The sequence below is a fragment of the Hypomesus nipponensis genome, chromosome 14 (assembly GCF_054491055.1).
Source record: "Hypomesus nipponensis isolate SF chromosome 14, ASM5449105v1, whole genome shotgun sequence".
Taxonomy (NCBI): domain Eukaryota; kingdom Metazoa; phylum Chordata; class Actinopteri; order Osmeriformes; family Osmeridae; genus Hypomesus; species Hypomesus nipponensis.
The window spans coordinates 19980056-20051498 of NC_140374.1; the positions used below are offsets into that span (position 1 = coordinate 19980056).

Genomic DNA, 71443 nt, shown 5'->3' on the forward strand with positions numbered 1-71443 from the left:
CCATTTCCGACGGTCGTCAGCATGTGTGACCCACCAAAAAAAATATATGTATATTTTTTTTAAGAATGAGTGTTCCCACCCTAACTGCTTCCTAAAGGTATTAAAATTTCGAAAGATCGTTTGGGTAGTTATTTCATGTATTTACACTAATATGGAGCCTTTGTTTCTGATTTTGAGTCATCATAGAGCCATTACCACACAGGTCACCATTTCTGACGGCCGTCAGAATGTGTGACCCACCCAAAAAAAACTGTTTTAAGAACGTATGATCCCACCATAACTGCTTCCTAAAGGTATTACAATTTCGAAAGATCGTTTGGGTAGTTATTTCATCTATTCACACTAATCTGGAGCCGTTGTTTCTGATTTAGAGTCATCATAGAGCCATTACCACACAGGGCACCATTTCTGACGGCCGTCAGAATGTGTGACCCACCCCCAAAAAAACTATGTTTTAAGATCGTGTGATCCCACCGTAACTGCTTCCTAAAGGTATTACAATTTCGAAAGATCGTTTGGGTAGTTATTTCATCGATTCACACAAATCTGGAGCCGTTGTTTGTAATTTAGAGTCATCATAGAGCCATTACCACACAGGTCACCATTTCTGACGACCGTCAGAACGTGTGACCCACCCCCCAAAAAACTATGTTTTAAGATCGTATGATCCCACCGTAACTGCTTCCTAAAGGTATTACAATTTCGAAAGATCGTTTGGGTAGTTATTTCATCTATTCACACTAATCTGGAGCCGTTGTTTCCGATTTAGAGTCATCATAGAGCCATTACCACACAGGTAACCATTTCTGACTGCCGTCAGAATGTGTGACCCCCCCCAAAAAAATATATATATATATTTTTTTTAAGAACGTGTGTTCCCACCGTAACTGCTTCCTAAAGGTATTACAATTTCGAAAGATCGTTTGGGGTAGTTATTTCCTCTATTCACACTAATCTGGAGCCGTTGTTTCTGATTTAGAGTCATCATAGAGCAATTACCACACAGGTCACCATTTCTGACGGCTGTCAGAATGTGTGACCCACCCCCAAAAAAACGATGTTTTAAGCATGTGTTCCCACCGTAATTGCTTCCCAAAGGTATTACAACTTCGAAAGATGGTTTGGGGTAATTATGTAGTTGACTCACACTAATCTGGAGCCGTTGTTTGTAATTTAGAGTCATCATAGAGCCATTACCACACAGGTCACCATTTCTGACGGCCGTCAGAATGTGTGACCCACCTAAAAAAAAAACGATGTATATTTTTTTTAAGAATGAGTGTTCCCACCCTAACTGCTTCCTAAAGGTATTACAATTTCGAAAGATCGTTTGGGTAGTTATTTCATGTATTTACACTAATATGGAGCCTTTGTTTCTGATTTAGAGTCATCATAGAGCCATTACCACACAGGTCACCATTTCTGACGGTCTCAGAATGTGTGACCCACCCAAAAAAAACTGTTTTAAGAACGTATGATCCCACCGTAACTGCTTCCTAAAGGTATTACAATTTCGAAAGATCGTTTGGGTAGTTATTTCATCTATTCACACTAATCTGGAGCCGTTGTTTCTGATTTAAAGTCATCATAGAGCCATTACCACACAGGTCACCATTTCTGACGGCCGTCAGAATGTGTGACCCACCCAAAAAAAGATGTTTTAAGAATGTGTTCCCACCGTAATTGCTTCCTAAAGGTATTACAATTTCGATAGATCGTTTGGGTAGTTATTTCATGTATTTACACTAATATGGAGCCTTTGTTTCTGATTTAGATTCATCATAGAGCCATTACCACACAGGTCACCATTTCTGACGGCCGTCAGAATGTGTGACCCACCCAAAAAAAGATGTTTTAAGAATGTGTTCCCACCGTAATTGCTTCCCAAAGGTATTACAACTTCGAAAGATGGTTTGGGGTAATTATGTAGTTGATTCACACTAATCTGGAGCCGTTGTTTGTAATTTAGAGTCATCATAGAGCCATTACCACAAAGGTCACCATTTCTGACGGTCGTCAGAATGTGTGACCCACAAAAAAAATAATATGTATATTATTTTTTTAAGAACGAGTGTTCCCACCGTAACTGCTTCCTAAAGGTATTAAAATTTCGAAAGATCGTTTGGGTAGTTATTTCATGTATTTACACTAATATGGATCCTTTGTTTCTGATTTCGAGTCATCATAGAGCCATTACCACACAGGTCACCATTTCTGACGGCCGTCAGAATGTGTGACCCACCTAAAAAAAAAACGATGTATATTTTTTTTAAGAATGAGTGTTCCCACCCTAACTGCTTCCTAAAGGTATTACAATTTCGATAGATCGTTTGGGTAGTTATTTCATGTATTTACACTAATATGGAGCCTTTGTTTCTGATTTAGAGTCATCATAGAGCCATTACCACACAGGTCACCATTTCTGACGGCCGTCAGAATGTGTGACCCACCCCCACAAAAAACAATGTTTTAAGAACGTGTGTTCCCACCGTAATTGCTTCCCAAAGGTATTACAACTTCGAAAGATCGTTTGGGTAGTTATTTCATCTATTCACACTAATCTGGAGCCTTTGTTTCTGATTTCGAGTCATCATAGAGCCATTACCACACAGGTCACCATTTCTGACGGCCGTCAGAATGTGTGACCCACAAAAAAAAAGATGTTTTAAGAATGTGTTCCCACCGTAATTGCTTCCCAAAGGTATTACAACTTCGAAAGATGGTTTGGGGTAATTATGTAGTTGATTCACACTAATCTGGAGCCGTTGTTTGTAATTTAGAGTCATCATAGAGCCATTACCACACAGGTCACCATTTCTGACGGCCGTCAGAATGTGTGACCCATGCACAAAAAATAAATAAATGTATATTATTTTTTTAAGAAGGAGTGTTCCCACCGTAACTGCTTCCTAAAGGTATTACAATTTCGAAAGATCGTTTGGGTAGTTATTTCATCTATTCACACTAATCTGGAGCCTTTGTTTCTGATTTCGAGTCATCATAGAGCCATTACCACACAGGTCACCATTTCTGACGGCCGTCAGAATGTGTGACCCACAAAAAAAAAGATGTTTTAAGAATGTGTTCCCACCATAATTGCTTCCCAAAGGTATTACAACTTCGAAAGATGGTTTGGGGTAATTATGTAGTTGATTCACACTAATCTGGAGCCGTTGTTTGTAATTTAGAGTCATCATAGAGCCATTACCACACAGGTCACCATTTCTGACGACCGTCAGAATGTGTGACCCACCTAAAAAAAAAACGATGTATATTTTTTTTAAGAATGAGTGTTCCCACCGTTACTGCTTCCTAAAGGTATTACAATTTCGATAGATCGTTTGGGTAGTTATTTCATGTATTTACACTAATATGGAGCCTTTGTTTCTGATTTAGATTCATCATAGAGCCATTACCACACAGGTCACCATTTCTGACGGCCGTCAGAATGTGTGACCCACCCAAAAAAAACTATGTTTTAAGAACGTATGATCCCACCCTAACTGCTTCCTAAAGGTATTAACATTTCGAAAGATCGTTTGGGTAGTTATTTCATGTATTTACACTAATATGGAGCCTTTGTTTCTGATTTTGAGTCATCATAGAGCCATTACCACACAGGTCACCATTTCTGACGGCCGTCAGAATGTGTGACCCACCCAAAAAAAACTGTTTTAAGAACGTATGATCCCACCATAACTGCTTCCTAAAGGTATTACAATTTCGAAAGATCGTTTGGGTAGTTATTTCATGTATTTACACTAATATGGAGCCATTGTTTCTGATTTAGAGTCATCATAGAGCCATTACCACACAGGTCACCATTTCTGACGGTCGTCAGAATGTGTGACCCACCCAAAAAAAACTGTTTTAAGAACGCATGATCCCACCGTAACTGCTTCCTAAAGGTATTACAAATTCGAAAGATCGTTTGGGTAGTTATTTCATCTATTCACACTAATCTGGAGCCGTTGTTTCTGATTTAAAGTCATCATAGAGCCATTACCACAAAGGTCACCATTTCTGACGGTCGTCAGAATGTGTGACCCACAAAAAATAAATAAATGTATATTATTTTTTTAAGAACGTATGATCCCACCGTAACTGCTTCCTAAAGGTATTACAATTTGGAAAGATGGTTGGGGTAGTTATTTCATCTATTCACACTAATCTGGAGCCGTTGTTTCTGATTTAGAGTCATCATAGAGCCATTACCACACAGGTCACCATTTCTGACGGCCGTCAGAATGTGTGACCCACAAAAAAAAAGATGTTTTAAGAATGTGTTCCCACCGTAATTGCTTCCCAAAGGTATTACAACTTCGAAAGATGGTTTGGGGTAATAATGTAGTTGATTCACACTAATCTGGAGCCGTTGTTTGTAATTTAGAGTCATCATAGAGCCATTACCACACAGGTCACCATTTCCGACGGTCGTCAGAATGTGTGACCCACAAAAAAAAAAATATGTATTTTTTTTAAGAATGAGTGTTCCCACCCTAACTGCTTCCTAAAGGTATTACAATTTCGATAGATCGTTTGGGTAGTTATTTCATGTATTTACGCTAATATGGAGCCTTTGTTTCTGATTTAGAGTCATCATAGAGCCATTACCACACAGGTCACCATTTCTGACGGCCGTCAGAATGTGTGACCCACAAAAAAAAAGATGTTTTAAGAATGTGTTCCCACCGTAATTGCTTCCCAAAGGTATTACAACTTCGAAAGATGGTTGGGGTAGTTATGTAGTTGATTCACACTAATCTGGAGCCTTTGTTTCTAATTTCGAGTCATCATAGAGCCATTACCACACAGGTCACCATTTCCGACGGTCGTCAGCATGTGTGACCCACCAAAAAAAATATATGTATATTTTTTTTAAGAATGAGTGTTCCCACCCTAACTGCTTCCTAAAGGTATTAAAATTTCGAAAGATCGTTTGGGTAGTTATTTCATGTATTTACACTAATATGGAGCCTTTGTTTCTGATTTTGAGTCATCATAGAGCCATTACCACACAGGTCACCATTTCTGACGGCCGTCAGAATGTGTGACCCACCCAAAAAAAACTGTTTTAAGAACGTATGATCCCACCATAACTGCTTCCTAAAGGTATTACAATTTCGAAAGATCGTTTGGGTAGTTATTTCATCTATTCACACTAATCTGGAGCCGTTGTTTCTGATTTAGAGTCATCATAGAGCCATTACCACACAGGGCACCATTTCTGACGGCCGTCAGAATGTGTGACCCACCCCCAAAAAAACTATGTTTTAAGATCGTGTGATCCCACCGTAACTGCTTCCTAAAGGTATTACAATTTCGAAAGATCGTTTGGGTAGTTATTTCATCGATTCACACAAATCTGGAGCCGTTGTTTGTAATTTAGAGTCATCATAGAGCCATTACCACACAGGTCACCATTTCTGACGACCGTCAGAACGTGTGACCCACCCCCCAAAAAACTATGTTTTAAGATCGTATGATCCCACCGTAACTGCTTCCTAAAGGTATTACAATTTCGAAAGATCGTTTGGGTAGTTATTTCATCTATTCACACTAATCTGGAGCCGTTGTTTCCGATTTAGAGTCATCATAGAGCCATTACCACACAGGTAACCATTTCTGACTGCCGTCAGAATGTGTGACCCCCCCCCAAAAAAATATATATATATATTTTTTTTAAGAACGTGTGTTCCCACCGTAACTGCTTCCTAAAGGTATTACAATTTCGAAAGATCGTTTGGGGTAGTTATTTCCTCTATTCACACTAATCTGGAGCCGTTGTTTCTGATTTAGAGTCATCATAGAGCAATTACCACACAGGTCACCATTTCTGACGGCTGTCAGAATGTGTGACCCACCCCCAAAAAAACGATGTTTTAAGCATGTGTTCCCACCGTAATTGCTTCCCAAAGGTATTACAACTTCGAAAGATGGTTTGGGGTAATTATGTAGTTGACTCACACTAATCTGGAGCCGTTGTTTGTAATTTAGAGTCATCATAGAGCCATTACCACACAGGTCACCATTTCTGACGGCCGTCAGAATGTGTGACCCACCTAAAAAAAAAACGATGTATATTTTTTTTAAGAATGAGTGTTCCCACCCTAACTGCTTCCTAAAGGTATTACAATTTCGAAAGATCGTTTGGGTAGTTATTTCATGTATTTACACTAATATGGAGCCTTTGTTTCTGATTTAGAGTCATCATAGAGCCATTACCACACAGGTCACCATTTCTGACGGTCTCAGAATGTGTGACCCACCCAAAAAAAACTGTTTTAAGAACGTATGATCCCACCGTAACTGCTTCCTAAAGGTATTACAATTTCGAAAGATCGTTTGGGTAGTTATTTCATCTATTCACACTAATCTGGAGCCGTTGTTTCTGATTTAAAGTCATCATAGAGCCATTACCACACAGGTCACCATTTCTGACGGCCGTCAGAATGTGTGACCCACCCAAAAAAAGATGTTTTAAGAATGTGTTCCCACCGTAATTGCTTCCTAAAGGTATTACAATTTCGATAGATCGTTTGGGTAGTTATTTCATGTATTTACACTAATATGGAGCCTTTGTTTCTGATTTAGATTCATCATAGAGCCATTACCACACAGGTCACCATTTCTGACGGCCGTCAGAATGTGTGACCCACCCAAAAAAAGATGTTTTAAGAATGTGTTCCCACCGTAATTGCTTCCCAAAGGTATTACAACTTCGAAAGATGGTTTGGGGTAATTATGTAGTTGATTCACACTAATCTGGAGCCGTTGTTTGTAATTTAGAGTCATCATAGAGCCATTACCACAAAGGTCACCATTTCTGACGGTCGTCAGAATGTGTGACCCACAAAAAAAATAATATGTATATTATTTTTTTAAGAACGAGTGTTCCCACCGTAACTGCTTCCTAAAGGTATTAAAATTTCGAAAGATCGTTTGGGTAGTTATTTCATGTATTTACACTAATATGGATCCTTTGTTTCTGATTTCGAGTCATCATAGAGCCATTACCACACAGGTCACCATTTCTGACGGCCGTCAGAATGTGTGACCCACCTAAAAAAAAAACGATGTATATTTTTTTTAAGAATGAGTGTTCCCACCCTAACTGCTTCCTAAAGGTATTACAATTTCGATAGATCGTTTGGGTAGTTATTTCATGTATTTACACTAATATGGAGCCTTTGTTTCTGATTTAGAGTCATCATAGAGCCATTACCACACAGGTCACCATTTCTGACGGCCGTCAGAATGTGTGACCCACCCCCACAAAAAACAATGTTTTAAGAACGTGTGTTCCCACCGTAATTGCTTCCCAAAGGTATTACAACTTCGAAAGATCGTTTGGGTAGTTATTTCATCTATTCACACTAATCTGGAGCCTTTGTTTCTGATTTCGAGTCATCATAGAGCCATTACCACACAGGTCACCATTTCTGACGGCCGTCAGAATGTGTGACCCACAAAAAAAAAGATGTTTTAAGAATGTGTTCCCACCGTAATTGCTTCCCAAAGGTATTACAACTTCGAAAGATGGTTTGGGGTAATTATGTAGTTGATTCACACTAATCTGGAGCCGTTGTTTGTAATTTAGAGTCATCATAGAGCCATTACCACACAGGTCACCATTTCTGACGGTCGTCAGAATGTGTGACCCATGCACAAAAAATAAATAAATGTATATTATTTTTTTAAGAAGGAGTGTTCCCACCGTAACTGCTTCCTAAAGGTATTACAATTTCGAAAGATCGTTTGGGTAGTTATTTCATCTATTCACACTAATCTGGAGCCTTTGTTTCTGATTTCGAGTCATCATAGAGCCATTACCACACAGGTCACCATTTCTGACGGCCGTCAGAATGTGTGACCCACAAAAAAAAAGATGTTTTAAGAATGTGTTCCCACCATAATTGCTTCCCAAAGGTATTACAACTTCGAAAGATGGTTTGGGGTAATTATGTAGTTGATTCACACTAATCTGGAGCCGTTGTTTGTAATTTAGAGTCATCATAGAGCCATTACCACACAGGTCACCATTTCTGACGACCGTCAGAATGTGTGACCCACCTAAAAAAAAAACGATGTATATTTTTTTTAAGAATGAGTGTTCCCACCCTAACTGCTTCCTAAAGGTATTACAATTTCGAAAGATCGTTTGGGTAGTTATTTCATGTATTTACACTAATATGGAGCCTTTGTTTCTGATTTAGAGTCATCATAGAGCCATTACCACACAGGTCACCATTTCTGACGGTCGTCAGAATGTGTGACCCACCCAAAAAAAACTGTTTTAAGAACGCATGATCCCACCGTAACTGCTTCCTAAAGGTATTACAATTTCGAAAGATCGTTTGGGTAGTTATTTCATCTATTCACACTAATCTGGAGCCGTTGTTTCTGATTTAAAGTCATCATAGAGCCATTACCACACAGGTCACCATTTCTGACGGCCGTCAGAATGTGTGACCCACCCAAAAAAAGATGTTTTAAGAATGTGATCCCACCGTAATTGCTTCCTAAAGGTATTACAATTTCGATAGATCGTTTGGTTAGTTATTTCATGTATTTACACTAATATGGAGCCTTTGTTTCTGATTTAGATTCATCATAGAGCCATTACCACACAGGTCACCATTTCTGACGGCCGTCAGAATGTGTGACCCACCCAAAAAAAGATGTTTTAAGAATGTGTTCCCACCGTAATTGCTTCCCAAAGGTATTACAACTTCGAAAGATGGTTTGGGGTAATTATGTAGTTGATTCACACTAATCTGGAGCCGTTGTTTGTAATTTAGAGTCATCATAGAGCCATTACCACAAAGGTCACCATTTCTGACGGTCGTCAGAATGTGTGACCCACAAAAAATAAATAAATGTATATTATTTTTTTAAGAACGTATGATCCCACCGTAACTGCTTCCTAAAGGTATTACAATTTGGAAAGATGGTTGGGGTAGTTATTTCATATATTCACACTAATCTGGAGCCGTTGTTTCTGATTTAGAGTCATCATAGAGCCATTACCACACAGGTCACCATTTCTGACGGCCGTCAGAATGTGTGACCCACAAAAAAAAAGATGTTTTAAGAATGTGTTCCCACCGTAATTGCTTCCCAAAGGTATTACAACTTCGAAAGATGGTTTGGGGTAATAATGTAGTTGATTCACACTAATCTGGAGCCGTTGTTTGTAATTTAGAGTCATCATAGAGCCATTACCACACAGGTCACCATTTCCGACGGTCGTCAGAATGTGTGACCCACAAACAAAAAAAAATGTATTTTTTTTAAGAATGAGTTTTCCCACCCTAACTGCTTCCTAAAGGTATTACAATTTCGATAGATCGTTTGGGTAGTTATTTCATGTATTTACACTAATATGGAGCCTTTGTTTCTGATTTAGAGTCATCATAGAGCCATTACCACACAGGTCACCATTTCTGACGGCCGTCAGAATGTGTGACCCACAAAAAAAAAGATGTTTTAAGAATGTGTTCCCACCGTAATTGCTTCCCAAAGGTATTACAACTTCGAAAGATGGTTGGGGTAGTTATGTAGTTGATTCACACTAATCTGGAGCCTTTGTTTCTAATTTCGAGTCATCATAGAGCCATTACCACACAGGTCACCATTTCCGACGGTCGTCAGCATGTGTGACCCACCAAAAAAAATATATGTATATTTTTTTTAAGAATGAGTGTTCCCACCCTAACTGCTTCCTAAAGGTATTAAAATTTCGAAAGATCGTTTGGGTAGTTATTTCATGTATTTACACTAATATGGAGCCTTTGTTTCTGATTTTGAGTCATCATAGAGCCATTACCACACAGGTCACCATTTCTGACGGCCGTCAGAATGTGTGACCCACCCAAAAAAAACTGTTTTAAGAACGTATGATCCCACCATAACTGCTTCCTAAAGGTATTACAATTTCGAAAGATCGTTTGGGTAGTTATTTCATGTATTCACACTAATCTGGAGCCGTTGTTTCTGATTTAGAGTCATCATAGAGCCATTACCACACAGGGCACCATTTCTGACGGCCGTCAGAATGTGTGACCCACCCCCAAAAAAACTATGTTTTAAGATCGTGTGATCCCACCGTAACTGCTTCCTAAAGGTATTACAATTTCGAAAGATCGTTTGGGTAGTTATTTCATCGATTCACACAAATCTGGAGCCGTTGTTTGTAATTTAGAGTCATCATAGAGCCATTACCACACAGGTCACCATTTCTGACGACCGTCAGAACGTGTGACCCACCCCCCAAAAAACTATGTTTTAAGATCGTATGATCCCACCGTAACTGCTTCCTAAAGGTATTACAATTTCGAAAGATCGTTTGGGTAGTTATTTCATCTATTCACACAAATCTGGAGCCGTTGTTTGTAATTTAGAGTCATCATAGAGCCATTACCACACAGGTCACCATTTCTGACTGCCGTCAGAATGTGTGACCCCCCCCCAAAAAAAAAATATATATATATTTTTTTTAAGAACGTGTGTTCCCACCGTAACTGCTTCCTAAAGGTATTACAATTTCGAAAGATCGTTTGGGGTAGTTATTTCATCTATTCACACTAATCTGGAGCCGTTGTTTCTGATTTAGAGTCATCATAGAGCAATTACCACACAGGTCACCATTTCTGACGGCTGTCAGAATGTGTGACCCACCCCCAAAAAAACGATGTTTTAAGAATGTGTTCCCACCGTAATTGCTTCCCAAAGGTATTACAACTTCGAAAGATGGTTTGGGGTAGTTATGTAGTTGATTCACACTAGTCTGGAGCCGTTGTTTGTGATTTAGAGTCATCATTGAGCCATTACCACAGAGGTCACCATTTCTGACGGCTGTGTGACCCACAACAACTACAAAAACATTTAAGAATGTGTGTTCCCACCGTAACTGCTTCCCAGAGGTATTAAAACTTCGAAAGATGGTTTGTGGTATGCGAAGGAGTGTGCCCGAGCTGTCGTTTCGTTCAGAGATGAAGAAGGCACGCAAGCACCGCAGGACTACCATAAACGAAATAGGCTTTTATTCTGCATAACAATTCCTCTCATAGAAAATGCTCCCACAGTTATTTCATCAATTCACACTAATCTGGAGCGGTTCTTTCGGATCTCGAGTCATCATAGAGCCATTACCACAGACGTCACCATTTCTGACGGCCTTCAGAATGTGTGACCCACAACAACAAAAAGTATATAGCTGCAAGCAGCGATGCGGGTTCCTCCACAAAGTGGCATCATTTTAAGACACACTCAGTGTGTTTGGATTCGAACCTACAACCTTTTACTTTGCATGTCATCGTTCCAGCTTGTTTATCTATTCTCAGTGTTGAGTATTGGAATGTTCAGTTACTGTACAAAAAAATAAGCTGTTTCTTCTGTGGTAAACGTTGTTAGATTCAGCCAAGGTTGAAACAGCTCTCATTATATCATATTAACATACCAAGGTGAAATTGTTTAATGTACTTCAGAGAGATGTCATCTTGAACCCTATTAGGTTAGAAAAACCATCAGTCAAAATTATATTTGATTTATTGACACAAAGAAATTGAGGCAATGTGTACATTTACATTAATACACCTCTTTCAGCCATTTTGTATTTGATTCAATTGCCAATTGAGCCATTCCCAGGCATGGAATACACAAAGTTAAGTAACTGGATAATAAAAAAATATGTTTATACAATGACGAGCATTTTCAGATTTGGTCCAAGTTCAAACAGCTTTAATTCAGTAATATTTTGACATATCAAGGTGAAATTGTTTATGGTGCTTTAGGGGCGTGTCACCTTAAAGTCTATTAGGTTTGAAAACCCATCATTCAAAATGACATTTGATTTTGTGACACAAACATATTGAGGCAATGTGGACATTTACATAAATACACCCCTTTCAGCCATTTTTATTCAATTGCTATATGTAACATTTTTAAATACATCAATGATACATATCTGTACAAAATTTCAAGTTAATTAGACCTTTGGTTCAAGATAAGAGGAATTTTGAAGGTTTTCCCAGATAATCACTGTACAGGAAAATCCATCAGGCGGATCTTATGGGTCCTTCAGGCTCCTGACGGAGGAAACCTAATAATAATAAAACTAACGAAAATAATAGGTTTTCTCCTGACGAAGGAACCCTAATGAAGTTACAAAAAACCGGACCAATTCGTCCCCGGAAGAAGAAAAAAAACGTGAGAGTCGTTCAAAAAAGAGAACAATCCCGTGAAAACCGGTGTTGTGCCCTCAGATGCACACTCACCCTGGGCTTCTGATGACTTCTGATGACAGCGTTCAACCTGCTCAGTGACATTCCTAAGAAAGTACGGAGCTGGAGCATGTTCTAGAATTGGTTTGTGTTGAGCTGGTTGTACATCTCTGTTACGGAAGAAAATGGGCAATAACAATTTTATGATCATCTTTAGCGTTAAAAGTAAAACAAAAAACGGTTTGGTTAATGCCAGCGCACAAACAAACGTAGAAATAGACATCGCTATTTAGCTTTTTATCATTAAAAGTATTGAAATAAAAAAAGAATGAACAGCTAGGCTACTCAATGCGATGTGTGTGCGCGTGTGTATACGCAAGCGTAATGGGCGTTTGTTAATGGGTTGCGTGAAGCATACGGTACTTGTACCTGGAACTTCCCGAATGTCTCTGCACTGACAGGTTTATGTGGATGTGTGCAATTCTGTTCTAGGTATTCCAGCCTTCTTTCATCTTACTGACCGGGACCATGACAGCTTTCACGGTAAGACCCTTGTACCTACAATACGAATCAGTAGTTGTTTGAAAGTACTACTGTATGTATAATGAAAGTAAACGGACGCACACACCTTTTGTTTCTCTTAAATGTACATTGAATATTTAGAGGAAACTAAACAATGACCGCTACAGGCTGAAGTTGAGGTCTCTCGTAGATGTGATCAGGGAAAACATGTAGGGGTGGTCCGTCTCGAGTAGTTCTACAACACACTGCACATCTTTTGGAAATGCACGTTTGAAACAGTCGTCAAATTTCCTGTTGACTTTTGAAAAGCTGTTAATGATTAATTACACAAACCGGAGGGATTCTTGTAGGCTACATCATGTAAACTCTGGATCGTGTTTTTGTTTTGTTTGCGGAAAACAAACATCAACACTTGCATGGCAACCTTGTAGAGTTGACTGTTTAAAAAATGTCCTGATTCTAAGACACGTGTTCTTCACTGTAACATTTCCAGGACCTAAAAATAGCTTGAGCATATTGGCGCAGTCATATGCTTTGATTCAAGATGGATCCCAATCACGGGGATTCCCATCCCTTCCACGGAGAGGCCAGGGATTTCCCTACACCCCTTACGGATCACTTCCAGGAGGATATACTAACTGAACTTGGTCTGTATGTATTTAAAGAGGATGAAGAACTGGATCTGTACAACTCACTTTCAAGTATGGATCTCTGTCAACCCCCTCTCTGGGCTCACGGGGCATGTGGAGGTGACCATGGGTCTTGCCAAGGCTTCAACGGGGCTGACCCTGACCCCGGCAACCAAGTCAGAAAGTTTAGCACAGGGTCATCATCTAAGATTGCCCCAGTGCTTCCTCGAGACCCTGCCAGGCCCCCTCTACCCCCTGCCGTGCCCCCCAGGAGAAGGCCTCCTCTGAGCAATGCCCAGAAGAGATTCTCCTGTAACTTGACGATGCCCTCCGCCAGACTGAACCGCTCCAACACAGCCGTGGACCATGTGAGGATCACTCCTGGCCCAGCTCAGCTTTGCTCACACACAAGATGCCCTTGTTCATTACCGGGGATGTTCGTCACAGTTTTACTGTCTCAGTTTGTTTGTGTTGTTTCATTTGTCAGGACGTCTGGAGCATCAAACTCATCGACACACCACAAGGCAGCACCAAACAGCTGGCCTCGCTCTGCACGTCAACATCCAAGTAAGAAAACCTAGTGCCACACAATAACACCTTTTATTATGATCCAAGTCTGCTCTTACAGGCAGCCCATTTTAAAGTGCATTCAGTGATCGTATACTTTCATTTAGACATGACATTCTGCTGTGTCTCGTGTCAGGTTGATGTCCAGGTTTCAGCACTCAGACAGCTGGTCAAACTCGGGCCTGGTGTGGAGCCGTGTGTTGCCCATCCACCCCTCCCTGCTCCAGGAAGCCCAGGTGACGGTCAACGTGGTTACTTCCTGGGCCGCACACCAGATACCCTTCTGTACCACATGTAAGTCTCTCACACACACGCACAAGCACGCCTGCAAATGCAGGCAGACACAAACACAACCTTTTAATCTGAGTGAAAGTTTTGTTTTTGGCACTATTGATAGCTTTTAAAAGGAAAAACAGTCTGTTGAAACAGAGGTGGCCTTAAAACAGGGCCATGTTTGACCTTCCCCCTAACTGTGACCTCTGACTGTGACCTCTCCCCTAGTGAACCGTACAGTGCAGAACCTGATCGATGAGATCTTCTTGCTCATGGACATTTCCACCAGCAGCAGTGGGCAGTATCTCCTCAAGCTCTGTGACTCTGAGGAATACCTCCACAAGTGAGTCGGCAGTACCGTCTCCACGCTAATCTCACCCTCAGCGCCCACACTCAACACACACTGTAACCTTGACCTAGTTTTGGTACCTGCTCTTCCCAACTCATGGAAACCACAATCGGTTGTATCCTTTGAGGTTGTATGTATGTGTGTGTGTGTGTGTGAGAGAGAATGTCACAGAACCCCTTTCTGGGTGTTTCTGTCACATGGTGTCCTGTGTAATTGTTCCTCTGCCCCCTCTCCCGTCCCTCTGCTAGTGAGGAGCTCTTAGGCAGCCATGAGAGCCTCCTGGCGTACTGCAAGTCTGGGTCGGAGGTCTCACTCCGCCTGCTCCACGAGAACACCCTGGAGCACCTTCTGTCCAGAGACGTGAGTCTGCCCCGGGGCCTGTTTTTCTTCCCACCGTAAAAGAAGAAAGTCGGTGGATTATTGACAGAGCAGGCCGGAACAGTTTAGTCTGCGTCCTCCTTGGCCTCCGGCCAGGCTGTTTCCTCGGGCGTCTTATCAGGGCAGGTGTTGCCATAAAAACCTCCACTGCCCTGTTGACTTTGCTCTGTGTGCTGTGACGTCATTCGTGGCATTTCAAAGGAAATAGGAGGGGAGGTGAACCTGCCTGCTGGGTTCCTGGAGTCAAAGTCTTAAATGTTACACTGAACAACCTTATCTTTAGCAATTCAATGTCTGGATTGGCTTTTTGATGTGTTTTGTTGCTAGGCTGTTTGTTTATACTGTGTTGTTAACCCTCACTGCTGTTAACCCTCACTGCTGTTAACCCTCACTGCTGTTAACCCTCACTGCTGTTAACCTCACTGCTGTTAACCCTCACTGCTGTTAACCCTCACTGCTAAATCTAGTTTTTGTTTTCCCTATCTCAGGCCAAGGATGACAGTGCCCCATGTCACCTGTACCATCTGCTGGGCTCTGCTTGTGTCTTCAACACATCCAGGTAATAGTGGGCAGTACTTTTCAGCCTGTCTCATAGCAAAGATGTTCACTGTCAGCATGCCTGTCAGGTCAGTGGTGTCTCACCTCAGCTTTCTAACTGCTGCCTAGGCTGTCCCAGACCGACTTGCCAAATTGTGGGAAAACTATTCTACATCGTTTGTTTCCTTCCCAGACTGTGTCACCTCTACTGCCTGTAGGCATGTAGGCACAGGTGTCTACTTGTTGATAGGAAACACTTGAAAGGCTGTACGGTAGAGCTTGTGTTTACTGTGTTACGTGTGTGTTTACCCTCCCTGTCCTTCAAACTTCCTCTGTTTTCTCTCTCTCTCTCTCTCTCTCTCTCTCTCTCTCTCTCTCTCTCTCTCTCTCTCTCTCTGTCTCTGTCTGTCTGTCTGTCTGTCTGTCTGTCTGTCTGTCTGTCTGTCTGTCTGTCTGTCTGTCTGTCTGTCTGTCTCTCTCTCTTCGCCAGTTTAAGCCTTCAGGAGAAACTGAACTGCTACACCAGGGAGGTGAACCTGATGCTGAAGAACAAGGTTCATATCACTGTTCTGTACTTTGGTTTGATGTGCTCTATAAAATGAGCTATGGCTGATTGATTGATTAGTTAAGACCTTACTGGCGAAACCAGAGGGACTTTGACGAAGCTCTAACCAGTGGTGACGACCCTGCCTGTAGAGTGGAACCAACATCAACAGGCTGGTGGACGAGGTCCGCACTATCATCAACCTGCTGTGTGGCATCTCTGCAGTGGAGGTGGAAGAGGCCATAGGAAGGCTTAGCCGGATCAAGCCCATGGCTCTGGTAACTAACACTTCATTCCTACATACCTGGGACTATGATGCCGTGCACCGCAGGTATGACCTGTACTAGTATGCGTCGTGTTCCAGTCAAACGCATAGACACGTTTCCTTGTTTGCTGTTTTTTCCTTCCAGAGCTTTGAGGAGATGACTGAATGTGAAACTGGTGAGTTCAGTGTGAGTCGTCTTGGAAGGGGTGGGGGGGGGTGGGGGGGATGGTAGACAAACATTCTTTTCAAAATAGTTTTTTGAAAGATTCACGACGGATGACTCGGCATCTGTTCACAACATGCCACAACCTCAGTCACGTACTGACGTCGAACACAATGCATGTCTGGTGTCACATTCTCACATCATGGCGGCCATCGCTCAGCCAATGACTAAACTGTAGACTTCCTGTCGCAGCCTCCGTCATGCTCCACCAGGCTCTGGGGAAGCTGCTTCACTTCTTCTTTGAGAACTTCCACTCAGACTTCCAGGTCCAGGATGACCACCCCCAAATCTTGCCTGTGCGGGACGTCGAGCACAATGCTGACATCCTGCAGATCAACATGGCTGCCCTTTACAAGCTGCAACCCAACTGGATCAACAGGTAGACAGACAGACAGACTGCCTAGAGACTGCCTAGAGACTGCCTAGAGACTGCCTAGAGACTGCCTAGAGACTGCCTAGAGACTGCCTAGAGACTGCCTAGAGACTGCCTAGAGACTGCCTAGAGACAGCCAGACATTACAGGGACATACACAAATGCAAGTGCTGTATACAAAAGTAATTAAAGTCCAAATGTAGACACACACAAACACTGAACGCAGAAATACACACAATAGGAAAGACACAGAAAACAGGAGAATATTTTCAAGATACCCCCCCAAATGGCACATTCCATCATGGATTCTACAGTGGATATGTGGTGTATTTGTATGAAGCCATGACAAAATAATCTGAACATGGATACAGTGGGTGTTGTTTAGTGGTGTGACGTCTCGCTCTGTCGTCCCCTAGTTTTGATTACTTCTCCATTTCCTGTGAGCTGACGGTCGGGGGGAAGAGGATCTGTGACAAAGGAATCTCAGAAAACATCAGCACCGCCTTGTCGCTTGGCAACAAGATTCAATTCAACCGCATGTAAGGGCATTGCCATTCCTAGGAGGGTTATATGGACCATTCTGAAAATCCTCCTCAATGTCCCTCCTTCTATAACCCTAAATGAAAAGTCCTTATTTGCGATGAGGCTTAGTACCTTTTTATTCGTTTGAATCAGTTGTTCATTGAGCTATCTAACGCTGGTGTATATGCCTGTGTGTGTGTGTTCTCAGGATGGTTTTCCCCATGCAGATTTCCCAGCTGCCCTATGAGTCCATGTTGACGTTTCATCTCCTGGCTTCCAGGCAGGGAAAGACCCCGGAGCTGTTACTGTGGGCCGTCCAGCCTTTATACAGCCACAGGTTGGCTTTCCACACACACACACACACACACACACACACACACACACATGGACCACAGATATACATTTCTACCATGTTCACCTCTTAGGTTAGTAAATCAAGGTTGGCACACTGGCTGATGATATTCATTGATTCACAGATGAGAGAGCGCGGGTTCATTGAAAGCGTAGTGGATGTCTCAGAGTGTTCTAGAACTGTTTGTGTGTGTTCTAGAACTGTGTGTGTGTGTTTTAGGACTCTGGTCAGTGGAACTGTCCTGCTCAGTATGTCTATGCTTCTGGAGCTGAACGACCCTCCTTGCCCGGCCCTGTCGGACGGCCACAAGCAGCCCACTGGGGTCATACTGCAGGCGAGTCTTGCAGAATGCTGCCCTCTCCTGGCCACACAAGGAACAGCAGCATCATCCACAGTTCCCTATTTGTGGTTTGTTTTAGTAAACACAACGTCCTATTTTCAGTTTCCTATCATTCACTTTGTTTTTACTTCTGTTGTTTTTGTTTCTAGCTGGAGTTCCCGGTGAGACATGAATGGATTTATAAGAGACCGGTTTCCCTCCCAGACTATACCGCGACCAGTCTGCCTTGTGAGGAGCTAAGCAGGAAGATCTCTGAGGTCTCTCAGAAACACTGCATCTGCTTGTGAGTTCACAGACCGGCAGGACTGCAACCCTGCCATAAATATTCCACCATCCAGTATATACCCGGGTGAGACCTTTTGATGTTGAGGTTGCGGTTTTGTAGTCTTTCCGAGAACGAGAAGGCCTTCCTCTGGAGCAAGAGGCACAGCTGTGACAACAGGAGCACCTTCCTTCACCTGGTTTTGAGTGGCGCCCCCAGCTGGCAGCCTAAAGAGCTGACAGAAATCTACACCATTGTGGATCACTGGCCCCTACAGACCCCTGAGGAAGCTCTCTTCCTTCTCACTGACAGGTTAGCTCCACAAATGGCTGGGACATGACTCGACAGCTCACGTAATGAAATGTTTGTCACTTTAATGAATGTCCTTACAATTGAGTGCCTGTTGTTGGAAGTATACAGTACACTGAATATGTAATTAACTGTATGTTATTGGGAGTACATTTGACGATATAGTCTGTTGACTGTAATTGTGTGTTGCCACATTCCAAAGATGCTATTAGCTCCAGAGTAGCACATGTCCTCCTGTGTGTAGTTTCCCAGACCAGACGGTGCGCGGATCAGCGGTGAAGTTCTTTGAGAAGACCTCCGATGGAGAGCTGGAGGACTACCTGCCTCAGCTCGTCCAGGTGACGAAACACACACACACACAGACACACACAGACACACACAGCTAAATTGACTACACACACACTGTTCAATCTCTCACATTCTCGACCTCTCGTCTGTTCTGTCCCCCCCCCACACACACACCCCTGTACGGCCAGGCTGTGAAGGGGGAGTGGGATCTGGACGGGCCTCTGGTCATGCTGCTGTTGGAACGCTCTCTGAGGAGCCTGAGGTTTGCTCAGCAGTTTTACTGGTGAGTCACAGATCGCAGGTCTGGCACAAACACGACAATACCACTGGCTCATCCTGTTTTTATTTTTTACATTTAGCAGATGCTTTTCATCCAAAGCGACTTACACAGTTAGTTATTTCTTGTATGTGTGTCACACTGTGTGTGTGTGTGTGTGTGCCAGGTTGTTGCTGGACGCCCAGGACGATGCCCACTACCAGGGCTGGTTCAGCAAGGTGCAGGCCGCTCTCAGGCACGGATGCGGACGGGCGCTGAGGCAGGAGCTGGATCGAGAGCAGCGCCTGGTCACGCTGCTCACGCAGGTGGCGGAGCGCGTCCGCATCGCAGAGAAGGCCCGCAGGAAGGCGAGTCACACACGCACACACACACACACACACACACACACACACACACACACACACACACACTGCCGCCATGTTGAAGTTGTCAGGCTCAGGGTGTGTGTGTTTGGTTGGAAGCTGTGTGTGTGTGTGTGTGTGTGTGTGTGTATGTGTGTACTGTGGGTTGAACTCTCTTCTCACACTCATTCTCAGGATGTTCTGAAGAGAGAGAGGTGGAAAATCGCTGAGTTTTTCCGAAACGGCGTCACGTGTCGCCTGCCGCTGGACCCTGCAGTCCTGGTGAAAGCGGTGGAGGTGGATGTAAGATGATTCCTGTTGGAATACATTTCCAGAGGTAGGCTTTGGAGGACAACTGTGATGATGATGATGATGATGCATGTTCTCTGCCCCAGGAATGTAAGTTCTTCAACTCCAACGCTGCCCCTCTCGGGATCTCCTTCATCAACACGGACCGTCTGGGGAAGAATGTCAGTGTCATCTGCAAGGTAACTCTGGCGGTTCCAGGTGTGTGTGTGTGTGCGCACGTGCGTGTCAACACTATACATGCATGTGTTTGTCTGTGTCCAGGCAATTGTCTTCATGCAGCTACGGAAACACAGTTGCGTGTGCTGTACACTGTGTGCGTGTGTTCAGACAGGGGATAACCTGCGTCAGGACATGCTGGTGCTTCAGATAGTGCGTGTGATGGACCGGGTGTGGCTGCAGGCTGGGCTGGACATGAGGATGGTCACCTACAGATGTCTTTCCACTGGCAGAGACCAGGGTCAGTCTGAGCACCATGTAGCAGGTTCTATACTCCTATACTATGCATACAGGACTGAAGGATATTCTATACGGTTGAACTTGAAGCTTCTGTAATAACTGAGTGATTGTGCCTCTGTGTGTGTGCTTGTGTATGAATTTTGGCAGTGAATGTGTATGTGTTTGTGTTCCAGGGCTGGTGGAGGTGGTGCCCGAGGCGGTGACCCTGGGGAAGATCCAGCAGGAATGGGGTCTGAGCGGGGCCCTGAGAGAGGACACCCTGGAGAAGTGGTTCCACATGTGGAACAAGACGGAGGAGGACTACGAGGAGGTCCGTCTGAACACTCATTCAGTCACATTTTTGATTCATTCGGAAGTTCTGCATTTTCCGTGTTTGGCGGATTTCATTCCATGTTGCGGAAGTCACAAAGCCAGATGTAGTCTAAGTCATAGGGCCCTTACTGTACCAAGTGTGTAAGTCATAGCTCTGTATATCTGTGCCGTCTCTCTGCAGGCGGTGATGAACTTCCTCCACTCGTGTGCAGGCTGGTGCGTGGCCACCTTCATCCTGGGCATCTGCGACCGCCACAACGACAACATCATGATCAAGCACAGCGGCCACATGTTCCACATCGACTTTGGCAAGATCATGGGAAACGCTCAGATGTTTGGCAACATCAAAAGGCAAGTTGGCGTTGCCCTGGGAAACGCCAGCTAAAGTTCTTACAGCAAGAGAAATTTTGTTATCGAAGGAACCGTGTGGTAAATGTGCAAAATCCACCCCCCCCTTTTTTTTTGTGTGATGGTAGGGACCGAACTCCTTTCATCTTCACATCGGAGATGCAGCACTTCATTACCGGCGGGGGGCAGAAGCCACAGCGGTTCCACCGCTTCGTGGAGCTGTGCTGCGAGGCTTACAACGGCATCAGACGGCGCTCCGCCCTGGTCCTCAGTCTGCTGCAGCTGGTGGGTCAACGCAGTGCCCACCCTGACCACGACACCGTGCCCACCCTGACCACGACGCAGTGCCCACGCTGACCACAACGCAGTGCCCACGCTGACCACGATGCAGTGCCCACCCTGACCACGACACAGCGCCCACCCTGACCACGACGCAGTGCCCACCATGACCACGACACAGCGCCCACCCTGACCACGACACGGTGCCCACGCTGACCTCGACACAGTGCCCACGCTGACCTCGACACAGCGCCCACCCTGACCACGACGCAGCGCCCACCCTGACCACGACGCAGCGCCCACCCTGACCACGACACAGCGCCCACCCTGACCACGACGCAGCGCCCATCCTGACCACGACGCAGCGCCCACCCTGACCACGACGCAGCGCCCACCCTGACCACGACGCAGCGCCCACCCTGACCACAACGCAGCGCCCACCCTGACCACGACACAGCGCCCACCCTGACCACGACACAGCGCCCACCCTGACCACGACACAGCGCCCACCCTGACCACGACACAGCGCCCACCCTGACCACGACACGGACCGTTACGCTGTGCCAGACGCTGATCTTTCTCTTTTCATGGGCGTTTTGTTTGTGTGCTCAGATGCTGGGCGCAGGCATGCCGGAGATGAACGATATTGTAGACCTGCAATACGTTCTGAATAACTTACGACCGCAAGACTCTGACTTGGAAGCTACTTCTTACTTTACCAAGTACTGACCACACACACCCCGCATCATCATCATAATAATATGATAATAATGTGATCAGTTAGCGGATGCTTTCATTCAAAGCAATGTAGGGGGGATTTGAATGTGCAACCTGATCTGACTTGGCCATGTGTCCCCTAACCAGGAAGATCAAACAGAGCATGGGCAGTCTCCCGGTCAAACTCAACTTCCTGATTCACAACATGGTCCAAATGCCCGGGAGCAAAAAACCAACGCCGCTCGCGCCTGGCTCCGCCTCCAACACTAACATCCAGGAAGTGATCATCCAGAAGCACACCGTCAAGGGCAGGGAGGTGGTGAGTCACGATGCGCTGACCTCTTCTCCACAGTTCTGTCCTCAGCCATCCTCCTTATAATAACACTAACCCTAAACACTCATTAAAGAGGTGGGTGTCAGGTGGCTGAGCGGTGAGGGAATCGGGCTAGTAATCTGAAGGTCGCCAGTTCGATTCCCGGGCCACACCAAATGACGTTGTGTCCTTGGGCAAGGCACTTCACCCTACTTGCCTCGGGGGAATGTCCCTGTACTTACTTACTTGTAAGTCGCTCTGGATAAGAGCGTCTGCTAAATGACTAAATGTAAATGTAAATGTAAATGTAAAGTGACCTGCTCATTGAAGCCTTCAGCCAATAGAGTCACCTCTCACAAGAGAAGGCAGACCTGTTATCCAGACATCACAGTGATGGCTCTAGGCAGGCAGCTGGCAGTGTGGCCCAGCTGTGCCCTGATTGGCCGGGAGGACAGACGGGAGAGTCAGGATGCTTTGCTGTGAGAAGCTCCCTCTCCCCGGAGCTGTATGAGGCGAGCGCGGGGCGCTTGTCTACATCATGCCTCTCTTTGATCACAACACGCGTCCTGTTGTCAGCGTAAACCGTCCATCTGCTAGATAGGCTGCGTGCTGTTCTGAGGCAACACACACTCACACGCACTCACCTACACTCTCACACACACACTTACACACACACACACACACACTCACACTCTGAGGTTGGGGTCTAGCATGCTGGAGCACACCGCTGCTGTGTCTATAAATCCAACATGTGAAGTTGTGATGTTTCTCTAATCTGGAATACAAGATCACAGAAACTTTTCCAAACACACAGAAAGTCTAAAGATCTAGGGCTGAATTCATTTTATTTCAATTGATTGATTTCGTTACCTGAACTCATTTGATTAAATATTTAAAACAGTCACACACAGTTTCCAGTTGATCGATCTATAATCGAATGCAAGAGTCCTGAGTCTTCAACAACACTTTGGTTTCAGTTGTACGAGTTGAAGGTGACCATCGAGGACGGCTATCTGTTCAGTGAGAAGACGTTTGGCCAGTTTGAACTCCTCCACAAACAGCTTCAGAAACACTTCATTGAGTCCACCCTCCCTCAGTGAGTTATGCACATGCACCCCATAGACACAGCCTTCAAATATTTTGTGAACTTCTTGTGATTCTCTGCTGCTCTGTCTGGACAGGTTTCCCAGCTGGTATAAGATGTCCTTTACCCCGGCCAGGAAAATGAATCTGCTCAACAAGTACCTAGAGGAGCTATTTGAGGGGCCTTGTAAAGGAGTGAGTCTGTTTGTATATATCCATCCAGTCCCTAACCTTCTTCCCATCACACTACAGCAGCAGGTGTGTTTGATTTGTTGTGTGTTGTTCTTGTGGAGCGATAGAACCTGACAGCACGTATTGTGGCATTTCACAGAATGAGTTTGTGTGCAGCTTGTTCTTGGATGGCCCAAAGATCGTGCCTCCAGCTGTCTCACTGAAAGGTAACGTTCTGCTCGGTGTGTCCTGCTACACACACACACACACACACGCATGAAAAAAAACATGGTAGGTTTCCTCTCAGAGAAAAAATTATCCATCACAGAGGTCGATCTCTTCTCTAGAAAGATATTTTCCATTCTCTTATGTAGAGTTCAAAACATGGTTGGGTGGCAAAGTGTTCGGTTGAGTTCACACAGTGCTGTAACTGATGTCAGTGGTTAGAGTTCACACAGTGCTGTTACTGATGTCAGTGGTCAGAGTTCACACAGTGCTGTAACTGATGTCAGTGGTTAGTTCACACAGTGCTGTTACTGATGTCAGTGGTCAGAGTTCACACAGTGCTGTTACTGATGTCAGTGGTCAGAGTTCACACAGTGCTGTTACTGATGTCAGTGGTCAGAGTTCACACAGTGCTGTTACTGATGTCAGTGGTTAGAGTTCACACAGTGCTGTTACTGATGTCAGTGGTTAGAGTTCACACAGTGCTGTTACTGATGTCAGAGTTCACACAGTGCTGTTACTGATGTCAGTGGTTAGAGTTCACACAGTGCTGTTACTGATGTCAGTGGTTAGAGTTCACACAGTGCTGTTACTGATGTCAGTGGTTAACTCTCAACACCGCTCTGACAGACTCCAGGCCTCAGATCCAGCTCTTCATGTCCTACAAAGACTTCAAACTCTCCATTCTGATCAAACACCTGAAGAACATTGTGAGTTCTCTCTCCCACACACACACACACACACACACACACACACACACACACACACACACACACACATACAGACTACCAGATTTAGAGTGCTGACATTAATCACACAGGCTAATGGACACTGCCACCAGCCACTATGCTCTCTGTCTCTCCTTCCCTCCACTTCTCACCTTTCCTCCTCTCTCTCTCTCTCTCTCTCTCTCTCTCTCTCTCTCTCTCTCTCTCTCTCTCTCTCTCTCTCTCTCTCTCTCTCTCTCTCTCTCTCTCTCTCTCTCTCTCTCTCTCTCTCTCTCTCTCTCTCTCTCTCTCTCTCTCTCGCCCCCCCCTCCTCTCCACCTCTTTCTTTCTCAGTCTGTGTATTAACAAAACCCCTTGTCTCATTCACCGTCCTGTTGTGCATTGTGTTCAGAGGCTAGCCAACGGCTCGTGTCCGGATGCTTACGTGGTCACGTTCCTGAGGCCGGACCCTCAGAACCGCTCCAAGAGGAAGACCAGGGTGGCCCGCAACAACGACAACCCTACTTTCAATGAACTGGTAGGAAGACTCGGTTACCTAAATTAATATAACCCTAACCTTAAACCAATGAATGTATGTATTTAAAATATAATTTCTAATTATTAAAACGATACAAATAAAATAAAAACTTGTTAAGTTAACTGTGCACACATCAAGTCAGAATCCTTACGAGGACATTGAAACAGCCACCACAGCCCTAGCTGCAACGATGGCCAAACAGACCCCACAGTGTCTGAGGGTGGAGAAAGAGAGGTGTTCTCAACTCAATGGACTTTAACCTAAGAAACTGCACTTTACCTTTACTTTCCACTAGCTGGATTGTTCTGGAGACATGGAGCCAAGATAGTGCATGTGAACAGCCTGATGTTTCTCAGAATGGCCGTTGGGCCGGCCTATTCTATTGGGTATCGCAAGGTTAGGTGCCATTAGTCAGGATGTGTGTGTTCTGTGTAAAATATCTCTAAATACAGACCGTTTCTTGACTCTGACTCATGAAATACTGTGGGACTATCTGAGCTCCTTTTACTTTCTATATGCTGTATTTGTAAAGCGCTTTAGAAAAGAGCATCCTGCTAAATTATACAAATGTGATGTCAATGTCTTCCTCGTAGGTGGAGTACAGCCAAGTGCTCACGCTGTATAACCGGGTCTTGGAGGTGACTGTGAAGAGCAAGAAGAGGTTTGTGGTCGCGGCCAACATCCAACTGGAGGAAAGGATGATGGACAAAGAGGAGTGGTTCCCTTTGGGAAACTGTCCCATATGACGCCTGGAGGTGCACTGGAGAAACTCTTCCACTAGAGGGCGCTGCTATCCTGAAAATTCCACTTTGGGGCTGAGAAGAGTGGACTTCTCTGCACTTGACTGCAGGTCCGTGCTGTTTTAATACAGATTCTACATACCAATGTCCTTGCTGTGCACGATGGATATATAGGACCAGTATACACAGCTAACCGGATATGACTGTGTGCCTTCAGACTCCAGCACTGGGATGCACATGAACTGTTACATCATTGATCTAGACTAGGGAAAGACTCTTTTGAAGAAGACTTTCATTTCTCCCAAATGAAGAGAACATTTAGAAATACATTTTTGGAGATTAATATACAATTAAAACGGCCTTTAATGAAGGAAAAAACTGAAATTTATTGTTTTTAATAATGAACTGTATTTGTTGCTTATACTTTGTTGTAGAATTGGAGTATACTATGGTATAGCAAAATGCCAGCTGTGTTCTCCTGTAGTATGTCAAACATCCCTGTCCCTCGGAATATAAAGGTGTCATAGATGCCATGCAGAGGAAACGCACTCAGCTCACCTGTCTGTCCTGAGGACAGAAGGTGAATAGGAGGTCGTCAGGCGAGGGAGGGGAGGGATCTGCCTGGAAGCTGGATGTCATCTCAAGGCCTTCTCGAGCCCCAGGGCTTGTTTTAACCTCTCACCCCCCAAACTCTTCCACCACATGACCCATCTCTCAAGCCTGGCCTTCCATCATTGACCTAAACCCAGGTATTTTCATGTAATCCTAATGGGAAGGCTCCAAGCAGGCTTCTAAAACTTGGCTCTAAACCTTCATGAAGTCTCAGATTCAAATGAGATGGTAGTGTACTGTATCTGGTGTAATAATGTATACCTCTCTGAAATGCTATTTATTTTACCTCTGGGCATTTGAAGGAGGTCTTAAACCCTTGTGGCTGCTGCCTTTTTAAATGTCATAAAAGGTTGTGGTTTTCATGGTTTTAGAATTCCTATCAAATAATATGCTTCTTGTATGCCAATCCAATCAATAACTACCTTGTTTTGTTTTATAAAGTGACCTGTCTGAACTTGTTTATGGCTTACCACTTATGTTAATATTGTCCTGTCTTGAGACAGTGCTGAAGCAAGCCCAAGGCCTTCCTCCTCCATCACACAGGAAATATATTGTAGTAAGAAGGAATATATGAAATATATTTTCTGAAGATAAAACGTGTTTTGTTTTTTTATCGGAGGGAACGTGTCTTTTTATTGCCTTCTGTCAGGGGGTGCAGATTCTCGCTGAGATTTGTGGGGGAGGGAGGGGGATCTAGGAGTACCAGACAAAGATGAAGAGCGACGCAGGATCCAAACTGAATCCCTCTCGAGACAGGAGAGGCACCCAGCGGTAGCCTGAAGGGAGCACACACACACACATGAATACACACACACACACACACACATACAGACTACCAGATTTAGAGTGCTGACATTAATCACACAGGCTAATGGACACTGCCACCAGCCACTGTGCTCTCTGTCTCTCCTTCCCTCCACTTCTCACCTTTCCTCCCGTCTCTCTCTCTCTCTCTCTCTCCCCCTCTCTCTCTCTCTCCCCCTCTCTCACTACCACCCCCTCCATGTCTCCTTCCCTCCACCTCTCTAACCTTTCTTCATGCTGGTGAAGGGCAGGGTGTACTGGCCCACAAATTCGCTGTTGAGGAGTCCTATCTGGCCTCGTACAGAGAAGCGAACCAGGCACAGCTCGGGCACAGCGATGGTGAAGTTCATGGAGGAATCCCAGTGGGGGCTCAGCGCTGAGGCAGGAAAGGGTCTTCGAGTCACCAGGCATTATGAGACAACACACACCCAGTAGGACAGAGATACACACTCCCAGTAGGACAGAGATACACACTCCCAGTAGGACAGAGATACACACTCCCAGTAGGACAGGGACACACACTCCCAGTAGGACAGGGACACACACCCAGGAGGTCAGGGAGTATCTCCCTGCAGCAGGGATCTCTCTCCTGCTCATCCCAATTTCATTTTGTCTGGGCAAACATGTCTCAACACAAGTCATTACTCAGAGCGGCAACTACCTAACTCTATTCCAGCCAAGGTTATCTCTCTCTTTTTTGACAAGCTTCTGTTTCAAGTAGAGACACAGTCCCGCAGTCAGTAATCTCCATGTCCTCTTTCGAAACTCATATGTATTCACACAAGTGACCTTATCTGGTTGACTGAGGGAAAATGATAGGTCTTATAAACTCGCATCAGCAGTCATCTATCTTTCTCACCTCATTTCCGTCCTCTCTCTCTCTTCACTTCTATACTCTCCCCCTTTCCTGCTGTCAGTCTCAAGCCAGCGAGTGCCACTCCCAGCAGCAGCGCCTGGGTGCAGTCTAAACCATCCGACATATGCTTTGTTTACAACTTAATGAAGAAGCGCCCAAGCTTTGAACACGTACATTCCGGATGAAGGGGAAATCTACATGAGAAGAGAACCATCCCCCAGATATGGAACAAGCTGCCTCCCAACGTCCCTTTAAGTCCATCAAAGGCAACACGAGTAATTACTCTGTTTAGTGTCAGTTTTTACACCCCAATGACGGGCGGGTTCGCCGGGGGTAACAGAGCTCCGTGAACACACAATCAGGAGACGTCGTTTGACACACGCTCTTTAATACTCAAGCTCTCTTGACAGGAAGGCTTGAGACTTCCTTAATAATACAGCTCTCGCAATCAGCTTTAAGGTTATTACTGTACTAAGACGTGCTGTTTTGCATGCTATGGACAGTCGGACTAAATTGACTTATAACGTACACAAAGTCAACATTCTTGATATTACTGCAGTATACTGAGGAGCTGTCCCTATGACATATGTACATACTACAGTGTTTGGGGGTACAGTTATATGTAGTTAGGTATGGAACACAGTAACGCAAGGCTGCTCCAAAGGTGCTTTACTCCACATGTACTCATCAGCACATCTCCCTTGTAGAAGCCTACCAGCTGGCGGCTGGGAATCGGAAATAAAGGGAGGAAATAAGAGATGGTAGAAAATCCTAAAAGTGGATTCCTTAGGCGAAGGAATGGTCGCTGTTAACAGGATCGGCTGGCGGTGGAATCAGGTGGGATTATTGCTTCTCAGCACTCCGAGGACAAACGGGGAGAAACCGTTTAGGAAGCTGCCGTTGTGTGCACTCCCTCTACAACCCTGGTCAAGTTTCCCCAATTCACAGTACAGAGATTTAATATAAAAGTTAAAAAATATAGACTTGTATCAAATTTTTGACCCCCCCCCCCAAAAAAAAGCAGACAGGGACTGTTGTTGGGGCTGGACAAAGTTAGGAGTGTGTTGTGTGTGTGACAGCACTTACAGTTGTGTTTGATGGTGTCAGTGTTCCTCCTGCAGTTGTCTGAATGGATCCCCAGAATCTCGACTCTGACAAAGGGATCCAGCTTCCCACTGCTGGGCACAGGAAGGCTGGAGCCACTGACCACCTGAGCAGGGGCCGACACGGTCAACAACACACAGACCAGCACAGTGACCAAACACACAGAGACCACCTGAATGCCAACACAGTGACACATTTACATTTAGTCATTTAACTTTCATCCAGAGCGACTTACAGTACGTACAGGGACATTCTCCCCGATGCAAGTATAGGGTGAAGTGCCTTGCCCAAGGACACAACGTCATGTGCACCAGCTTTGATACAATAACCGTTCTAGAGTGAACACCTCAGACAGGGTGTCAGCCAGCATGGGATCATTTAACTCAACAGAGAAGTAGAGAAGAGTTGCGGCGACATTAATCAGACGTCCTCCCCACGCAACGCTCCCTCAAGCACTATGTTTACACTGCGTTTTAAAGGTCAGTGTCCCTGCATCTCAAAAGAAGCAAGGGAAAATCTTGTTGCATTCTAACTTCTAAATGTTACGTGCCCAGAGAGTCCATGTTATCCTGCCTGAGATCCTACAGCGAGGGAGACGACGTCAGCTGGAGAGGAGATGGAGGGAGGGGAGGGGGAGGGGTGGATGTCCCTCAGGAGGAGAAGGTGTAATTATACTAGTCTGGACCCCGCCAGCCTTATCTGCAGCCTTCTCACGCGGAGCTGCCCCCCCCCCCCCCCCCCGGTCCCTTCATCATCAAAGACAAGCCTGCATGCACTTATCTGGACATGTTCTGGCTGTCTGCATGTTTGGCTGGCTGGCTGGCTGACTGCCTGGCTAGCTGGATGAATGGCTATCTGGCTGCATGGCCGACTGACTAACTAGCTGGCTAGATGACTTATTTTATGGCTGGATGGCTGGATGGCCAACTGCCTGGTTGGTTGGTTGGATGACTGACTGCATAGCTGATTTCCTACTTGGCATATGAAGGCGTTGTCTCGCAAAGGCTGAGTAATAAGATCCAAATAAAACTACAAAAACTGTTGTAGAAAACTACAACTCCCATCATTCTGAATTCTTCCCAACTTGTTCTACAGCCGGAGGCATATAAAGCTCTAGGCTGGAGTGATGGTGTAGTAGAATAGAGTACTAGAAGTCATAAGATGTGAGTTGTCAGAATAACTCAGTCTACCTTTGTGCTTTTCTATGCAAAACATGTTCAAGCACAGGCAAAGCTAGTCGTGTTGTTTTTTCCTGAGCAGAAGGTTGATTCACTGCTTGATAATTGAACGATTCTCCCATTCAGAAGTGAAAATATACCATTCATACTACTGAATCGCCTGGGAGGCCAAGTTTCCCTTATGGAAAGAAATGGCCAGAAAACCCATGTGAATAAATAAAGGTTGGCTTTTTTTATGAGCCTCCTGAAAGAGAGTTTCTATGTATATTTCATGTGCAAGACCAAGCAGATTCATCAGCATGCACACCAGACAAGTCTTACTTCGACCATGGACTACACCCTGTAGGGGGGTAAAAACTCAAACTAGTGCAACGTCAGGCAATTTTTGTGGCCAAAGAACTGCATCCCAATTCAAGACATTCCTTATAGGAGTTCAACCGAGATTACTAGGCTTTGTCTCCATGCCACACTCCAGCCCAGCAAGCTGTACTGTATATAAAATCACTGTGACTGATAAAGCCGTAGTGACTGTTTACCAGAACCTACAGATCAGACCCAACCATGAACATCTGGGAACACTGATAGTGTACGGTCTGAATGACTGATCCCCTAGGGCAGGTGAGGAAGCCATCCTGTAAAGTAAGTAAGTAAGTAAGACTTTATTTATATAGCACTTTTCATACAAGAATTGTAGCTTAAGGTGCTAAAGGCCTAATGGCAGACAGTCATAGAAACACAAAGCAACGCTGCACGCTACATCTAGGAGGTGATTTGTACACGAGTGGGCGTCAGAGATTCACGACGGCTCGTTTCCTTACGTCGGGACCAGGGACACCATGCCGCCAGTTACCCTCCATCGCACTCTTCCGACTTCTGGACAATGACAGACTTTGTCGGGCTGCAAATCTCTCTACAGGCTGTGTTTCTGCCGTTCGCTGGTATGTTCCATCCAAAGAACAAAGCCTGCTCTGTAATTGGGGTGAGGAGAGTTACAGTGATAGTATTTCCCATGAGACTGATAATCAGACCAGAAAAACAGGATGAAAAAAAAAACCCTCATGAAACTGATGTAGCTGCTGTTCAGAGGGAACCGCGTTCTTTGCCGGCACCATCACTAATCTCCTCATACAACTTTGATGCTATGGAGGCGAGAGTCGAACTTGCCCCTGAAGCACAGAGAGTCTCTCTACATGAAACCAGAGACTCGCCCAGTCGTACTGGATGCCCTTCGCATACAAAAGTTCCACCCCCCCCCCCCACACACCCCTCCCTTCAAACGGCTGATCTAATTAAAGTGCACAGCTCTCAGCAGGGTTGCTCCTCTCGGTGGTTCAGACGGTCCAGGAGAGAGGAAGTGAGGTGGAGGAGATGAGCTCCATGGTACAGTACCATGTCCTAGTTAGATAGGACGATGCACACGAGCACCCATCTAAACACATGCACACACGTAAGCACACACACACAAGCACCCCCCCCACACACACACACACACACACAAGCACCCCCACACACACACACGAGTACCCACACACACACACACACACATAAGCACACCCACACACACGAGGACACCCCCCACACAAACACACACACACACACACGAGCACCTATCTAAACACATGCACACACGTAAACACACTCAAACACCAGTGATGTACCTTGAGTAGGAGGTGGGTTGGCCTTATGCGGGGCTGGGAAGAGTTCGGATCAAACCTCCTCTCACTGGACCGGAGGATCACGGGTTTGAGGATGTAACCACAGCCACCGTTGTCACGGAAACGTCCGTCGTTCAAGTCCATGGGCAGCCCCAATGACTGGAAGTTTAGTGCCACTGCAGGATTGGAAAGAACACATTTAACAGCACTCACTCAGTGCTGTGCAACACACGATCGGTTGAAGAACAACGTTCAGTTAACACACAGCTGTACATGACATTGTCTGTTCCGCAAAGCAGTGAGTGGTAAAGACAAAATATTAGTGATTCGGTGGGATTTGGCATAATTCCACGGCAGTACAAGGTTCCAAACAGCTGTACCTGTGGCCTTGCAGCGGAACACCTGCTCACACTCCACTTCTATCTCTATCACAGTGAAGGTCATGAATCATCACAACTTCCCACAATATATCTGTGGCTGTCAGGGCTTTTCTTTCCCAAACTCTTGTCCCCGGTTCTGTCTATCTGTGAGCTTTCTCTCCTATCTCTACCCTCTTTTCCGTCCAAAATGGATCTGTGTGCTGTCCATTGTGCGGCCGTCTCCTGGAGCGGTCGGATGTTCTCTGCTCCATCTGCATGGACGGCTGCTCCCGGGCACAGGGAGACTCTGATAGCCGCTCGGCAGGAAGAAATCTCCTCGTGTTAGGATCAGGGATGTGCTGTCTGTCTCTGTGTGTGTGTGTGTACGTGTGTGTGTACGTGTGTTTGTGTGTCTACCCCTGTCTTTCCTCTGTGTTGCCTCTTCTTACTCAGACAGGCAGGCAGGCAGACAGGCAGGCAGGCAGGCACACAGACTAGACCCAAGGACAGGCAGGCACACAGACTAGACCCACAGACAGGCAGGCACACAGACAGGCAGGCACACAGACTAGACCCACAGACAGGCAGGCACACAGACAGGCAGGCACACAGACTAGACCCACAGACAGGCAGGCACACAGACAAGACCCACAGACAGGCAGGCACACAGACTAGACCCACAGACAGGCAGGCACACAGACTAGACCCACAGACAGGCAGGCACACAGACTAGACCCACAGACAGGCAGGCACACAGACTAGACCCACAGACAGGTGTGCTGGCATCCACAGGGGCTCAAACGAGTCTCCAGGCTATAGCTAATGGGTTGTTACTTCTTATCCCGGAATAATCTAGAATGACAGAGACCTTGAGCGTGAAAGGTGAACGTTTGGGTCTATAAAGCATGGTAAGTTGATGGATGATGGCCTTGTCATATAATGAGGGGGCGATGTGATAAGTGATAATCTCACATGACCACACACATTCTCACACACACACACACACACACACAGAAGCCCAGCTTGTGCCTCTATCAGGGATGTGTGTTACAAGTTCAAGAAAAAAAAGCTATAATCTTGGCCTTGACTCCTCTTGCAACAAACCTTGTTCCTGAACAACACCAGTGTCCAAACTGCGGGCCACACACAATTCTCCTCACTGGCTTTGGAAAACACATTTGCTACTCTCTTCTCTAAAAGTGATGAACTGTTCTTCCTTCCTTATTAACTCTTACTTGCTGTCCCTTCAAAGGAATTTGTTTGATTGTTCTTTGTTTACACTAATGTAATGATAAATCTGGATTTGTTGATGATGACATAGGAAAGCATTTTGTCTTTGTGCAATTAAAATAAAGATGTCAGCATTTCAATCTTATCAAAGACTTTGTTGAGATCAAAGAAGTCTTCCATTTTGCAAAAGATGTTTGGAATATCTATGTGTTTTTGCTCACAGAATACGTCTGCATCTAGAGACTTTCAGTCTGGGCTGAGGTTTAGAGGTTGAATGGGCATTGGTACCAAATGTTCCAAGAATATCAATAAGGATGGAACTGTCATGGAACACAGAAAGTCGTTTTTCAGACCTCTTTGATGTGTGTGTGTGCGTGTGTGTGTGTGCGTGTGTAGTACATAGCTACCTAGCTGAGAGCCAACGTTCCAGAACTCCTGGGGGTTGTAGTTGGACGAGAGGGTTCTAGAACCTGCTGGGTAGATCCTGCTGAGAAACTTCCTGTTGTGTTGGACGAACTCTGGACCTGAAAAGTATCGACTCAGCTAAGAATACTCTACATAAAGTAAACTACATTGCAACTGTATTATAACTGCAGGAAATTATACATCCTCGTCGCCTAATTGGGATGATCATTCCATGGCCTGTGTGACTGTAATGTTGCTGGGTGGGACCTGCACCAGAGAAGACCTCATTTCAATCCTCTATCTGTAGTGTTCCCACACATAGCAGCACATTTAACTGATTAGGATTCAATTTCAAACCTCACCAGGCTTCTTTAAATCTCGGTCAGAGCTGTAGGGGTATTTTCGGTGCTGTGTTTAACATTTCATACGTTGCCCTAATTTGAATACACGGTCCCCTACCCCAATGTCTCATTTGTCACTGTGTTTCTACTCTCAAGGTATTGCCAGATAACTTACTGCTCTGCATCCATCCAATCATCCATCTCACCTTCCATCCCTCCTTCTCTCCCTTCTAACATCCATCCTCCATCCACCCATCATCCATCATTCCATCCTATAGTCAACCAGCCAGACAACATGAAGCCTAACCAGAAGTCTTGGCCAGCTTCCGAGCCTTCTTTTCCCCCAGGGATGTGTTCTCAAAGACGGCCTGGTGCTCCTTGGAGTGGCTGAAGCTGTGGAACTTGACAGACTTGGTGTAGACGACCAGGTTAGACAGAGCCTCCACCACCACCACCTTTTTCATCTTCTTCTGTGGTTGGAGAGATTTCTACAATTAGTGTGCAAGGTCACCCACAGGGGGAATGGGCGTAAACATTGTAACTACTAGATAAAAAAAACCTGTTGTACATTATACTTATGTCTGGTGGCACATCTACACTACAGCCAGGAGGTATACTTGTCACACCTTGACAACAGTGCTCGGTTACATCTCTCCTATGGACTTACTTTCTTTCCTGATCCTGCCTGTCTACCTAAGAACTTTATTTTAGTGCGAGGTTCTTCTTCTTCTTCCTCCTCCTCCTCCTCCTCCTCTTCCTCACTATCCTCCCCCTCTGCCTCTCTCCCTGTCCTGCCATCCGGCTCTATCACAGGGTTCAGCTTTTTGTTCTTTATCAGGATCTTGTACTTCAGGTCCTGTCATAAACACAAACAAAGACACACGCACACCTGTCTCGGTTGCAACCGTCAAAAACTCAAGGCTGTCTGAATAATTCAGCGTATGTGTCCTAACTCCAGGGGTTGGAAAACAAAAGTTCTGCTGGACAACCCTCCACTTTCGGTATAAATTTGTCCAGATACTTTTCATGTTTTTTTCTTTTGTTTTGTTTAAATCACTGAGTTCAAACCAGAAATGTCAAATAAGACAAAACTAACAACCACATAGAACAACATTCAAATCTGGGGGTGGGGGGGGGGGGGGGGGGGGGGACGGACGACAGTCAGTGACCCAGACAGTGAAACCTCATACTTGTCTACCACACATCAGGGCAGCCAGTACAGCTTCTCCATAACTGTGATCTCCCGGGTTGGCAGTGTACTGGTGACGAGCAGCAGCATGCTCAGACCTAAGATGTGGGGACCTGTGGTCACTTCTGGAGGAAGTCGGCAGCTCAGTAATCAGGTTCTGGCAGGAAGCTTTACTGCCACAGTGGGGAACGGCAAACTGAAAATAATAATGATATCCTGTTGCATCCCCGACCTGGAATCCAGAGGAGTCTCCACCAGAGTGTAACTCTGTTTAAAAACGATGACCCACGTGTTTCCATGTGGATTCATGTCTCCTCTGGCACCCATCTCCCTTAGTTCTGGTATTACACAAGATGATATACTATGGTAAAATTAGAAATAAGCGTTTATTGATGATGATATATATTGCATGTGAGCATGCCCTAACAGAGCTTAGAAAAAAAAGTTATTCCACAATCCAGTAGGTCTCAAGCGGAAAAATATGATGCTATGTATATAGTACACACACATTTAGCCTGTTAATGAGTATGTGAATGGACTAAATCTGTATATTTTAACTGAACCAATTGTGTAGAAAAAAATCAATCCAATGAAAATGTATTAAGCTCAAATATCATACACTGAAATGCATTGAAGTATTCTCTTTTTTCACTTGGGGTGACATGTAAAGGAACAGTAAAGTATAGCTCACGCCTCCATAGCAAGCTGCACAGTCAACAGTGCTCGTACTTATCCCGCTGTGAAAGCGACATTACAAGATTATGATGTGCTGACAATCACTATTACTGGAATACTAAATGGCCCCACAAATTATCAAGGGACAGTACTTGGTAAGTAGCTATCCTTGCACGCGTGAGTGTGTGTGACGGCTCCTCATGAAAATGGATTGAATGTCTGACGAGGGTTGGGAGCCAAGACCAAGTTATTAGATCCATCGTGGCTTTCACTTAATTCAATGCTGCACAAGCCTTAAAGATGAAAGATTGATGTGTGGAGGAAAGTCAGACTTAAAGGATTCTATCACAATTCATTTCATATAGCGTAAAAGAGAACCCAAAGAGCCAGACCACATTCATACAATGTGTAGAAAAGCCTTTGTCCTCCAAATAGTGTTGGTTGGGCAGACAGACAAATGGACACACAGGTCCCCTCACAGTCATCTGCAAGCGCAGTTTAAAGAGAAGCAGACCATTTCAGAGTGGAAGCCTGCTTCGCAGAGCAAGAAACAGAAATGAGCGCTTCTCACCAAAGTGCTCGAGAACTATTCATGGTTCCATCTTTTTCAGCCTGGCCGCTCCACTGATTCTGAGGGAGTCTGTGAGATTGGATGGCCTTGTAAGGGTTATGATCCAGGGCAGTGACATACTGTACTCCCAAAGGCGGAGCCAGAGAAGGTAGAGGGAAGAGAAACTGCTTGGGGAGCCCAGACACTAACTAACGAGCACCTCCCCTCCTACTAAGAATTTGTATTTCTGAATGACAGAAAATAAATAGGTTTAGATGCATTTACTGTGCCTGCAATTTCTCTCGCACAAGCAAAGACTTATTTTAAAATTCAGCCAGAGCTAACCTCATTATGTCAAATTACATCAAAAACTCAACTTGATATTGATGCTTGCTTACTTCTGGGCTTGGCAGTTCTACAAGGGTGGTGAGATCCACGCAGGAACACAGTTTTCTCCCCAAGATGGCGGTGAGGTAATTGGCCATCACCTCCTGCTGCCCAGGAGTGCAGTGGTTCTCCAGGGACAGGATAACAGGGTAGGGAGACGCCTAGCACACAAAAGCCAGAAGATAAACACACATACTCCAAAGTCTCTACTCAATAGTTTGTTAAACTCAAACACGTCGTCTGCCAGAATGCCAGGTCCCCAGACATCACAGCGAACGGCCAAAGGAGCCCCCGCAGTGCCCAACACGGCTATTAGGAACGCCATTAATTAGAATGAACACAACACAGCATGCTTCATAAGAGCCAGAAGAATAGAAAGCCCTGAGGCAGGACTGGGGGGCGTGTTCACTCCCTGCTGTACGGATTCCATCTCGTGTTGCTATGTACAGTGTGCACCACCTCAAAGGCATGCTGCTCTATGGTTGTGATGACGTCTCTGAAGAGGATCTTGGTGGTCAGAGTGTAGCCATGGTAGACAATGGGCTCTGCATCTGGACCATCCCAGCAGTCAATCTCCAAACAGCGGCAACCTTTCCTTAGAGCACTGGAGGAACACACATCACATATAAAATATATATAATATATAAGTTTGTAATTTTTTATTGATGAAAAGGAAATGAGAGCTAGGATGACAGCTGAGATGAGAGATTGGATGACTACAGAGAAGACCTTGTAGCAGTTGTTAAAGGCAAATTCCAATTTCCTGTGAACAATTTAACACACTTTTCCACGGGCTTAAAGTGAATCCGGAAAAGCCAGCGTGAAAACATGTTTGGCATTACAGTATCTGAACGACACAAAGCTAAAAACCCTCAATGATTAATAAGGCTGAATCACAATTTGTCTGTGGAAAAAAATGAAAAGATAAAGTGAACATACCACTCCTTCATTTTGTCTATGAAATAAGAAACAACAACTTCTGATCTCTCATCTTGCACAAGTCTTACTGGAACACCGGCCGCAACGTTCTTCACGTTTATCCTATCTCCCTCTCGCCGTCTCACCTGATGGAGCCGCAGCGGTGACAGGTCACACTGCTCTCCTTTCCTCAACGTGCTAATGGCTCTTTCATTAGCTAAGTAAACCGGGCCTGCTTGGCCACTTGACAAAAGGGTTACAGAAAGGAGAGAGTGCTCCCCGGATCCCGAGGGGACTATAAATATGCTACTCTGTCCTCATCAGCTTCTTTCTCATCTCACCTCCATTGTCCTCTGTGGACAGGAGAGCCATTTCCCTGTCTGGGTCAGCACAGCAGAGGGTCAGTAGGAACCAGGGAAAGATTGAGTGTGTGGACAATGGAATGGGCCTCTTACCCCAGTATATAGGCCAGCGTTGATTCCTGACAAGACGCACTCTAAAATCCCCCCTACCAATCTCCACTTCTCAAGGAAGCCCAGTCTCCCAAATTTTTCTGTGACTTTCTCAGAAGTTGCATCGGTTTAAAATGTCTCGAGATTTCTTCCAAAGGGAAAAGTACACCACAAAAGTCCACTAACAAGTGATTCCCTTTTCAAATGTCAGACGAATATTCTACAGTCCTATACCTTTCAAACTCTCCACCCCGGAGCGTGTGTTACCTTGTGTAGGCGTCCAGGTCACTCTGACCCACTAACTGGTCCCCAGTGAGGTACGTGTTGTGGGAGGAGGAAATGAAGTAGCCACTAAGGGGGTGTGTCATGTCCTGGTAAACCCTTCCATGGGCCTGGTCAAACACACAGCAGTCCTTGGACTCCATGTACCTAAGAAAGCCCTCAAAGGTCATGGTCTTCAGTCCTCTAGCTGCGGTAGATTAGCACAGAAACACAACGCATCAGAGAGGTGCACAGGTTAAGTTGAAACAGTTCTATAGGCGCGAGTGCACATTATGATTTTGGTTGTGTTTTTTTGTTGTTCTGCAAGTAAGTCCTTATTTGATGATGCCTAGCAATGCAATGGAAATCCAATCCCTGTAGTTCATATTTATATGGCTAAACAGTAGTGAGTTGTTTGTGTTTCCATTTTAAAAAGGTGAATTCAAAACCAAGAAATTTAATGGTGTTTACATTCAAGGCTCACTTATTCAAGGCTTTTTGAAATACAAAACATTATGTTAGTGATTTGCTTCCATAGTTTAGCAGCTTTCTTATATCAGACTGTGCAAGCTCAGACCAGGACGATACCAATTGAGTGAGCGTCTCGCGAGACCAGTGGCTACAACTGTTGCTGCAACTCGGCCATATTTACAGGCCTATTTATCCAATTAATGTAATTGTTATATAATAATAATGTTATAATTATTTTGAGCAACACGCCAGAAGATATTCCACCTCATACAGTGCCCGGTTGTCGAGAAGATTGTGCCACAAAAACGTGGAACAGAGAGAGATTCCTGACGTAGATGGGTGTAAACTCGAATAAAATAGAACTTTCCGAAATTCAACAACAGCTTAGCTTGACCTGTAGTTAGGTGAGCCCTCCTGTTTTTTCCTTGTCTTATTATTTGTGATAGAAAGAGCAGCACAGTAGCAGCACACTGAGCCCTTGGGCATCATCTGGTCTAGTAGTCCTCTGATGGTGCCTGATTCCCTGACTTCCTGTCTATGTTGTCACACTCTGTGGCCCCTCAGCCTTCATCTGAACATTCTGTCATCGTGTGGGAGTTGTGTTCTACAACGTCTAACACTTGGAATATACTGGAACATTCCCATGACCGAAACACTTGTCAGTGAAGATGTGAGACCAGCATAACTGTAGGTGACTAAGCTGAATTTACCCTGTGTTATCAGAAGCGACACACTGCTTTTAGTTAATTGCAATCAACAGACCGTTAATAACGAAGCAGATCCCATGCTTACCCATGTCTTCTATCTCATATCTGTCAATCAGACCCTCTGCCGTTTGCTGATTGGCTGTGGTCTCCATTTGCTCCCTCTGGAGGAAGCTGAGCAGTCCAGCAGCGGGCAGAGTCCTCTGGCCAGAAGTGTAGCATTGGTAAATGTGTTGGATTTCCTCCCTCTTAGAGGGCGGGAGCTTGTTCTTCTTCATCCTCGTCCCTTACACATGAACCTCAAAGTGCCTGACCTAATCTGATCCTTGACACCCTAGGATATGGAAAGCCATCACACATCAAGTAATCACTGCCCTTCTGAATATGTCACGGTTGATTGCATCACATATTGTATAGGCCTATTGGAAATTTCGAGATGTAAAATGCCCCTTCTGATTTGACAATGGAATGTAAAGAACAGGACAAAAAAACAGTTTTAAAAAATTGTTCTCCTTTAAAAAACAGAACTGAAAAAGTATGTTTAAAGTGTTTGACTATATTTTGGAAGCATTTTTGGTTGAGTTGTCAGAAAGCCACAGCTCTAGAAATGTCACCAGTCTGAGTCCAGAGCTGGCTGCTTAGATGCTATTTTTTGCTCCTTCAGCTGAGAAGAGGGGGATGAAAGAAAAACCTGGGTGCTTGCTCTCAAGGAGGAACACTCCCACCCTACCTGGGTGCTTGCTCTCAAGGAGGAACACTCCCACCCTACCTGGGTGCTTGCTCTCAAGGAGGAACACTCCCACCCTACCTGGGTGCTTGCTCTCAAGGAGGAACACTCCCACCCTACCTGGGTGCTTGCTCTCAAGGAGGAACACTCCCACCCTACCTGGGTGCTTGCTCTCAAGGAGGAACACTCCCACCCTACCTGGGTGCTTGCTCTCAAGGAGGAACACTCCCACCCTACCTGGGTGCTTGCTCTCAAGGAGGAACACTCCCACCCTACCTGGGTGCTTGCTCTCAAGGAGGAACACTCCCACCCTACCTGGGTGCTTGCTCTCAAGGAGGAACACTCCCACCCTACCTGGGTGCTTGCTCTCAAGGAGGAACACTCCCACCCTACCTGGGTGCTTGCTCTCAAGGAGGAACACTCCCACCCTACCTGGGTGCTTGCTCTCAAGGAGGAACACTCCCACCCTACCTGGGTGCTTGCTCTCAAGGAGGAACACTCCCACCCTACCTGGGTGCTTGCTCTCAAGGAGGAACACTCCCACCCTACCTGGGTGCTTGCTCTCAAGGAGGAACACTCCCACCCTACCTGGGTGCTTGCTCTCAAGGAGGAACACTCCCACCCTACCTGGGTGCTTGCTCTCAAGGAGGAACACTCCCACCCTACCTGGGTGCTTGCTCTCAAGGAGGAACACTCCCACCCTACCTGGGTGCTTGCTCTCAAGGAGGAACACTCCCACCCTACCTGGGTGCTTGCTCTCAAGGAGGAACACTCCCACCCTACCTGGGTGCTTGCTCTCAAGGAGGAACACTCCCACCCTACCTGGGTGCTTGCTCTCAAGGAGGAACACTCCCACCCTACCTGGGTGCTTGCTCTCAAGGAGGAACACTCCCACCCTACCTGGGTGCTTGCTCTCAAGGAGGAACACTCCCACCCTACCAAGACTCCTCGATTTCATCCCCCCCTTTCTCAAACACAGAGGAACAAAACAGCTTCTGTTTCTCTCTCTGTCTCTCCCTGTCTGTCTCTCCCTGTCTGTCTCTCTCTCTCTCTCTCTCTCTCTCTCTCTCTCTCTCTCTCTCTCTATCCCTGTCTGTCTGTCTCTCTCTGTCTCTTCCTGTCTGTCTGTCTGTCTGTCTGTCTGTGTCTCTCTCTCTCTCTCTCTCTCTTTCTCTCTATCCCTGTCTGTATATCTCTCTCTGTCTCGCCCAGTCTGTCTCTCTCTCTCTCCCTGTATACCCTCATTTCAAATGCGTGCCTATCCTAGCCCCCACCCCCTTGCCTCTGATGTTACAGAGCCCTGTCGCTGCGCTTGCTCCCTGCTGAGAATGTCATATCCATGCTGTACTAAACCACCAACACTGTCACTCATGTCATTAACTTTTCATACACTACACAGTGTGTTGCTGTGCATGCCTCTTTTTGAATAAAGTGGCTAGCCATCTATTCGTTAGAGATATGGCCAGTCAAGGATATAATGTACCCCAGCCACAGCTGGTAGTGCGAACTGTCACCATGTTGTTTTTGGGGACAACACAGATATCTGCCACACATCCGTTCAACAGCTGCTAAGAAGGTATTTCTATTGAAAAGAATGAATGTCCGTCATCAAGAATGGCCAAGGTAAGTTACCGTAGTCACTCTGGAAAACACTTTATGGTTGTGGTGTATAAACAGCCTACCTTAGAAATGTATCTCTTTAAGCGTTGAGCTTCTGTAAAGTGTTCCACATCGACAGGCTTAGTGGAACAGCCTCATTAAAAAAAGAATGTTGTCATCACGTGAAGACTTGTGATGTAATAAAACGTTAAAGTTCTAATTCCATGCATTGAACGAATATGGCTCTGGTGTTAAAAAATACACCTAATTTGTTTCCTTCTGGCATATGGCAGACATGGGCCATTTATGTATGACAGTGTCTCAGTCAACCAGCATGAAGAGTTGAAACAATGTCATAAAAGACCCCAGTCTCACAACTTTCTATGACATTCTCACAAGTCATCTGACAGTTCCATGCATTTAGATGTCTCTAATATTCCAGAAAAATCATGTTACTCAGCTTTTTTGGCTCTCTTTGCAGAACAGCCCAAACATTCGTTTTCCCTGCCACTGTGAACCCATCATCGTGTGTGAGACTGGAAGCAGAGGGGCATATCAACCCAGTGTGGTCAGAGATAAGTTAACACACAGTGGTTCACCTGTGAAACGATTGTTAAAAGGCCCTTGTGTGTTTACAGAAGGGGCTCGGGCTGGAGGAGGGGCGGAAGGGAGACAGATATCTGAAAGGAAGGGTTTCTGATTCAGTCGGAGGTGCCATAGGGATTAATTGAAGTGAAGTGGGTGGGTGATGATGGATTTAGAAATCAAGAACTGACTTTTGAGAAGCTGACATTGGTATTATAAACTCACCGCATCACCAAAGCACTCTTGCTCACTGTTTACCCCAGAGAAAGGGCACTAAATCTCATCAAGGGGACCTAGCATTAAAGTTCATGCTGTGGAGGAAGAAACAACTTGTGGTGAAGTTGTTTTAGGTCTACTTCTCAAAGAAGGGCCTGCCCTGCCTCCCTCTGTCTGAATGAGATGTTATAGGTCTCCTCTGAACCGATGGTGCACAACACTGGTTATTGCTCGGTCACCGTCCAGCAGGATTGGTTTTCTCTGAATGAAGCCGTGTCAGAGCAGGAAGGGGAGGGGCTTCGACCTGTCAGGCCCATTGGGAACCAAAAGTTGAGAAGATAATTCCCATGCAGTACAAATGCAATTGTTATTAGGAGCACTCATCTCTGTATAGGGCTTTCTTTGGAGCAATGTTGCATGTATATGAGAGTTACAGCATATCAAATAATGTGGTGACTCATTAGCTGAGCATTACACTGATTAGTTGTGGGTCGATTACTATTCAGCTTTACTAACTTTTGAGTATACAGTGTCGGTGCCCAAACTACAGCAATATAAGCTACTGTCTAGGGCCACTCTTCACATTTGAGTAGGATTGGCTAAATCCCTAAACTAAGAAGTTGAGAGGAAGGTTTTAATTGAATTGTGGTGACAATGAATTCCAGCAGGATTTCCACAGGCTAATCCGGTATTCATCGGCCCATGAGAGCTTGGTGTCGTGCGGCTGAATGCCAGTAATGATGACCTTGCAGGCTCTGGTGACAAGAGAAGCAGTGAACACGTTTGAGTGTGGCTGTCTACCGTCAGCCACCAAGGGTATTTATCTCATTGAGGGATCTCAATAGGGATCTAGGACCCCCCCCAGACTAACTTCACCTTGAACACTGGTCTAAGTACAAGCAAAAGAGTAGCTTCCTAAAACCATTAGGGTATTTTGTAAACCGAGCACTTCAACAAAGTTTGAAAAAGCTAGCTCTTTCAAAGTTAGATTCGCTCTCACAGTTTAACCATGAGATTTTATGACCAGCTGGCCCAGGGCAATAATAATGATGATCTGTTTGTTATGAGCAATCAGGCTCCTGTTCTCCAAAACAACCATTTTAGGGTGTTATCAAGACTTTACGATTATGGGAATTCCCCAGAACCAACTCAGTTTGGGGGAATTGCAGAGTTCGCAACAGATTCTAAATGACATTCATTCTCAGGGTGTTTACCTCAAGCCTACGTGTGCATGAAGCTGCCACTCTGTTTACTGACAGATCATAAAATGTTTTGCTCATGAGTAGGCTATTCTTTGTCTTCTATTGTAATATCATCAGCTGTGTGCAAATGCTACCTGATGACGAAATCCTCCGGGGGCAACAACGTTAAGGCAACATCAGAGGCCTTGTCTGGTACTGCTGCAGGCTAATGAGTCAGATTGTACAGTCAGTTGTGAGGGGATAAACTGTTGAGATCTGCCACAAAGAAACAGTGAGTCATTTTGTAACCATGAAGCAAATATAATCTAAACTAATCTGCTATAGATATTCTACTGAGCCGTAAAAGACCCCCAAAAAATGGGAGGCAGATCCTTTACATCTAGCAGATCTGGCATGTTATAAATCAAGAGTTGTTTTTTGGTCATTTCCATCAAGTTAGAAAACAAATTATTGCCTTCTTCTAACCCTGAACGATTTCTGCTCCAGTGATGGTTGGATCTAGAATTTAAGACAATTTCCACCCTCATGGCTCTGCCTCAGAAATGCCAGAGATGAATTGGTGTATGTTAGCTACACTGGCTTCCAGGAGGGCTGTGTGGAATGGGGACCCGACCGACAGAAGAATTTGGACCATTTAGTTTTTATCACGGGTCACATGGTCCCTAGCTCCATGCTCCTAGTTAATTCACCCAGTGATATTAACGTACATTGTCAAGCCAGCGTAGCCATTGAAAATAGAAAAGGATCACAATTCTATAGTAGTTTGGAAAGAGCAAGAGGGAATGGCATTGAAAGGGTTTAGAGGTTTAAGATGAATATCTATGATTCTCCCTGCCATCACCCTGTGTGTTGTCTGTTGTGCACTGATGACAAGTGACAGTGACAAGAATAACACTTGTCTAGAGATGAGCTGGGTCACTAGCCATCCAGAAGAGGCACAGAGTCGGCAGCCTACATGACAAACGCATCACAGGGAGGGAGGAAGTGCCATCTTTATATCATTCCCATTCACTATGCCTGTCGGTCTGTGGATCCGCTGTGCATCTTCCCTCTTCCTCTGCTCCCATGCACCTCCATTCAACCCTTCGCTGGGTGCGGAACTCCAACAGACTCAGGGGGATGGCAGGGTGAAAAGGTGCGACACCCAGACCCAGCTGTGTTTATGTGGCCTGACAAGGCTGTCAAAAAGCACTTACAAATAAGAGCTTAAAAAACCCCAGTACGGTTTAGTATGAAGGAGACTGAGGTGAATGTTGAGTACCTGAATCCAGCTTACTCTGTAGATGGAGTAGGAATGAAGCATTAGTAACATGATCAAGGTGTGTTGGTGTGTGTAGGTACAATCCCATAGACACATAACCAGCAAGGTAGAGGTGAGAAAGATTCAGGACTCATGACTTTAAATATCATGGAATCGTAACTTTCCGATTTAAATCATATTTCAGACCCTTATTGGAATTATGACTCATCAGCCTTCCATAATTGTGTCTGAAGAATTGAAAGATGAACTGTAATTGCAGTGGCAGTTGTGCAATGGAATGGTTGTGAGACTCTATGCTATGTCAGTCTCTTTATTATAGCAGACTGTGTCCCCTGAGATACCACCAGCTAGTCTGAAGCCTTCAGAAGCTCATCAACACAGACACACAGATTGGAGAGACTCTGACATCTGTCTGTTTCACTGCAAGGTTAAGAGCAATACGTTCCTGCTGCTTGAATCAGTCTGAAACAATATACAAACAACATCTGCTTCAGTCAAGATCTCAATTCAAACTTGTAAGCCAATCCGATCAAAGCACAGCAGCAACCTTTCGACATCATTTTATTTTTCAGTGAGGAAAAACCCCACATGAATTCGTTGTTAATTGACCCATTTCTAGATCCACCGGGAGTCAAACACTATCCGCCTGAGTGGGAGGAACAGAGTGAATCAGACGTCCCTAAAGAGAGCGTTGACAAACGAGCTCACGTGCCCCGTCCATCCGTCCTGCATGCACTAATTAATCAGTTGCTTGGCAACATCTGGCAAGGGCATGATTTACGGCAAACAATCAGCACACCTGTTAAACACTGCGTTGGGGACGGGAAGGACTAGATAGCAGCTTGCGAAGCCTCACAGCTACGCTCAGTATGAGTAAATAGCCACGGCCCAAATTGAGTTTGATGGGAACATTTGCATATTTTAACTTCCCTGCCCAAGGTTTGTACAGCATGCCAAGTTTATTGGAAGTTTTTTATAAGGAATGCAATTACCGTGAGGGGTGTTTAACCGAGGAATATTTACATTCTTGTATCATAAGCTAAGAGCACACCAATGCTTGGTGGTATGGTTGCCTTATCTACTTTAGATTTGATTTGGCCTTGCAAAGACTAATGGTTTGCTCACAACATTACATTTCGAAGACATTCTAGTAACGACACGACTTGAGTTTGGTTCAAGCGGAGTCAGATGGCTGAGCGGTGAGGGAGTCACAAGGTTGCCGGATCGATTCCCCGCCATGCTAAATTACGTTGTGTCCTTGGGCAAGGAACTTCACCCTACTTGCCTCGGGGGGAATGTCCTTGTACTTACTGTAAGTCGCTCTGGATAAGACCGTCTCCTAAATGACTAAATGTAAATGTAAGGTGGCACCTACTGATAAGGTTGAACGTAACGTTAGAATGTTTTCATGGCAGCTCCAGGAACCCAGGAAACGTGTGGCTTCACTTAGGGTCAGACAATTTCTGTGGTAGCATAGGTTTACGAAGACAAAAACATGATCTGTGTACTCTGCATACCTTCCTGTCTGCCTTACTCTAACAATAGGCACTTCATATGTGTTTTGACATTCATGCCAGCTTGGATAGCTAGGTATGTCCTCAACATGACATTACTGAACATCTTGAAACAGGTTCTGTGTTGTCAAGACAATCCACCTTAAGATGGGAGATAATGAATGCAGGATGACCCTAAATACCATCATTCTGTTTTATTTGTTTCCGCCAAAATTGTTGTCCACTCACCATGAAGCAATGATGCTTTTTCCATTTAGACAGATTGCACTTGATAGAATTTACTCTGATTTAATATCTCATGTTCTTTGGATATGTTTATGTGGAAGGCACCTTGACTAAGGACAGACATATTGTCAATCACATTTTGACTAGAGAGGAACATTTCCAGAACCAGGGTTAAGTGGAAGGTTCTGGACTGAAGCTATTCCTATGAGCTGTGAGGAACTGGTAAATCACCAAGGACTAATTAAATCCGGAACCCATTAATTGCGTTTCACAGCAGTCATGATCTGCAAATTGGAAAGGATTCAAGGAGCTCAATCAGCAGACATGGGTGTAATTGTGTGGTGGTCACAGATGCAATTACACAGTCTTAGCGTCGGTTCTTTACCCTGCTCCCCTGTACCCCAATGGCTGGCTAATGCTCTTTTAATGTAGGTATCTGTCCCTATGTGGTCCTACTAATGGACATAACTATATTAAGCATTGATTAATAATAGACTGTCTGTTTAGTAATGATAAACTGTCTATGTCCAAAGCATCAAAGTATTATTTTTATTGTCCTAACAGAGTTCCGTTTTGATAGCTACCCCAGCCTCACGTTCAAACTGTACAACCATCATGCCATATATCCTTCCACCTCATGTCCCGCACCTTAAGATCAATGTTTTATTGCTGAGTGGGATCCATTCAACAGATCCAAATGTCTTTCATGTCTAAGTCTTGCTATGCTGCTATTAATTTGCAAGTAATTACATCATTTATAACACTGCTCCTTTCGTCAAGGCAAGTTAGCTTTGCATTTTTGCACTTCATCATAATTAATTGCTGTGGGTATCCTTATGTAGCCTTCTGTTTTGCAGTCTCTCTGATGTTATAGTACATTAAAGTAATCCCCATCCTGGGCGCTGTGCCCAAAGTTATGACCAACCATGGGATCAGCTGATGCTGTTGCCATGGGATCAGATGATGCTGTTGCTGTAAGAAACGATGCTTTAAAGAGTCTCCTACATCGGTATGTAAATCAGAGTGTCATAAGAGAGTGTGGGCAGTGAATCCCAGGAAGCTCTGTACTCATGGCACGAATGCACTTACACCCAGACACTGTGGCAGAATTCCCCCCATCCCGTATGCTCTGAAAAGTTCTCGTAATAAGCTCTTTGATCTATAAGTTACAGACTGACTGTTTTTTTTTCCTTTTCTGTGTGTCATCAAAGCACCACAGTCATCCATCCATTCTTTCATCCATCCACCCATCCATCCATGATCAATCCATCCATTCACCCATCCATCCATCATTTATCCATTCATTCTTTCATCCATCCATATATCTCTCCATCCCTGAGGCCACTGGTCCTCTCTAATTTTTATTTATTTTACCTTTCTGCTGAGCCCAGCAGCTGCAGTGACCACGTGCCATCCAACCAACAAAACACTGATTAATTGTCTGCGAAAGAGAGAGGGACAGAGGACCGAGAGAGAGGTTGAGATTATGTCACTGTTTTCTACATGCATTAATAGAGCCTGTAGCAGTACAGCAATGCTTGTGATGGTGTTTCATAATACATTTGTGTCCTTCTGTTAGTGTTGGCCTGTGTGTGTGTGTGTGTGTGTGTGTGTGTACTGTGTGAGTGCCTGCATTCTTCTTCTAGCACCCTGCTCTCCCTCGGAGTGGAATGGCCCGGGAGAGATGGGACGCCCGTCAACCAGGCTGCGTCTGAAATAGGTGGGGAATCAATACTCATTGATTAGGAATGCTGCCTTAAGGAACCCTCCCCCCCCACTCGCCCCCCTCAGCCTCCCAATCCTTAGGACTCGTCGTTGGAGGGATGAGCTGGCCTAGCTGAGTCTAACACAGGGCGACGAGTGAACTGGCCCTCACACGACCCCTCCACAGGGTACAGCTGTGTCACCCTGGCTCCAGTCACCATGACACACAGAGAGACACAGTAGCTGTAGCATGTGCACACATCAACCATTTTAAACGAGACGTAACAAAGCAAAATGTGAAGGTATGTGAGACAATGGCGCACTTTAACACTACATTTGTTCAGTAGCTATTTGGACTCTTAAGCCCTGACTTATTGATTCACCCATATACGTTTTACACCTTTGATTTGACGTGTAAATTGTCATCATTGGCTTAAAGCAGATCCAGTGGTCCGTCATATTGGCTTACAGGACCTGAGAGGAAGCTCTCCCATTATCCATCACTCCTCATCGATTCAGAGCCAATTCACCACGACAGTCCTATTTTTTTTGCTGACTCTGACTCTGACCTGCCATATGGCTGTGTGTGCATGGTAGTTGGTGTGTGTGTGTGTTGGCAGGGGAGCTTAAGTTAGAATTTGCTGATCGTTGTCCACCTGAACAGGTGTGCAGTACAGAAGAGTTGGCCAAAAACCCTTTCTATGATGCAGCACTGACTCAGATACTGAACAGTTTTAGATTAGATTTAACCTCCAAATAATAGTTTTTATCATTTATGTAATGATGTGGAAATGGTGTTATCTTAAAGAGGAGTACAAGATAAACAAGTATTGTTATCAACAGAGAACAAAGATTTAATTTTACTTTCTCTGTCATAGTCAAGTGACATTTCCATTACGTCTTGGCACACTTTCACGGTTCAGTGATTGAGATATCATTCCACTGCCAAATGTCCTGCAGAGTTAACATGTTATATGTTATTGTTGTCAATACTTTATCACTACTTTATGTAGTGCTGATGCATTGTATAGTTATTAATCATAGGTTACATGATTTTTAGATGTTGACTCCACTTTCATGTTCCCTCACAACCTGAAGATCTCAGAAGCCCTTAATTAAGATTCAGCATTTCCAAAACAAACCAACTAGTATTCAATATTCACTTAGTGAATACTATTTCTTTGCGAATAGTAACTCTAGACAGCAAAGGGAAAGGTAGGTGGTCTCAAAGTGCTGGTAATTTGCTTCTCATAGCACTTGGTTTAATCACTGTCTTCATGTAAGAGAGCGAGGGGGAGAGAGAGGGCAAGATATAAAAGGGGGAGGAGAGAACTCATTGACTCACTCGTCCAGGATGTGGGTCAGATTGTGATATACGCATGCTGCTGTGGCAGAGGCCATGGATCACGCTATGCTACACACACACACGTGCATGAATACTCTCATTGGTGTGTATAGAAGCACACACGCATGAACACACACACACAATGACACGTACCTGACACATACAGTAACGGAGGGAATCTGCAACTTCAGAAGAATCTGGGGTCGTGAAGAGACTTGCCAAACTTAGTGATGTCAACAATGAATTTCATTGTCCCCTGACCAGCCACCAGTCATTCTAATTGGAAGGAGCTCATGTATTTTTTTTTTTTTTTTTTTACACAATACTAATCTTCACTGGCACATTTCCTGTCGTCAAGGTTTTAAATGGCTCTGACATAGTACAAAAGGTGGACAGAAACCTGAGTAATTCCCTCTATAGCCTGTGGAAAACTATTGAGTGCTCAGGTGAAGATTGCAGGACAAAAGGCCAAGAAACAACACATTGTAAATGCTTTTTTTAAATATACAGTCAGTGTGGTGAAAGATTATACGAATCTGCTCTGTTTGATCACTCAAAGACACAGCGAAATGTGTGGGTTGCTTTCCCTCCATCTTTCGTTCTCTCTCGTCTGACCGTGGCAAATTAGCAGACCTCCTAGGAGCAAATAGCTCAAAGCATGACAGCTGTTCATACATAAATATGTGTACCGCTATGTCAAAGGCTGGCTCGCAGAGTATATTTCTTGCAGTCCTTACATAGTACTTGTTTTGAAAGGCAATAGGGTTGTTTTTTTCTCTCGTCATATTGATTCATGGAAGATTTTTTTTTTTATGATTTAAAAAGGTAATGTATGTTTTTAGCCTAGCACTGTTGTTGTGCGCCTGTTGGGTGGATCCACGGAGAGTGGGAGTATAGGATTATTTTCTCCACATCCTAAAGCCAAAATGCTGAATCATGCAAAACTGCTTTGTGCCTCCGACAATGTGTTTTCTGGAGATCTAAAGCTCAATGACAATACCTCACAACACAAAGCTTTGCTTTTATCCCTTTTGATGGCCATCGACCACATGGAAAACAGATGGTATATACCATTTCCATGGGAGTAGTCCTCCCCTTGACAATCATAGCTGAACATGAAGATGGACACTATATTTGAGCCACACCACACTCGTCAATCATATTAGTTTATAAAACATATCTGCCTGAGAGTTTGTCAACAAAAGTTGACAGGAAACTGTTGAGCTCTTCCCACTCCTCCTTGGGGCGTGAGAGAGGTCTGATGTGGTCCATGAGGCTCTGGAGGTTTGCCCTGCACAGGACTCCGGTCTTCCTCACTGTTCTGTCTCACATGACCTGTGACCGGTCACATGACTCAATTCAACTATGACTGTCACAACTTTCCCAGCTGGAGGAAATCAAATCAAATTTCATTTGTACTGCCCATTTTATTCTACAAGCAATGTCACACCGGTGCACATAGATCGGCGTCAAGAAGCTCAAACCTCTAGAAAGACAAGGAGTGATCAGGAAAAAAAAATGGGAGAGATTTGTGTCGTAAGTTCCACATTTTGTGGAAGTCCTGTGCATCATTAGACGTAGCCTACACGACACTCAACAAACACAGTTGGCTTCTTGAGTGGTGGGTGATGATGACTATTGAAAAACATTGAAGTTTGTTTGTTTGATTTCATTCACTATAGTTGGAGTGGCTCAATATAGGCCATTACAGTTACATCCACTTAATACTGACTGTATAATCTGCCTTCAAATCCATTACACTCAGGTGGCTAAGGTGATTCCCCTAGGGGAGGGTCTATATAATCTTTTATAGGTTCGCATAAATACACAGCGAACAGGATGAATTTGCACTCGTGAAGATGAAACTTCGGGGACAAGTGTGTCAGGATGTGTTATGTCAGCAAAAGTGATGATCTTTAATGGCTTGGGAATATCCAAGGTTCCCACCCACGAGGGGTTATTTATGCAGCGTGGCGGAGACGAGCTAAAGACCCTGATCAATATTAAACAGACCCACACTTTAATTAATCATCTACTTCATTACTTAAATGCCACCCATGGATCGCTAAGTGATTATGCCAGCTACATCTCATGCACCGCAATCGATATGTAATTTGCTGTGTTGTGCGATGTGCTAGCATGGGTACTGTAGAGATGCGTTAGGACCAAAGTGAAATAGCACTAGTGCACGTTTCCATATTATCTTAGGAATCAGTTATGTGTCTATGGTAGACGGGGACAATATAACTAAACATTTCAGGTTTACCTTTAAAATCAGCAAATTACTATGTAGTCGTCAGTAGATTTACAGGGGGACCAACCTATTGGCGAATAAGCTACCATGGTGCTCTAAAACGAAGACTTTAAACCCAGCAAGCACAAGTCGATTGCAAACATCGTGATTTAGTTGTTTCCAGAGCAACTGGAATTGTCTTGACTTTTGAAAGATTCCTAGAGATCAGAATTCTTCAGACGACATGATTATCTTGGCCAATCCTAAAACTGGTCACCATCCTAGAAAGTCGGAACTGTATTTCCGGTTCTCATGTGACATGACCTCGGCTGTTCATCTCAAATCCATGACGTCACTTTTAGTCTAGCCTGTATGAGATCTGATCCCTGTGGGTTCGTGTCTGAGACCCTGGTCGATGGGAAGTCACTTACCTATTCATAGTCACAACTGTACAGGAAACAGCTCCTGATTCAATTTAAAAAAGCAGATTGACAGAAATACCCCCAAACAGCATGACTGTGAGGAATGGGGTCTGGTTTTCAAAGAGTTACTGTTACTGCAATTTGAATACTTTCTAATTTCCCCTCTCCACCATTTTAATTGCTGTTGCCCCAGACCACTTATAACATGATTCCCTAATCACTAAGCAGATTGCTCACTCCTTATGGTTTTAATGACACACATCATCTGTGGAAATATCTCATAAAAGCTGTGCGGTTGTGCTGGGAGGAAAACCACTTGGACTGCACCCTACCCCATGAAATCCCTATGAGGTCATCCTGTTAACCTCATATAGTGAGATTACAGAAGGTGTGGAATACGTTTAACATCCTGGCCAACATCCAAGTAGTATCTTTCATTACTGTTCTTAAAAGGAGACATGGACATGGACAGATATAGTAAAAGCCAAGAACTTGACAACTGATTCCACCAAACGATCTAACAATTGAATAACCTTTAGCACACATCCTCCAAACTATTGCTGCTACCGTCATCTAAGCCAACATGATGCCACTGTTTCCATCAGTACCACTCAGTGTCACCAGCGCCTGCTGATTTGACTGACCCTAATAGCAGCACTGGCTTGTGGGTAATAGATGCCTGTAAAATGATACTCTGAAATAGGAGAGAAAGAGTCGAGCACATTCAGTTCAGAGGAACAGACAGTGTGAACTTTGACTAGACAGTGAGCCACACAAGCTAGTGGGCTTGTTATATTTACTACATTCCAACCCATTGTACCTCGGGTACCATAACAACCTATGCACAGGCGCAGTCTAGAGCTGGGATAACATCTCCCCAATTTGAGGACAAATAGTTGGTCTTTCACAACAACTAGCACAGATGAAAACAAGCCATTATGTCAGGGTTGCCTATGATCCTGCCTGAGACATTGAGAACCCAGACTAAGGACCAAACGGTCAATCAGCAACCTCAGAGCTTGGAAACCAATCACAGAGGATGACGACTGCAAGGCCTGCAACAGAATAAAGGCGCTCAAACAGCTGCTTGATATACACATCCATTAATTACATGTTGACGCCTCAAGTCTGGCCTGCGATGTTGAAAATAACCTTTTTTCTTTTTTTTTCTTTTTTTTACTCTGGAGCAATTACATAAGACCTCAATGCACAGTATCATTCAGACACAATGCTGTGAGTTCTTAATTATTTTCTCTCTCTTGGATTTGAGCACCGAGAGAGAAATCTGATCTTCACATTGCTCTGCTTACAAAACAACATTTTTTTTCTTAGCTATTCCACAAGCCTCTCTGCACATACTCCTCTCCTTCAACCACAAAGCAACCATATCACAGGGGCTGTAGTTAGAATAAATCTGCAAATGTGTGGATCTCTAAGGCAATTCCACAGCTCATTTGGCATGACATGTTAAAAAACAGCTAACTTTTAAGACCAGAGTGACATTTTAGGGGGAGTCAGTCCACTCAATCCAGTAGCCTGCCAAGAGAGGGGATAAACAGATGGAACCATTCCATGGGGGCCATGGACTCATTTGCTCCTGTGGTCTGGTATGGTTGTTTCCATGTTTATTTGTTTTTTCTTTTCCTCCTATTAGTTTCTGCGGGGGGAGGGGTTTTGAGAGTAATGTACTGTAATTGGAGACAATGTCATCCTCATCTGCTCATTCAGGATAAAATCTCTGTGCTGAACTTATTTATTGTGACTCATTTTCTGGTATCCCACAACCAACAATGGGTAATGTCTCAGTCTTGTCAACCACCATGGGAAACATAACACATCTCTAAAGATAGCGCACTTTTTCCCAGGGAAAATACCAGGTGACAGTGGATTCCCCCCCACCTCTGTGTTAATTAGGACAGTAGCTAAAACAACACATATTTCAAATAAGCCTCAGCAGAGACAGATGTGACAAGCTGCAGAAATGTGATGAGGCCCTCAGGATATGAGGGTGTTCAGAGTAACGAGTCTTCTTTGGGTTGATATGTAAGCAGGGCCGAACACACGTGATTCACCCCTAGCAGGATCTAGGCAACGGTGGACTTCACTACAGAAATTTCTGTGGTTGTAAAAAGGAAAAGGATTCAATAGCCCCTGTGCAATGGACTGTCATTTGTGTCAATATGGACAGACCCTGAACAGCAAGCGGTATACTGCACTACTTTTAACAATACCAAGACAGCTTGAACTTTGGAATCAACCGAGATACCCTATGCTCAATCTTCCAGACCTTTGTAGTGGAAATTAAATGGTCTGCTCCGTTTTCGATGCATGTTCAAATGCCTTTAGGTTCCAACCTTCAGTTTCCTGAGTTTTCAAGCAACAAGGCTTCAATTACCACTGAACTCGCAACTGAACAAAATTTACATTTAGTCATTTTAGCAGACGCTCTTATGCAGAGGCAAGTAGGGTGAAGTGCCTTGCCTAAGGACACAACGTCATTTTCGCACGGCCAGGGATTGAACTGGAAACCTTTTGATTCATAGCTCGATTCCCTAACTGCTCAGCCATCTGACCCTCACTGATCCCCACCGAAATGATCTTGATCTCATTTTTTGCCGGCTAAAGTTTGTAGAGAGTCAAATATGATTCCATCATTTTTTCCTCATCCTCTTTTTTTCTTTTACTGGACTGCTCGACGAAAAACGTCCAGCCTCTTTCTAGCTGAAACTGAGCTTTTTCCCTGGAAAAGGAAACAGGGTATCTTCGCTTCTCCTCGGTGAGACACTACCTCACCTTCAGACCCCGTGGGTATAGACCAATCGGTATCAGGCTTTGACCAAGCAAATTCATACCTTATTGACCTTGGTCATAAAACGCAGAGTAGGAAAAATGGAGAGGATGGCTATTCTTAAAATGGGAGATAGTCTTAAAACTCTTCATAGAGGTATCTTATTTATTATTTATTTTGTTATTGTCAGTTTAAAGGTAAGTAAAATTCAAGGCACATCGAGTTAGGGAGAAAAAGTGGATGAACTGAGGCAAACTGAGAGAGTGATGGGTCTCCTTGAGACACATTACTGCTATTTGTATTGGGCCTGGCATCCTGCTGCACCACTACTGCTCTCTCTCTCTCTCTCTCTCTCTCTCTCTCTCTCTCCATCTGTATGTCTCTCTTTCCATTCTCAATCAATACAGGGCCCATGGGAAGGTTACACCAACAACTTTGGTTTTAATTTGTTTGGCATTCTTGTCGTTCACTACAGCAGTGAATTCTCCTCACCAACCAATGTTTTGTGTTTGTTCAGAAAAATCCTTCAAACCACCGTCCATGCTGCTGCTCTGTTTGTTTTGAGCAGAACAAACAACTCTCTGTAACAAGGCTCTAGTCACAGGTCACTTCCCTGACAGCATCACCACGGGAGAACCTACAATGGGCCCAATGTTAGAAATGTGACCAGGTAAAGTAATGGATCTTTTTTTCTTTGTTGAGGCCCAATCCATGAGCAACGCCTGCCTGTGCCTGACCTCGAGTAGAGGCGCTCTCTGACCAATCACAAGCCCTGTCTGCAAAACTGTACAGTCTTAAGCACAATGCCACGCAAAGCCAACAAACAAGCCAGGCATAACCACCGATGGGTGTTGGGTGACCTCTCTTTGTGTGGCGCGAAGAGCTGATACTGCCGACTGCACAGCAATGCTATGAGAAGAGGAGGAGTTTATTTAAAGGAAGTTAAGGGCACATTTAGAAATATTAATTAAAGTGTAGGAAGGCAGTGTGTGCAATATCATCTTCCTTTTTGCTACGGAATCTAATTAGGCTTTACGTGACTCTATTTGTCTGTGTGCTGCAACAGTATAGTATATATAGCAGTAGAGGAAAATGTATAGGGCATGATCTGTTTCTCACAATCTTAGTCCATTTCATTTGGTAAAACATGCATTTTACAACTGCACCTATTGCCGATGTAAAATGTCGGACTATATATGGGGAAATGCGTAGGACATTAATCAGTATTTTTAAGAGGCCCGCACCTCCAGTGATTCACTTTTTAGCCTTACATCTACCCGCCCGTTGCCAAGGTTTCGGTGTACGCGCGGCTCGAGCGGAGACGCGCTATTCAATGCTGTAGTACTAGTATTGCCAGACATGGCGGCGGATCTACACCCCGAGTGGATATCTTGTCTCCCTTCTTCTTGGAGTTATGGGGTTACTCGGGATGGACGTGTCTTCTTCATCAAGTAAAGAAATCATGGATTTTATTAACGGGCTTAATGTATGATTTAAACTCTTTTAGGCACAGCTTACAACGGGTTTTCACTATTTCCATTTCTCACCAACAGCGAAGAAGCGAAGAGTACAACCTGGTTGCATCCAGTAAGTGGCGAGGCAGTAATAACCGGGCACAGAAAAACTCCAGGTACGTTGACTTCATTTGTGGAGAAGTTTCTTTGGAGATCATCTGATGTTGTACACGCCAATGCTGTGTGTTTCCAACGGCACAATCTCAAAAGAAACTCGCTCTGTGTGTTTTGCTACTGCTGACTTTGATGTGTGGGTTTTGGTTCGCGTACTGCGAAAATCTGTAACGATTTGTTCTTCTTGAGCATGGTGGTACCGACTGCCCACACCACTGGTACCAAATAGTCGTTGGACGGTTAATTTGGTCACCCTACATTTGGTACTACAGCTAGCACTAACAGTATCGTTAGCTAGCCTTAACTACCTGACCTGAACACCTACAGTCGTCCACTGCGTTAGGTAAAAAAGGGATATACGATTAGCTCTAACAATGCTCCCATCAGACATTAAATTAGACAATTCAAATTTCGAACTTGACAACCATCTCGGCAACTAATATCGTTAGCTAAAGACCTCGCTGCCCTGCTAGCAAGGTAACGCAGCAAAGCCAGTGTGTAATTGATTGACATTTTTCCAGCAGCGACAGCTGCTGCTGATACGCGGTTATAGACTTGCCTAGTCTAGCTACATACGAACTTACTTGACTAGTCACCACTAAATTGACCTAGTACAGGCGAACACTGTACTGAATCAAATAGCAAACATTTACACTTCAGTTAGATAGTTCATAAATAATGTCAATTTTACTTGTGTGTAGCCCTCATTAACCAGTGGCCACCTATCTTGCTAGCTAACTAGCTACCGTTTTGTCACTTGTGACTGTGTCGCTTGATGTCTGTTAGGTAGCCCAAGGTGCTCGCACCCTGACCAAATGACATTGCAGCCGTGTGCATGGTTGGTCCCTGCACCGCGACACCCACCTCTCTGACAGCTGTTATCATGTCATTCATTAGCATTCAAATCAACCCTGTTTAGTCTGTTGTTTAATCTGTTTTCTCTTCAGATCTACCGACTGGTTGGGAAGAAGGATATACTTTCGAGGGAGCTCGATGTTTCATCAAGTGAGTCAGAATTTTGCAGCCATCCTGCTTCAACATGTCTTTCTCATTATCTTAATTAGTGCTTGGTTTGGCCCGCTTTGCAAGTCATACTTGTTACACGGATGACAATGGAGACGTTGTGTAGTGTCATGTCTGAATGCCACATTTTCTATTGCCTCTGATGTTCACAACTTTTGTATGTAACACAAAGCCCAACCCTTCTTTGCTGTGCTGATTTTGAAAGAAAATAACATGCTTAGAAAATGACTGTCCTGTGAGCTTTACTCCTTTGTTTGCATATAGTATCAGCATGGACGGTTAATGATTAGTCATTATACAGATACAGGCAGTGAGCAAAGTGTCAGTTGGTCTCAGTTTCAAACATAAACATCATTCACATTTTGACCATGATTGTGCTGGTGTGTATCATGTATATATGCTTAAAATTTGAAACCTTTTTTGCATTTGTGTTTGTGGCTGTATGAGTATAACAGTCATGTGTTCCACTAGTTCAGGGAAAGACGCTTTCTATTCCTCATTTAACTCCCACCCTTCTCAACCATATTCGAGAATTCTATTTACGAAGTGATGTTCACCAAAGAGGTTAGCTGAGGTCACCATGTCTTAACGTTTCATTCCATTGGCTTCATGACAGGCGTGTGTGTAATCAGAGATCATCATGTGATCCATCTACAGCTAGCTACTGCTCAGAATGTGTCACATCCATGTAGATGCAATGCCCTGCCTTGTTGCCTCTCAAAAGTGAAATGTGTCAGGCACATGAGTGAGCCTTTGTGTGTTGGCACATGCTCTACTGTGGATGAATACACTGCAGCTTCCATTTTTTTTAAGAAGAAGAGAGAGAGAGAGTGTGTACACAGAACAGGAATGCTAGAGAGTAGTCACATTTCCTCCCATCCTCACTCCTCTTCGTGTTAACAAGGCAATCTTTCCTCATGAATTCTTGGAGCCTTGTGGCGTGCCGCCAAACAGACAGGCAGTGATCTGATATTCCAGTAAAAAATCACTAACCAAATTCTGCATGACATGAGGATGGTCTCCGTCAGAATTTGGTGGCGATTTTCAGAAAAAGGCACACTTGACCACGGCACACTGTCATGCATTTGAGGTTTGTTGTGAAACTTTTGAACTCCGACTCAGTCTGATAGGAAACAAGCCGTGGCCTAATAAGTATGGAATCCATTAAACATACTTATCTAGTCTGCTGGAGTATGTCGGCGTGAGAGATTTGCTGAATGAGAGACTTGTTGTGCGGTTTGCTTTCCGCGGCGGGCCACATGGCGAGCACTGAGCAGCAGTTCTTGCTGATGTCGTCTATCCATTTGTGGGCCGTGAGAGAATAGTAGTTTTTAGGCCACAGGTTGTCAGTGTGATGTGGGGGGCTTGGGAGATTTGATTTGTTGATGTCATTGTGGGCTTTGAATCAGTAAAGGTCACTGCAGATGTTAATCAGATCATTTTCGCCCGACTGAGCCGCAGAGTAGCCGAGGTTCTGGGTCGTTTGCTTGCAGAATCGTGCCAGCATGGCCTAAACCTCTTTGTTTTGAAGAGCATAGTTTCAACCGCCAGCTAGCTCTCTGCCAGCAGGGAGCAAATCACATAGTCAGGAGGTGTTAAGCTGTGAACTAGGAGTTTGGCTGTTGGTTGTTGTGTTCAGCAATGCCACTATTGAGGGTGGCACAGTTCTTGATCATGTGTTCTGTCAGTAGACCATTGTATGCAGAGTCAGAGGAGGGACAGGTCTTATCTACCATTTCAAAGAGAAGAGCTACTTTAACTCTTGTATTCTTTTAAAATCAGTTGTGCTCCACAAGCAGCATGCTGTAGAGTTAGTGAAATGAACACTGTTTTGGTCGCAGTGCCTTCCTCACGTCCCCTGCCTGTCACAGTGAAAAGGCCCTCTCTGCGGTGGTCTCTATAGCCTCTCATCATCATCATGGGCTCAGCAGAGGGATGAGGTGGTCAGTGGAGCGCATTGCTGCAACTACTGCACTACCAAGCTCCAATCCTCTGCCAGTGTCGTCTCTCTGGGGCCCTTGAAGTATTCAGCTCACCAACGATCTCCCAGTTGAGCAGGGAGAAGAGGTCCTAAAACGAAGGACTGAATCCCAAAGCCTTGCTGCTCTGCCAAGAGCTAATGGGATAATCCACATATCAGAGAATCGGGGTTTCTCCTCCAGCTTAACTCGTCTGTTTTACAGCCCTGTACTGAGATTGTAGTCCAATAAGCAAATCGCTTATTGGACACCCAGTCAGCTGTTTGGATCCAGCCTGGATTCAATGGCTCAAAACAGAGGCTCCTTTTGATAGAGACTACAGTGATCTTGTATTTCACTTATTCATGCTGGCAAAGTGCGGTGTGGCAGGTTTTAGTGTGGCAGGTTTAGGTACAGAAATCTAAATAACGCTGTTGAGAGATGGATTGAGAGATGATAAACGTCTACTCTCTCAATGTATTCATTCATTCATTTATTTAATTGCCTTTAATTATGGCATCCCATCTCATTTATATTTGCAGTGAGTGCCCAGGTCTTTATGTTGGTTATGTACGACATTTCTGTTGATGTATGTGCAATAGGAAAGCCAAAGTCATTAAATTCCTCATTATAAATGTATAACCTAGCTGTTCTACAGTATAGGCCTACAAATAATTCAGTCAACAATGCTATGAAAGCAACATTTCTTTTTTTGGTGCAACGTTGCTGTTCAGATTAATGTTGGCAGAGACCACAGCCAGGGCAGTGGCGAGAAGGCCTAGAGGACTTCTTTTGCAAACTCATGTCTGTTGTCAAGACATGTTGCCAAACCATCTGACAGATTTCATTAATCCGAGGGGCACATAATCCCATATTTAACCTAATCCCTATTTAGGTTGAGGTTCAAGCAGAGGGAAAGACGAGAAATTGGCTAAACTGAACATTGAAGACATGATGTGTCAGCGTATAAATGGACACTAATGAGAAATGTCCTCTGTGACCTGTGTGCGAAGTGATGAGCCTTCTGATGGTTTGTAGCAGCTCAGCGTTGTTTAGTGGCTTGACTGTTGTGGCAATGCAAGATAAAAGATCTTGGATGAATGTTGAACCCCAATCAAATGATGAGGGTCCATTTTGTGCCCATAAGAGTTGTTTACAGCGTTTAGGCTTAGGCCTGTAGACTTTCTTATGGAGCTATTTTGATGCTATCACAAAGGGAAAATCTGCATTTAATAGTTTGTCATTTGAAATGTTCAAACACATTATTGTATGTTAAATGTTGAAGATTTAAATGGAATCTAATGGGTTGAAATCTAATGTAACTCTTATTGGCTCTTATCAGATCAGTGCTTCTCAGTTGAAACTCAGATTGATTGTAACAAGGGACTGTTATAGTATTTGTGGGTTAATGTCTACTAATGTATGATAACATAAAGCCTTAACTGTCCTCTTGCTGTTCCTGTAAGTTTTTCCAGGTTTGAGTGTTCGATGAGAAGGTTGAGCCAGTGCGTTGATGATATTTTGTTTCTGTCTTTCCAGCTAAAATGAATGACCTTTTTGCAGTTGCTAAGGATATGAGGAGAAAGGATTTGTGTGTCAAAGATATTTGGATAGTGGGCAGAAGTCCTAGCAGAGCAATGGAAGGGCTGTCAGGGAGGCTGCAGTGAGCATTGAATTCAGCTTGCCAAGGACCTCCGGCCAGGAGTCAATAAGTGGGCATGGCCAGAGTGAGGGGATGTTACTCATTCTGGTGGCCACAAGGAAGCGTTTGTGTAGTGGTGTGTGTGGTCTGTAAAATGTCGTATTGTAGTTACGTTTTGGTGTTGACCTATGGATCATGAGAATGTATTGATGCATATAGTTAGCCAGTTTATTGCAGTGTCCTGTAGATTGGAGGTTCATTGGTCTGTGGAGATAGTTCAACATCCATCATGAGAACAGGAGGGTAGATAATCAGTATCAGTTTTATGGAGGTTCGCAAAACATAGGATGGTTGCCTACAGAGAGTGCCATTGTTGTGTTCTCCCCCTAATGATTTCTTTGAGTTTCAAAGATTCAATTTCAGTCTGTGAAATGCTATTTCAAATTGAGCAAACAGTTGGTTATTCAGTTTGAACATTTCTAATTCAAAACTGTTAAATGCCAATTCAGTTTGTGCTGGCAGTGAAATAGTTCCATACTTCTACTCTCTCATGTTTCTTCCTTCCCTCTGTTTCTTTCAGGCCACACAGGGTTTCTGGACTGTTGTTCAGACTGTTTTCGGACTGTGCTTGACTGTGCTTGGTGTGTCCAACCCTACCTCTTAATTTGCTAAAAAGTTTTCCCCCCCCACAGGACCTCCATCAAAGTCAATGTTCTTTGAGGACATGGTGGGACAGCATAGCCCTCCTCTGTAAACTCCAATATGAAACATAAATATTTGACTAGCTAGTCGGCTCTGCCACCACCATATTCATTAGGCTGCTTCATTCCTCCTGCTGCATTATTCATCCCACAGAACAGAGGAAAGCATGTCAACTGAAATCTGGCCATTTTTTTATGTTCCAATTCCAAATTTGATGTTTCCCCGTGTGTTCCTATATGTTTGGGCTGTAGCTGATGCTGTGCTTTAAAAAGATTAGCAAACCTTCCTGACTGCAGGACATATCAAGCACGACTCATCATCACAGACGTTTTACCAGTGGATCAATAATTGATACCGCTGCTTTCCAAGGAAAAGTATCTTTCTATTATGCTTCTTGGTTCTACAGTAATTATTACAGTAATTGCTTAATGTTGTGGCTTGTATATACCCAATGAAAACCTGTTACGTCCCACAAAAAGCATCTAGGTTTGCAGCCTTGTAGTTATTTGAAGGGTTAGGCTACCAACTGGGTCACAAACTGTCCTGATTGGAGCAGGATCCTCCAGTCTGTCTGCCTAGGCACATCTGCAGCTCCACTCATGCTTCTCCCTTTGAAACGAAGAGAATTATCATCCGTCTAGAGTAGGGAGGAGTTCTGGGGAAGTCTTACTGGATCTGTTGTCTCACACGACCCTCCCCAACCTCAAACCTCTCTTTGGAGTTGCGTCTTCACACCCACGGGCTGGAGTTGGGGTTCTTAAGGCGCCTGTAAAAGCGAGGCACGCTGTTATCAGATCTGCAGGATGGAACAGCGTGTCACAGACGCGGAGCGGTTGTGGATTTGTGTTTCATTTTGATGAGTGATGCTCTGCTCAAGTGAATCAGCTCGCTAGCTAGCCTGCCTGGCAGAAAAGCCCTGGAATGGCTCCCCACTGATCTCACTTCAGTCAGAGGGGAGCGTTTGGTACTCAGCTAATGGGGCTGTGAGTCTTCCTGGCTGGACTCTGAGAGAGAGAGAGGGGCAAGGGGAGAGGGGGGCAAGGTGGCTGGATTCATCAGGGAGGGAGTTCCTGTTCTGTCCCCCTCCACACACACACACACACACACACACACACACACGCAGTCCCAACCCACACCTCTCAGTGTCTGAGGGAAGCTTTGAACTTTAAATAGCTCTGTCTCCCAGGAGGATATCTCTGTGTGAGCACCAACGTTCGTATCGATCAGACAAAGTTATCTGGGGAAAACCCTGAGTGGGACTGGGCTCCAGGCCGTGAAGGGAATGCGGGAAACAAAAGGAGAAGCGTGGGCCCAAGGGGGTTCCTCGTCCAGGCTGTTCTAACAGGCCTTTCAGCGAGAGGGTAGCCTTGTCGATGCAGAACGTTTCCCACTGTTCCTGTTATGGCTTGCATGGGACTCTGGTTCTACTGCAGTCAAACTCCACAGGCGCTGAGGGAAGTGTTGACTCCCTGCTCAACAGGGAGAGGCTGACAGTTGTGGCCGCTCTCTGACTCACCCCGCCGCTCCTTTTGAGGATCTTTGTGTGTGCGTGTGTGTGTGCGTGTAATGAGATTTGGGAGGGGAAACCAGCATATCTGGATTGGCTGTTCGTCATGTCTGTTTCTGGCTCCACGACTCTGGAGTCCCCTTGAGTCCCGTTGCTGCAGGCAACAGTCAGTCAGCTTTGAGCTGCTCCGACCGCGCTCATGCACTGCAGTCTCTGTGGGGTCTCTGCCATCTGGCGTGCTGTGTGTGTGTGTGTGTGTGTGTGTGAGTGAGAGACTCAAGGACTAGGGAGATTTTCATGTCTATGACTGCCTCAGGTGCTGATTAAGGCCTTTTCTCAATGCGAAAGCTGGCCCGAGTCATGCCAGTAGTAAAAGCTAGAATTCAGTTTGCTTCTCTGATGATATTTCATCTGATTCATTGTTGATCTTATTATAACTGATATTGTTATTTAGAAACCGCTCGTTCATGGATGGTGCTTTGACTGGCGTGGCTTCAAAACCACCAACCAACCAACCAACTTCTGTTTGATATGTAAAGGTGGGAAATCAACATGCGCACATGGGGTACCATGCGAACAGGGGCCTTGTCTTCAAGCACACTCCCCCGGCTCCATCCTGGTGCAAAGAGAGGGTCCCCAGTGTGGTTTTCCTCTGTGCGTGGTGACAGATTCTCTCACCGTTGGTGTTAGATCTCAGCCCAGACCTGGCACAGACTGGAGAGCCCTGGGCCGGGGCCAGACCCTGTTTCACAAGACCCAGTCACTTTGTCTCGCTCAGTTTCAGCTTCAGCTGGATAGATGCACTGGCTCTCAGACAGGAATCCTCTGTAGCCACAGCCTATAGCTGAGCCCCTCTGAGTGGTGAATGAATGTTCTTCCTCTAGGGTTCGGTCGTGGAATAATACTTTGGCTTCAAAGCCTCTTAGCAGTGCGATGTCTTTGATTTGAAGCTCAGAGCAGTTGAGCTTATAGTAGAGCTTAATCCCAGTTTTGATAATCTGCTATGAGCTGGCCTTTGCTGATTATGGGCCAGGTTGAGTCCAAGAGACAGGGCTGGCTTGTTGGAAATTGGATTGTGTCTGTATTGAGGTTCTCTACTGAGCCATATCAATCTGTTATCACTCTAGACTGTAGTGTCAGCAGCCTTTTTCTATTCAGCAACCCAGACTGCTAATTTGTAAGAGTTTGGTGAGAGAAACACACTCACTCACATACCCACATTAGCTTTCTTCGTTGCTCTGATAGCTCATTTGCTTTCCCTTTTGAGTCACCACCACCAGCTACCTGCGCTGCACACATGCTAAGTAGGATGAAAACCCAACCTGTTGCTCCTTGTGAAATCCGTTATCTTGTCCCTGTGACAGGAGCCAAATTTTCATCGTTCTAAACAAGGATGTGTGATAAGCTGTTTAAAAGGTGGAGAGTATTGTGCCCATACAAACATCTCTCTCTCCGTGTCTGTCTGTCTGTCTGTCTGTCTGTCTGTCTGTCTGTCTGTCTGTCTGTCTGTCTCGTTTTCTCTCTCTCCCTCCCTCTCAGTCCAGTGAACACAGTGCGGTCCAGTTGTTGTCCCGATTGTATGTGTTGATTCGGGGGCTCTGGGCTCTCTCTCTCTCTCTCTCTCTCTGTCTCTCTGTCTCTCTGTCTCTCTGTCTCTCTGTCTCTCTCTCTCTCTCTCTCTCTCTCTCTCTCTCTCTCTCTCTCTCTCTCTCTCTCTCTCTCTCTCTCTCTCTCTCTCTGTCTCTCTGTCTCTCTGTCTCTCTGTCTCTCTCTGTCTCTCTCTGTCTCTCTCTGTCTCTCTCTCTGTCTGTCACTCTGCTCACACGCCAGGAGCAGCTGTGGGAGCTCTCCGAGCGCCAGTGCTTGGAACACGATCTCTCTTTTAGAAAAACAAATTGTTACAATTTCACCCTGCCAGCTTCAAACAGGCTATGGCAGAGTCCCTATGTCTTTCGTAGGTGCGCGACATCCATCTCGAACCTTAAAGGAGGCCTGTTTAGAGAAGGAGGCTAAGCAGCACTTTACCTCCTCTCCCACCATCGTACAGGAGTCCTGGAGGACGAGGCTGGGCAGCATTGATGTGCTGCTTGCTGCCAAGTTTTCAATTTAGAAGCAGTCAGAGAGAGATTAATGTCCCACCCTGGGTCTGTAGCTTTCGTTGATTCCCCTGCCCGCCTGCCCGCCTCCCCCCACGCACAACTCACTCTGTCCAGACCCCAGACCTCTTCTAAACACATTGCCAGGTTGTCGTATCTCAGACAGGTCTTTCACCCAGATCGCCCTGCTCTCTGTAGCAGAGCACACAGACCTGGCTCCGACTGGCCCCTGAAGCATGTGTCAACCGTATCAATATCAACTGTCAACTAAAGCCCCTACTTTGCCACTCGGAGAGCTTCAGTAAATGGACCTGTCCAGCTGTGCTCTGGTGCATTCTGAGTGGAGAGACCCATTACCACCGTTGAGTGTTCACCTTCTCTGTTGTGGTTTCCCCTCCAGATGACTGGCGTTCTCTCCAGTGCTCCATGCTGGACAGCAGCCCTATAGATAAACCTCCTTGCGTAAGATCACAACAGCAAAGCTTCCCAATACCCAACTAAGACTAACATCCCTCCAGGGCTCTCCAGGGCTTGCAGCAATCAGCCCTCCTACAGTCTGCAGTCTGCCCTTGCATTCTCATTGGACATCTGGAGAAGACCAGCGATGCAGCTGATGGTTTCCGGTTGTTTCCGAGCAGACAGCAGCTGAGCCCTTCTTTCCCGAGGACGTTCCTTTGACTCGTACGCTCCAGGGCTTCACTGGCATCGTCCCCAACTCTCACATGAGCCCAGAAGGAAGTCTTAGAACAGGTGCATGCAAATTGCATGGCATTATTGTAATTGTATCCCTGCCAGCCCAGCCCTCTTGTCCCGCTGGGTGTTTAGTGTCTAAGACGGGGTGCAGAGGGATCTCGAGACAGTTGCAGTGATTGGATAATGTATTGCATTTAGCACTTCACTCACCAGCGCTGTTGCTGTTGCAGCAGCTCCCACACACTCCCCTGGCTCGTGTCTCCCACAGAGCCACAGCTACATTCTCCACAGCAAACTTCCTGTGTGTGTGTGCCCACTGCCAACAGCCTCAACAAACACTGTGACGCTGTGCAGTTGACTGACTATGGGTATCACATTGTCTCACGCTGACGGGATAACCAACAGCTCTGGTCATCTCAAGACTGGCTGGCTTCTCCACTCCCCAGAGCGCTGTCCGTCTGTCGTAGGTCAGCTGACTCCCGGATAGTCGACAACGCAGCCAGTCTTGCCCAAAAACAGTCCTATGCTCCCTCTGGTTGGGTTCTATAGATAGCCGGCCTGTCTGTTGCACTGTAAGGGGATGGGCATCGAGCCTGGTCCCCGTAAACAAACACAGCCAAGGGCGTTTTTTTTTTTATGGACTTACTGAAGAAAAAAAGTTGCTCTGATGGAGCATTAGTTTCCCTCCACAGCTCCCTGTAGCTTTCTGCTAGTTTTAGTGGCAGGGTGAGAGAGGGGGGTGGGGGTGAGAGAGGGGTGTTGGGGTGGGGGTGAGGGAGGTGGGTGGGGGTGAGAGAGGTGGGTGGGGGGGAGAGAGGGCCGGTGGGGTGGGGGTGAGGGAGGTGGGTGGGGGTGAGAGGGGAGTTGGGGTGGGGGTGAGGGAGGTGGGTGGGGGTGAGAGAGGTGGGTGGGGTGGGGGTGAGAGAGGGCCGTTGGGGTGGGGGTGATAGAGGTGGGTGGGGGTGAGAGAGGGGTGTTGGAGTGGGGGTGAGAGAGGTGGGTGGGGTGGGGGTGAGAGAGGGGAGTTGGGGTGGGGGACAGAGCTTCATAAGAGCGTTTAATGGGCGCTCCTGCAGTCTGTTGTGATTCTTCCGTCCAGAGAGGCCTCTGCCATCCCTGGCATGCCGTGTCACAGGCATAGATGAATGTTGCTGCAACACGAGACATCAGGTTTAAATATAGGTGCTACTCACGCTGGGGTAAATGCAGCACTCCCACCCTAGTGCTGTTCTTCACACTAGGGCTGCGCCCCCTCCCCTCCCCCTCAACACACACACGCATGCATGCATGCATGCACACATACACACGTTATGCTGTGCCGTACAGGAGTGCGTTTGATCCATCTATGCTTGGCCTTCTTTAATTAGATATGGGAGTACAAAGGATTTCTAGGTTGATTGATACTGGAATGACTTGTGCTGCAGATGTACTTCTTTTGGTAGAATAATGGTAGGACCTCTGCTGGTTGATTTGGTTAATTCACCCAATGATGACGATGTCTTGTTGGACTTGGTTCCCCCTGGCAACAGTGGACCCCATCGATCCACCGTCCCATCTGGGGGTCCTGATCTGTAGCCAAAGCCCAAGTTCAGTCTTGGAGTTGGGAGCAAGACATGGACCGGAAGATTGCATCTCGCCTTTTTAGAACATTTGTTTTCATTGTTTATTTATGGAGGAGGCGGTGTCATCAGTCATGCAGTGTGACAGCGTAAATGTGTACACTTGAAGTTCCACTCCCCCGGTTGAAAGTACGCAAGCTGGCCGACTGCCAGATTCCCAATTGGCTTAACCCCCCCCCCCCCCCCCCCCCCCCCCCCGAGGTGTCTGAATGACTGACAGGACAATGCCCTCAGAAACTAATATGCCATGGATCATGGTTTTATACCGCAGTCAACCAGTGTCATTCACGGATGCAGGCCTTGTTTGCCTCCCCTGATTTCAAGTTCCTCCCTGAGAGAGAGCGAGAGAGAGAGACAGAGAGAGAGAGCGAAAGGCGGCTTGTCTTTGTTTACGCAAGGATCCACTCCACTGATGAAATGCATCACGGCCTCTTCTCTGCCAGGTTGAAGTATTCCCAGAGCCCTCAGGAGGAACTCTTTACAGGCTAGCGAGACGCACGGAGGACAGAAATAACCGCTCCCTCGCACTCTCTGAGGGAGATGAAGGTTTGAAACCTTAATAGATATGCTCAAGCGTCCAGGCAGCAGCTGGCGCTGTGTGTGCGTGCGTGTTTGTTTGTTTGTGTCATTGTTTTCCTGTTGACTTACATAAGCTACCATAATGAGAACACCACACCTGACTGGAGCTCTCTAAAGTGCAAATGATTTCTGCAGACGCTCCATTTAGTGGTGACCCCAACTGCAAAAGGAACCAAAGCCACTCTCGTGACACAATAGAGCTGTTGGTCTGTGCTGTCAGGCAGGTGACTGGGCGTATGGGACTTACAATGATGAGTCACAATCATGTGTCCAGATCTTTTCCACCCAGTGTCTGTTGAAAACCAGCCACACGGTGCCCCCGTAGAATCCTGAGTTACTGGAGTTCAGGTTCCTCTTACTCTACCGTACATTGGTTACCCTCCCAACTGAAACGCTAGCAGTGGCACGCAACTCTCACATGCACTGGCCCCCCTCCCTCAAACCATAGAGGCTTACCATCTCAAGAGAGACCTTTTTTTTTGTATCTTTTTTTTATTAATTTTTTTTTATCCCAGAAGCACAGCCAGTGGCCTAGTCTGTTCACCCTCTGTCTGGACTTTGCTTCAGAATTAGCTTCGATGATTGGCTAGGCTGGAACTGGAATGGCTGCCGGCTTGGGTCGAGCTATTACACCACCATGCTGGCCTCTAATGGACTCTGCTGCGTGGAGCTCTCTCTAGGGAGAAGAGGGAGGATTAGGAAATGCATTGGACTGGCTGGTCTATTTTATTCTCCCACTGGTTCTAGGTGTGGCAGTCTCATTGCAACACCTGCATACAGGTTTCCCAACAGACTGCAAGATTAATGTTGTGGCCATTGGAGAAGGTATTTTTGTGCAATACTTGAGCACTACATTACAGCAAGCCTATGATCCTTACACAAACAGAGCTGTGTTTTCCCCCTAGTATGATTAGCTGTGCAATTCAAAGGGTGTGTTTTTAGAGAGAACTATGAAGTCAGAAGTGTTTTTTTGTTTAGGTGCTGTTTGTATTTGCATGTTTAACTGCAATGTAAGGCCCGTGTGAGGCTATGGCTATGTTCACACCGAATGCAAAGTGAATTTTGCATGCAGCCAGATTACATGTAAAGTCAATGCAAACATGCCTTTTCGCATGTTTCGCTCTTGTTGAAAATTGTCATGGTTGGCGACAAAAAAGACCCCCCGCTATGAATGGCTAGGAGCCAACCGTTTTTTTCCTGTTGTCAATCATGTCAAAAATGACAACTATAAACAAAAAAATAGGTAGTGTCGTATAGCAGAGAATGCCCACAAACAGCTACATTACTCTTGCCCTCCATTTCTTCTAAAACGTCAGTGACAGGTCAACACTGATAAACTTTCGTGGCACAGCGTCAACTTGAGCGAAAGAGAGAGAGACGTCAACAATGTCTAAAGGATGCTTCGTGCGTTACCGTGTTTTCTACATCGCTGCCAGCTCATCCCTGGTCGCTCCATGCATGCAAGGGTGTCAGCCCTGCTGAAACCTTTATTCCTCTAACATATGCAATGGAAAGATGAAAGCGGCTTTGATCTGAATTAGTTAGAGGTTGAACATGTCTTATTTAATTGAAGTCATTTTTCAGGATCGAATGTATTCTTTGATCAAGGGGGATTTTGGCATGGACTCTCTTTATTAGGTTGTGGGCACTTCCTTTAATAATGACTTCTGCAGCGGAAATAACAGGACTGGATGCACAGACCAGTGACTTTAAGAGAAAGACCCTGGTTCAGCCATTTTCTGACACATTTCTATAATAATGATTGCCGAGGTGTTACATAATCTGTGTGCGTTCACATATTGCATAGTGCATATTTCATGCTTTAGTCTGAGGGCGTGTCTGTTCAGCGCTTGTGCTGAGTGATCCGCTACATCAGTGGTTCTCAAAGTGGGCTCCCCAAACCCCTAGGGGTCCGCGAACCATAGCCAGGGGGTCCGCGAAATGATTAGTCATAAATGATAACATTGTAAAATTGTGCTGTATCATTAAAAAGTAAAAAAATATTTAATAATCTACAGATGGGGATCATTTGCACCAATAAAACAAGCCTATTATGTCAATTTAAGAGCACAAAGGGTGAAGGCTGAATGGGTGTTAGGATTAAGGGGGGGGGGGGTCCTTGGAACCTTTTCCCCCCTGTAAGGGTCCCTGGCCCCGAGAAGTTTAAGAACCCCTGCTCTACATAACATAGTTTCTGCTCTGTCAGTAATTAGGGTGAGAGAACCCCTCCCTCTCCTCTCCTCCTCTTCTC

The 71443-nt window shown here is 45.1% G+C and overlaps 3 protein-coding genes across 13 annotated transcripts in view; 2 read left to right on the plus strand and 1 right to left on the minus strand.

Moving 5' to 3' along the window:
- The first annotated feature begins 12649 nt into the window (after positions 1-12649).
- pik3c2g (phosphatidylinositol-4-phosphate 3-kinase catalytic subunit type 2 gamma) lies at positions 12650-26998 on the plus strand. Its single transcript, XM_084672537.1, has 33 exons — positions 12650-12767; positions 13240-13743; positions 13863-13942; positions 14079-14236; positions 14444-14558; positions 14813-14924; positions 15431-15501; positions 15970-16033; positions 16176-16301; positions 16434-16464; positions 16704-16890; positions 17301-17423; positions 17615-17743; positions 17978-18092; positions 18248-18381; positions 18484-18672; positions 18914-19007; positions 19146-19240; positions 19401-19581; positions 19771-19878; positions 19971-20063; positions 20212-20341; positions 20514-20650; positions 20834-21003; positions 21129-21285; positions 21892-22001; positions 22144-22315; positions 23287-23405; positions 23491-23587; positions 23724-23790; positions 24419-24498; positions 24908-25033; positions 25627-26998. The coding sequence occupies exons 2-33, from the start codon at positions 13291-13293 to the stop codon at positions 25777-25779; spliced, it is 4176 nt and encodes a 1391-aa protein (XP_084528663.1). The 5' UTR covers positions 12650-12767; positions 13240-13290; the 3' UTR covers positions 25780-26998.
- Positions 26948-44508, minus strand: LOC146259083 (1-phosphatidylinositol 4,5-bisphosphate phosphodiesterase zeta-1-like). 4 transcript variants are annotated; one of them, XM_084672535.1, is made up of 12 exons: positions 44388-44508; positions 40013-40258; positions 38756-38957; positions 37578-37722; positions 37130-37279; positions 34985-35173; positions 34625-34787; positions 33979-34095; positions 31986-32158; positions 29132-29255; positions 27416-27565; positions 26948-27161 (listed from the first exon to the last, which is right to left on the minus strand). In XM_084672535.1, exons 2-12 carry the CDS (start codon positions 40200-40202, stop codon positions 27079-27081), a joined length of 1686 nt encoding a protein of 561 aa, XP_084528661.1. In that variant the 5' UTR covers positions 40203-40258; positions 44388-44508; the 3' UTR covers positions 26948-27078. The 4 variants fall into 4 exon arrangements, with proteins under 4 accessions (XP_084528661.1, XP_084528659.1, XP_084528660.1 ...); XM_084672533.1 differs by lacking the exon at positions 44388-44508 and adding an exon at positions 42334-44376; XM_084672534.1 differs by lacking the exon at positions 44388-44508 and having other exon boundaries at positions 40013-40660.
- Positions 44509-57065: 12557 nt separating this feature from the next.
- plekha5 (pleckstrin homology domain containing, family A member 5) overlaps positions 57066-71443 on the plus strand; it is a 77781-nt gene continuing 63403 nt past the window's right edge. For 7 of the 8 annotated variants that reach the window (XM_084672699.1, XM_084672688.1, XM_084672690.1 and 4 more), the window contains exons 1-3: positions 57066-57196; positions 57299-57375; positions 58321-58378. In XM_084672699.1, the coding sequence (XP_084528825.1) occupies positions 57105-57196; positions 57299-57375; positions 58321-58378 (227 nt within the window). In that variant the 5' untranslated portion in view covers positions 57066-57104. Of the gene's footprint in view, positions 57197-57295; positions 57376-58320; positions 58379-71443 lie in introns of those variants that run through there. The other variant, XM_084672695.1, reaches the window with a different exon arrangement.

What these genes read in the sequence shown, in the direction of transcription:
- pik3c2g (XM_084672537.1), top strand. Translation starts at nt 13,291, where the DNA reads ATGGATCCCAATCACGGGGATTCCCATCCCTTCCACGGAGAGGCCAGG. An exon ending in ACCTGATGCTGAAGAACAAG is followed by an intron (nt 16,034 to 16,175) that starts GTTCATATCACT and finishes CCCTGCCTGTAG; the next exon opens with AGTGGAACCAACATCAACAG. An exon ending in CAGAAACACTGCATCTGCTT is followed by an intron (nt 18,382 to 18,483) that starts GTGAGTTCACAG and finishes GCGGTTTTGTAG; the next exon opens with TCTTTCCGAGAACGAGAAGG.
- LOC146259083 (XM_084672535.1), bottom strand. Translation starts at nt 40,202, where the DNA reads ATGAAGAAGAACAAGCTCCCGCCCTCTAAGAGGGAGGAAATCCAACAC. An exon ending in CAACCCACCTCCTACTCAAG is followed by an intron (nt 29,256 to 31,985) that starts GTACATCACTGG and finishes GCCCCTGCTCAG; the next exon opens with GTGGTCAGTGGCTCCAGCCT. An exon ending in TGACACCATCAAACACAACT is followed by an intron (nt 27,566 to 29,131) that starts GTAAGTGCTGTC and finishes TTCCTGCCTCAG; the next exon opens with CGCTGAGCCCCCACTGGGAT.